The sequence below is a fragment of the Taudactylus pleione genome, unplaced genomic scaffold, assembly GCF_031769625.1.
Source record: "Taudactylus pleione unplaced genomic scaffold, aTauple2 ptg000558l, whole genome shotgun sequence".
NCBI classification, from domain to species: Eukaryota; Metazoa; Chordata; class Amphibia; order Anura; family Myobatrachidae; genus Taudactylus; species Taudactylus pleione.
Genome location: NW_028284960.1, coordinates 262,024 through 322,971, shown reverse-complemented (window position 1 = coordinate 322,971; position 60,948 = coordinate 262,024). Strand labels below are relative to the sequence as shown.

Genomic DNA, 60,948 nt, shown 5'->3' with positions numbered 1-60,948 from the left:
TCACATATCACATTACTCAGCGCAGTCTCCTATATACAGACTCAGGAGCACACAGATATACAGGTGTCACATATCACATTACTCAGCGCAGTCTCCTATATACAGACTCAGGAGCACACAGATATACAGGTGTCACATATCCCATTACTCAGCGCAGTCTCCTATATACAGACTCAGGAGCACACAGATATACAGGTATCACATATCACATTACTCAGCGCAGTCTCCTATATACAGACTCAGGAGCACACAGATATACAGGTGTCACATATCACATTACTCAGCGCAGTCTCCTATATACAGACTCAGGAGCACACAGATATACAGGTGTCACATATCACATTACTCAGCGCAGTCTCCTATATACAGACTCAGGAGCACACAGATATACAGGTGTCACATATCACATTACTCAGCGCAGTCTCCTATATACAGACTCAGGAGCACAGAGATATACAGGGGTCACATATCACATTACTCAGCGCATATGCAGAGATAGTGTAGTGCCCTGTTCCTGCCCATATGACCCAGCGTCAGCAGTGCAGTGCCCCAAAGATCGGATGTATGAGGAATTAAAGTGTTTTTTTTTTCCTATAAAAATCCTGTATTAATAAAGATATCTCCCATTATTGCCAAATGAACCTTAAATGTCCCAAAGCAACATTCTTCCCCATAGACCTGATGCGTTTCCGCAGCACAATAGTTTGAAGGGGTTGGACAGACCCATAAAGCAAGCAGTAGCCTGCGTGTGTGGGGGGGACTGTCTAGGTGAGGTGACACCATGGGAGCGGGCCTCAATGCCAGAGGGGGGACTCCATGGGGGCGGGTGGCAATGCGGGAGAGGGTTACATGATGGGGGTGGGCACCATGTGATGACTGAGGATACAGAATGTGAGCAGTAAGTAGATTAGAATACAGTTATTGTGGGAATTAAATGTACCGACACCGGAAGTCCGAAGGTTCATCATCCCGACAGAGGCTGGTAAGTAGGCTAACCCTCTCCTGTCCCAACCCCCTACCCCTCCCCTGGTGCCTAACCCTAAAACTCCCGGGGGGGGGGGGGCCTAATCCCACCCACCCCCCCCCCCCCAGTGGCTAACGCTAACCTGTCCCCACTTGTGCCAGCTGTCAGGATTATGACGCCTATCTTTAGTCCCGGGTCGGGATTCCGATGGCACCGCATCCCGCTCCTCTTACCTGCAGATTATTGCTCTTCTCATATATACAGTATTTACCTTCCTATTGTCCCAGGTGGGACTTTCGGATGGCGAGTCGTTTATCATAGGGTTACTCTGGTCACGTCATTTGTCCTTTATTGAAATGCAATAAAAATAAAAAATAAAGCTACAAGCCGTAACATTATAATGATGCCAGCCCAGGTTTTCTATGTATACAGCTGGAGACGTCCTGGTGCTGTCACTGTCTATAGCTGTAACCCAGAGTGACGCCGCCGTTCTGGCCAACCAACAACGCAGTAACAATTTTTTCTTCTTTTTTTTTTTTTTTTAAAGAAATAAGATCTTCATTTTACACAGCAGATAAAACGACAGATATTGGTCTTTGGTGCTGGCGCTGAGCTCACACTTCATCCACACCGAGCTGTAGCGTAACGTCGCCCTGAGGAAGCCGATGAGAATGTGTCCGCGCGGTGCTGCGCAGCTCCAGCGACTTCAGACCTCAGACACTGCAGACGAGTCCTCGCACTCACTCCGTCCTGTACGGGTCACCAGTCACTGGCCCATCTTCTCCCGATACTTGCTTTGTGTTTGCTGGAGGAAGTTCTGAAAAGCCGGTTCCTCGAGCCTGGTCTCCGCCACTGGATGGGAAGACAATAGAGGTAACACCCGATAATCAACACATCTAATGCTCAAATAGATAAACAGGACTTTATGCACAAACGTTATCTTATAGACCCCCCCTATAACGTGATCTTATTGTCCCCTCCGCCTTACCTGCACAAACATGAAAAGGACAGCGCAAAATAAGTTCTGAAATATTATCTACATATATAACCGCAGACTATATATTATACATAGAATCCAGCCACCACACACAGACAGTATTATCAGATCCAAAGTCCTATTACATGATCAAATACGTCCACAATGTATTAATAATGTATAAATCCGGCTCAGGCAGGAGCCTCCCAAATACTAGGGGATACAAAGCAGCCATGTGTTACCATACACAGTCCTATATAGATGTTGTATATAACATCCATATATAATGACTGCACAAGGGACGTTATAGATAATGTCTATATGTACATTGCCTGTAACTGGGCCAGTTGTAATAACACTCTAATACCATTTCATGTTAAGGCTCAAACACTATTCAATTATTACCAGTTACGTATATAGTGCACAAATATTCCGCTGCGCTATACAGAGAGCATTGGGCCATTCACATCGGTCCCTGCCCCAGCGGAGCTTACACTCTATGGCCCTGATTCAGAGCCAGACGCTCTGACCAGAGCGCTCGCTCTGAATCAGGGCCCTCCTCCATTAAAATGGAGCGTCCTCCTGGACGCTCGTATAGCTGTGGGTCACCACCCACAGCATATACGAGCGTGCAAAAAGATGGTCGCGATGGTCTTGACCATCGCGACCATCGGACTTGCGAGGGAAACCCTGCGGTCAAGTTTCCCAGCCACAAGCCCTGGAGTGATTTTGGCTCTATCAGAGCCAAAATCACTCCCACTGACATCACTAGTGATGTCAGTGGGGCCGGCTTCAGACGGTAGGCGTTCCCTTGGGAACGCCTACGTCTGGCAGGCACGCCCCCGGCACTCCCACCAAAGGGGGCGTGCTGTCAATCAACATCGACAGCACGCCCCCTTTGGTGCGCGAACCCGAGCGATGGAAAGCCCGTCGCTCGCCGGGTCTCGCACATGCGCAGTGGGGAACATCGACCCGCTTGCGAGCGTACTGCCACTCGCGAGTGGGTCTGAATGACCCCCTATATTCCCTAGCACATGCTCTCACACACACTAGACTACGGTATTTTATTTTATGCCAGGAGCCAAATAACCTAACCGTATATGTTTGGAGTGTGGGAGGAAACCTGAGTACCCGGAGGAAACCCACGCAAGCACAGGGAGAATATACAAACTCCACACAATTAGGGCCGTGGTGGGAATTGAACTCATGACCTCAGTGCTGTGCTACCATTACACCACCCAAAAGCCCTTCCCTAGTGCAGTCCTCCTAGCACTATCCCGTTCCCTGTTCCCACATAGAGTACAGGCTCACTGAGTACCGATGTACCTCCATGATCAATAATTACAGCTTCTACTAGTTATAGTGAGTCACCCTACCCCCATTCAGCCTGCCTTTAGCTGTATCATTGTGTTATTCTATATATTTGTGTATGGCGCTTCAAGTACCTTGTGGTGCACTATGAATAAAGTATGTAATCAGTGTGAGAGGAGTCTCACATCACTCCTCTCCTCCTGATATATAATAGGAGGAACAGGGTCCCCAGCAGCACAGAGTATAACTATCTGTGGCTTCCTGCTGCCTCCATTCCCCTCCTCACATCATGTCACTGCCCCTGTCACATGCAGCCCTGTCCTCACTGACACATCACTCATCTCCTGATATACTCTGTGCTGCTGGGGACCCTGCTCCTCCCACTATATAACTCTCAGTCTGTGGCTTCCTGCTGCCTCCATTCCTCTCCTCACATCATGTCACTGCCCCTGTCACATGCAGCCCTGTCCTCACTGACACATCACTCATCTCCTGATATACTCTGTGCTGCTGGGGACCCTGCTATAACTGGATCTGTGAGCAGTACCGTATGAACGTTTACATTACAGGGCACCTGTTACTAAATGACAATAATGTATAGTACATAATGCCTCTCTTGAACAGGACTCAGCGCCACATATATTTTGCAGAGGATGAGGCAGCCGCCATTATTACGGTAATTACTCACATCAGTCCCTCCCCAACAGGGCTTACAGTGTCACCCCCCACCTGGCACAGGTACCTTGTAACCCACTCGTGTGCTTGCAGAGTGGGAGGAGACCGAAGGAACCCACATAAACACAGGGAGAAAATACAAACTCCACACAGTCCTGATGGATATAGAACCTAAAACCCCAGCAATACTGCACACTGTGTCACCATGCTGCCCCACTAGGTAAACTAGACGACCCAAAGGACGACTCACCAGAATGATCGATATCATCCGTGTCGCTGTCCTCTGCCTCGTCCTCCTCATCCAGGTTTCCTCGGGTGAAGATCAGATGTGACGGCCCCACAGCTGCATCGTCCTCACCTGGCCGGGATAGAGACCAACTGAGGACTAAAGAGTCTGACGCTGCCCTATAGTATCATACAGCGTCTATGGGAGGAGGAGGGTGTAATACAGTATAACGAATTCCAAACCCCCAATCCCTAGTAATTACCGGCGGCCTGTCCGGGATCCAGAGACACAGACCCCATGTCCCTGTGCAGCCTGTCCATCTGCTGCTGCTGCTCCTTCCTCTTCTCCTCCTCCTGTCTCAGGGAATAACACATAGCAGGACGTGCGTTAGCCCGACGGTACTCCCCCATATATCCCTGTATTACATGCCTGCCCTGTTATCCACCCGCCATGGATCTCCCCATATCACTATCCCCCGTATGTCCCTACTCCATCCTTCCCCGCTCAGGTCCCCTCTCTATTCCAATCCCCCGTATGTCCCTACTTCATCCTTCCCCGCTCAGGTCTCCTCTCTATTCCAATCCCCCGTATGTCCCTACTCCATCCTTCCCCGCTCAGGTCCCCTCTCTATTCCAATCCCCCGTATGTCCCTACTCCATCCTTCCCCGCTCAGGTCCCCTCTCTATTCCAATCCCCCGTATGTCCCTACTCCATCCTACCCCGCTCAGGTCCCCTCTCTATTCCAATCCCCCGTATGTCCCTAACTCCATCCTTCCCCGCTCATGTTCCCTCTCTATTCCAATCCCCCGCATGTCCCTAACTCCATCCTTCCCCGCTCATGTTCCCTCTCCATTCCAATCCCCCGTATGTCCCTACTCCATCCTTCCCCGCTCATGTTCCCTCTCTATTCCAATCTCCCACATGTCCTTACTCCATCCTTCCCCGCTCATGTTCCCTCTCTATTCCAATCCCCCGTATGTCCCTATTCCATCCTTCCCCGCTCATGTTCCCTCTCTATTCCAATCTCCCGCATGTCCCTACTCCATGCTTCCCCGCTCATGTTCCCTCTCTATTCCAATCCCCCGTATGTCCCTACTGCATCCTTCCCCGCTGAGGTCCCCTCTCTATTCCAATCCCCCGTATGTCCCTACTCCATCCTTCCCCGCTCAGGTCCCTCTCTATTCCAATCCCCCGTATGTCCCTACACCATCCTTCCCCGCTCAGGTCCCCTCTCTATTCCAATCCCCCCCATGTCCCTACTCCATCCTTCCCCGCTCATGTTCCCTCTCTATTCCAATCCCCCCATGTCCCTACTCCATCCTTCCCCGCTCATATTCCCTCTCTATTCCAATCCCCCGTATGTCCCTACTCCATCCTTCCCTGCTCATGTTCCCTCTCTATTCCAATCCCCCGCATGTCCCTAACTCCATCCTTCCCCGCTCATGTTCCCTCTCTATTCCAATCCCCCGCATGTCCCTAACTCCATCCTTCCCCGCTCATGTTCCCTCTAAATTCCAATCTCCCGCATGTCCCTACTCCATCCTTCCCCGCTCGTGTTCCCTCTCTATTCCAATCCCCCCGTATGTCCCTACTCCATCCTTCCCCGCTGAGGTCCCCTCTCTATTCCAATCCCCCCCATGTCCCTACTCCATCCTTCCCCGCTCAGGTCCCCTCTATATTCCAATCCCCCGTAAGTCTCTACTCCATCCTTCCCCGCTCGTGTTCCCTCTCTATTCCAATCCCCCCGTATGTCCCTACTCCATCCTTCCCCGCTGAGGTCCCCTCTCTATTCCAATCCCCCCCATGTCCCTACTCCATCCTTCCCCGCTCAGGTCCCCTCTATATTCCAATCCACCGTGCATGTCCCTACTCCATCCTTCCCCGCTGAGGTCCCCTCTCTATTCCAATCCCCCATATGTCCCTACTCCATTCTTCCGCGCTCAGGTCCCCTCTCTATTCCAATCCCTCACATGTCCCTACTCCATCCTTCCCCGCTCATGTTCCCTCTCTATTCCTACCTCCTCTTATACAGCACAGGGGCTCTGTGTAATACACCGTCTACACACCGCAGCCATTACCCTTCTCTCTACCTCCTCTTATACAGCACAGGGGCTCTGTGTAATACACGGAATACGTACCGCAGCCTGGCGCAGACGCTCATATTCCGGTCGGTATTCTCTGCAGAGGGAAAAAATAGGACAGTTACTGTACAGCAAACAGAAGGGGGTAATAATGTAAGACAGTAATAACAGTAGTAATGGGGTCTGACTCCCGCCACCTAGTGGCCGGTACGCAGCAGCACATCACACCTGCACTGTATTCCTTATCCACAGCCTACAGATCCCTAAACTTACCTATAAATCCCAAGCATTAACGTCACCCTACGTAGGAAACGGGAAACGTGCCGCTCCTCCCTTACCTCTCATACTCTTCTGCTGCCTCCGACACCTTCACAAAGAACTCGTCCATCCCAGCCCCCGTCACTGCCGAGACCCCGACAACCTGGAGAACAACATACATGTGACTTAGGAATCCACACGGGTAAGCTACACACGCTCACACCATGTATGTTACACAGGTATTACCCGCAGGGCGTTGTAGAACTCATCCAGAACCAGGCTCATGGAGCGAGTCAGGTTACTGACATAAGACGTCTCCTGGTTCAGGGCATCCTGGAAGCTCTCAAAGTCCTGCATCCATTCCACAGCGAAGCTGTGATCGATTATATCGGTCTGAAAGAGATCGTTACAGCCTCATCCCTGCATCCATACTACAGCAGATCTGTGATCGGTTATACCTGACTGCAAGCGATGGATTGTTACTGTCTTATCCCTGCATCCATACTACAGCAGATCTGTGATCGGTTATACCTGACTGCGAGCAATGGATTGTTACCGTCTTATCCCTGCATCCATACTACAGCAGATCTGTGATCGGTTATACCTGACTGCGAGCAATGGATTGTTACCGTCTTATCCCTGCATCCATACAATAGAAGATCTGTGATCGATTATACCTGACTGCGAGCGATGGATTGTTACGGTCTTATCCCTGCATCCGTACTACAGCAGATCTGTGATCGGTTATACCTGACTGCGAGCGATGGATTGTTACTGTCTTATCCCTGCATCCATACTACAGCAGATCTGTGATTGGTTATACCTGTCTGCGAGCGATGGATTGTTAGTCTTATCCCTGCATCCGTACTACAGCAGATCTGTGATCGGTTATACCTGACTGCGAGCGATGGATTGTTACTGTCTTATCCCTGCATCCATACTACAGCAGATCTGTGATTGGTTATACCTGTCTGCGAGCGATGGATTGTTAGTCTTATCCCTGCATCCATACTACAGCAGATCTGTGATCGGTTATACCTGTCTGCGAGCGATGGATTGTTACGGTCTTATCCCTGCATCCGTACTACAGCAGATCTGTGATCGGTTATACCTGACTGCGAGCGATGGATTGTTACTGTCTTATCCCTGCATCCATACTACAGCAGATCTGTGATCGGTTATACCTGACTGCAAGCAATGGATTGTTACCGTCTTATCCCTGCATCCATACTACAGCAGATCTGTGATCGGTTATACCTGACTGCGAGCGATGGATTGTTACTGTCTTATCCCTGCATCCATACTACAGCAGATCTGTGATCGGTTATACCTGACTGCGAGCGATGGATTGTTACATTATATAGTATATAACGCACCTTGTTCATGACCACAATGAATGGCAGCTTGCTCTTATACATGATGCTGGAAGAGAAGGGAAACAATGTCAGCATGGGGGGCAGAGGGGACCAGCACAGGGCACAGCATTTCCCCTACCCACCTGCAGGCGTACAGCATGTTGGACATGAAAGTGACCGGATTGGTGCTGCGTGACGTGTCCATGACATAGACCACCACTGAGGGGAAGGAGGAAGCCTGGAAGGGAAACACATGGGTCAGGACCAGGTAGGACCCCTCCCCCACACACACCCTTCCCCCACCACAGAGACTCACCAAGGTTTCCGTAATGATGGACCCTGAGGCAGACCACGTAAAGACTTCAATCTGTCCTGGCGTGTCCATCAGTACATACCTAGGGAGAGAGGACACATGAGGTAAGTGTACAGAGCAGCAGGTAGGTGAGTGGTAAGGGGAGGAGAGGACACATGAGGTAAGTGTACAGAGCAGCAGGTAGGTGAGTGGTAAGGGGAGGAGAGGACACATGAGGTAAGTGTACAGAGCAGCAGGTAGGTGAGTGGTAAGGGGAGAGGGGGGCTGTAATACTCACTGACACTTCTCCTGACTCTTCTCTATGAACTTGACCACCTGTAGGAAGAGCCGGATACATAAACCGCACATAGAACACGCACTACACGCATTGTGCTGTGGTCACCAGCACTAGGGACTTACCTGATCAAAGCGTGTAGCAAACAGGTTGAGCGCAGTGACAATTCCCCCGTTGGGCCCCAGCCCATATCTGAGGAACCGGCTCAGGCGGCACAAACTGAACACAAGAGCCGACATGTGCGGATGACAGGCGGGGAGGTAACCGCTGCCTGTCGCTCTGAGGCGGACTGCAGACACCGGCTACTAATGTTCCCCGATATACAGTACCACAGACTACTGGTATAACAGAAAAGTAAGTGGGGGCCCCCCTCTTCCTCCCGGCACCACCGCCGAAGGCCCCCCCCCTCTTCCTCCCGGGACCACCTGTGTAGGAACACATTCCCCCCTCCCTCGCCTGTGTAGGAACACATTCCCCCCTCCCTCGCCTGTGTAGGAACACATTCCCCCCTCCCTCGCCTGTGTAGGAACACATTCCCCCCTCCCTCGCCTGTGTAGGAACACATTCCCCCCTCCCTCGCCTGTGTAGGAACACATTCCCCCCTCCCTCGCCTGTGTAGGAACACATTCCCCCCTCCCTCGCCTGTGTAGGAACACATTCCCCCCTCCCTCGCCTGTGTAGGAACACATTCCCCCCTCCCTCGCCTGTGTAGGAACACATTCCCCCCTCCCTCGCCTGTGTAGGAACACATTCCCCCCTCCCTCGCCTGTGTAGGAACACATTCCCCCCTCCCTCGCCTGTGTAGGAACACATTCCCCCCTCCCTCGCCTGTGTAGGAACACATTCCCCCCTCCCTCGCCTGTGTAGGAACACATTCCCCCCTCCCTCGCCTGTGTAGGAACACATTCCCCCCTCCCTCGCCTGTGTAGGAACACATTCCCCCCTCCCTCGCCTGTGTAGGAACACATTCCCCCCTCCCTCGCCTGTGTAGGAACACATTCCCCCCTCCCTCGCCTGTGTAGGAACACATTCCCCCCTCCCTCGCCTGTGTAGGAACACATTCCCCCCTCCCTCGCCTGTGTAGGAACACATTCCCCCCTCCCTCGCCTGTGTAGGAACACATTTCCCCCTCCCTCGCCTGTGTAGGAACACATTCCCCCTCCCTCGCCTGTGTAGGAACACATTCCCCCTCCCTCGCCTGTGTAGGAACACATTCCCCCTTCCTCGCCTGTGTAGGAACACATTCCCCCCTCCCTCGCCTGTGTAGGAACACATTTCCCCCTCCCTCGCCTGTGTAGGAACACATTTCCCCCTCCCTCGCCTGTGTAGGAACACATTCCCCCTCCCTCGCCTGTGTAGGAACACATTCCCCCTCCCTCGCCTGTGTAGGAACACATTCCCCCTTCCTCGCCTGTGTAGGAACACATTCCCTAACCAGACTATACAAATAGGAGGAGCCACACCAACTGCCAGTGATGTTTGGCAGCACTTGGGGTGACATTTGGTGACTATAATCTGTGCCGCAGCCAGGATGAGACAGTCAGACCACAGGCACAGGGGGAGGAGACATTTTAGCCCTTCTAATCCTCTTAGCGGTCAAATTTTTAAAAATCCCTTCTTAGTGGGCACCTACATCATGGAAGGAATATACTCCTGACTTAAAATGTTTGCGCCCCCTGGGGTAAGGGCCTATGAAGGCGCAGCATCAGATCGTGACCACAACATGTAGGTCACCGTCTTGGACGCAGGTTATCTGACTTCGACATTTTCTGGAACGCTGTCTGTCGCCACCAGTAAGCGACTCACCGCAAGCGACATCGCAGGACAACATTGGAGATGACATAAATACGGAAATGACGTACAGCTCTGATTTAGGCCCTATAAGAAGTCTCTATATACAGAACATTATATATTACCAGCTCCAGCCATCACCTCGGTTTTATGAATTGTATTTGTGTATCCTGGATGAGCACAGGAAATGGCACCAATGTATGCTGTGTGTACAACGTAGGCTGTGTGTACAACGTAGGCTGTGTGTACAACGTAGGCTGTGTGTACAACGTAGGCTGTGTGTACAACGTAGGCTGTGTGTATAACGTATGGTTAGTAGTATAAGGATACTGTGTGTATAACGTAGGCTGTGTGTATAACGTATGGTTAGTAGTATAAGGATACTGTGTGTATAACGTAGGCTGTGTATAACGTATGGTTAGTAGTATAAGGATACTGTGTGTATAACGTATGCACTGTATATAATGTATGGTTAGTAGTATAAGGATACTGTGTGTATAACGTATGCTGTATATAATGTATGGTTAGTCAGTATAAGGATACTGTGTGTATAACGTATGCACTGTATATAATGTATGGTTAGTAGTATAAGGATACTGTGTGTATAACGTATGCACTGTATATAATGTATGGTTAGTAGTATAAGGATACTGTGTGTATAACGTATGCACTGTATATAACGTATGCTATGTGTATAATGTATGCTGTGTGTATAACGTATGGTTAGTAGTATAAGGATACTGCTTCATCACTTCCTTGTAGTTTACGGTGTCGCGGATATCTGCAGGAGACACAACAGATGTACATATTACATACACAGACATGCATGCCTTAGTACCTATATGGGTAGGGCTGGGGTGTATATGGTATGGGGGTTCAGTAAAGATAACGGCTGGGAAGGGGTGTATATGGTATTGGGGGGGGGGTCAGTACCTACAGTGGCAGGGAAGAGGTGTGTATGGTATGGGGGGGGGGGGTCAGTACCTATATTGGCAGGTGTGTATATGGTATGGGGGGTATATGTGTATATGGTATGGGGGGGGTGTCAGTACCTATACTGGCAGGTGTGTATATGGTATGGGGGGTATATGTGTATGGTATGGGGGGGTCAGTACCTATGTTGGCAGGGGTGTGTATGGTATGGGGGGGGGGGATCAGTACCTATATTGGCAGGGGTGTGCATGGTATGGGGGGGTCAGTACCTATATTGGCAGGTGTGTATATGGTATAGGGGTATATGTGTATGGTATGGGGGGGGCAGTACCTATATTGGCAGGGGTGTGTATGGTATGGGGGGTATATGTGTATATGGTATAGGGGTATATGTGTATGGTATGTGGGGGGGTCAGTACCTATACTGGCAGGTGTGTATATGGTATGGGGGGTATATGTGTATGGTATGGGGGGGTCAGTACCTTTGTTGGCAGGGGTGTGTATGGTATGGGGGGGGGGATCAGTACCTATATTGGCAGGGGTGTGTATGGTATGGGGAGGTCAGTACCTATATTGGCAGGTGTGTATATGGTATAGGGGTATGTGTGTATGGTATGGGGGGGGTCAGTACCTATATTGGCAGGGGTGTGTATGGTATGGGGGGGGGGGTCAGTACCTATATTGGCAGGGGTGTGTATGGTATGGGGGGGTCAGTACCTATATTGGCAGGTGTGTATATGGTATAGGGGTATGTGTGTATGGTATGGGGGGGTCAGTACCTATATTGGCAGGGGTGTGTATGGTATGGGGGGGGGGTCAGTACCTATATTGGCAGGTGTGTATATGGTATGGGGGGTATATGTATGGTATGGGGGGGGGGGATCAGTACCTATATTGGCAGGGGTGTGTATGGTATGGGGAGGTCAGTACCTATATTGGCAGGTGTGTATATGGTATAGGGGTATGTGTGTATGGTATGGGGGGGGGTCAGTACCTATATTGGCAGGGGTGTGTATGGTATGGGGGGGGGGGTCAGTACCTATATTGGCAGGGGTGTGTATGGTATGGGGGGGTCAGTACCTATATTGGCAGGTGTGTATATGGTATAGGGGTATGTGTGTATGGTATGGGGGGGTCAGTACCTATATTGGCAGGGGTGTGTATGGTATGGGGGGGGGGTCAGTACCTATATTGGCAGGTGTGTATATGGTATGGGGGGTATATGTATGGTATGGGGGGGTCAGTACCTATATTGGCAGGGGTGTATATGGTATGGGGGTATATGTATGGTATGGGGGGGTCAGTACCTATATTGGCAGAGGTGTATATGGTATGGGGGGTATATGTGTATATGGTATGGAGGGTATGTGTGTATATGGTATGGGGGGGGTCAGTACCTATATTGGCAGGTGTGTATAAGGTATGGGGGGTATATGTGTATGGTATGGGGGTGGTCAGTACCTATATTGGCAGCGGTGTGTATGATATGGGAGGGGCGGGGGGTCAGTACCTATATTGGCAGGTGTGTATATGGTATGGGGGGTATATGTGTATGGTATGGGGGGGGGGATCAGTACCTATATTGGCAGGGGTGTGTATTAATATGGGGGGGGTCAGTACCTATATTGGCAGGTGTGTATGATATGGGGGGGTGGGGTCAGTACCTATATTGGCAGATGTGTATAGTATATGGGTGGGGTCAGTACCTATATTGGCAGGTGTGTATAGGATATGGGGGGGGGTCAGTACCTATATTGGCAGGTGTGTATAGGATATGGGGGGGGGGGTCAGTACCTATATTGGCAGGTGTGTATAGGATATGGGGGGGGGTGGGGTCGAGTACCTATATTGTGCAGATGTGTATAGGATATGGGTGGGGTCAGTACCTATATTGGCAGATGTGTATAGGATATGGGTGGGGTCAGTACCTATATTGGCAGGTGTGTATAGGATATGGGGGGGGGGTCAGTACCTATATTGGCAGGTGTGTATAGGATATGGGAGGGGGGGGTCAGTACCTATATTGGCAGGTGTGTATAGGATATGGGGGGGGGGTCAGGTACCTATATTGGCAGATGTGTATATGATATGGGTGGGGTCAGTACCTATATTGGCAGGTGTGTATAGGATATGGGGGGGGTCAGTACCTATATTGGCAGGTGTGTATAGGATATGGGGGGGGGGTCAGTACCTATATTGGCAGGTGTGTATATGATATGGGGGTATATGTGTATATGGTATGGGGGGGTATATGTGTATGGTATGGGGGGGGGTCAGTACCTATATTGGCAGGGGTGTGTATTAATATGGGGGGGGTCAGTACTTATATTTGCAGGTGTGTATGATATGGGGGGGTGGGGGTCAGTACCTATAATGGCAGATGTGTATAGGATATGGGTGGGGTCAGTGCCTATATTGGGCAGGTGTGTATAGGATTGGGGGGGGGGGGTCAGTACCTATATTGGGCAGGTGTGTATAGGATATGGGGGGGGGTGGTCAGTACCTATATTGGCAGGTGGTGTATAGGATATGGGGGGGGGTCAGTACCTATATTGGCAGGTGTGTATAGTATATGGGGGGGTCAGTACCTATATTGGCAGGTGTGTATAGGATATGGGGGGGGGGTCAGTACCTATATTGGCAGGTGTGTATATGGTATGGGGGGTATATGTGTATGGTATGGGGGGTCAGTACCTATATTGGCATGGTGGGGGGGTCAGTACCTATATTGGCAGAGGTGTATATGGTATGGAGGGTATATGTGTATATGGTATGGGGGGGTCAGTACCTATATTGGCAGGTGTGTATAAGGTATGGGGGGGTATATGTGTATGGTATGCGGGGGGTCAGTACCTATATTGGCAGGGGTGTGTATGGTATGGGGGGGTGGGGTCAGTACCTAAATTGGCAGGTGTGTATATGATATGGGAGGGGCGGGGGGTCAGTACCTATATTGGCAGGTGTGTATATGGTATTGGGGGTATATGTGTACATGGTATGGGGGGTATATGTGTATGGTATGGAGGGGGGATCAGTACCTATATTGGCAGGGGTGTATAGGATATGGGGGGGGGGGTCAGAACCTATATTGGCAGGTGTGTATAGGATATGGGGGGGGGGGTCAGTACCTATATTGGCAGGTGTGTATAGGATATGGGGGGGGGTCAGAACCTATACTGGCAGGTGTGTATAGGATATGGGGGGGGGTCAGTACCTATATTGGCAGGTGTGTATAGGATATGGGGGGGGGGTCAGTACCTATATTGGCAGGTGTGTATAGGATATAGGGGGGGGTCAGTACCTATATTGGCAGGTGTGTATAGGATATGTGGGGGGTCAGTACCTATACTGGCAGGTGTGTATAGGATATAGGGCGGGGTCAGTACCTGTATTGGCAGGTGTGTATAGGATATGGGGGGGGTCAGTACCTATATTGGCAGGTGTGTATAGGATATAGGGGGGGGTCAGTACCTATATTGGCAGGTGTGTATAGGATATGGGGGGGGGGTCAGTACCTATATTGGCAGGTGTGTATAGGATATGGGGGGGGTCAGTACCTATATTGGCAGGGAACGGTATCTCATGCACGGCTGGATCCAGGTTGATGATGTACGGGGGGCAGAGTTTCTCGTGTAGATGGGACGTCAGTCTCTGTAGGAGAAGAGATGGGGGGTGAGAATAACATAAATCTGTAACATGTCAGGTGAGTACAATAACTACAGAAGGTGGAGTGAGGCTGCGAGGTGTAGAATCTATGAGGTGCATGTAATCTATAACGCGGCTACAGGGGGCGCACAGAATCTATGAGGTGCATGTAATCTATAACGCGGCTACAGGGGGCGCACAGAATCTATGAGGTGCATGTAATCTATAACGCGGCTACAGGGGGCGCACAGAATCTATGAGGTGTATGTAATCTATAACGCGGCTACAGGGGGCGCACAGAATATATGAGGTGTATAACGAGGCTACAGGGGGCGCACAGAGTATATGAGGTGTATAACGTGGCTACAGGAGGCGCACAGAATATATGAGGTGTATAACGAGGCTACAGGAGGCGCACAGAATATATGAGGTGTATAACGCGGCTACAGGGGGCGCACAGAATATATGAGGTGTATAACGCGGCTACAGGAGGAGCACAGAATATATGAGGTGTATAACGAGGCTACAGGGGGCGCACAGAGTATATGAGGTGTATAACGAGGCTACAGGGGGCGCACAGAGTATATGAGGTGTATAACGAGGCTACAGGGGGCGCACAGAGTATATGAGGTGTATAACGAGGCTACAGGGGGCGCACAGAATATATGAGGTGTATAACGCGGCTACAGGAGGAGCACAGAATATGAGGTGTATAACGCGGCTACAGGAGGAGCACAGAATATGAGGTGTATAACGAGGCTACAGGGGGCGCACAGAATATATGAGGTGTATAACGAGGCAACAGGAGGAGCACAGAATATATGAGGTGTATAACGAGGCTACAGGAGGAGCACAGAATATATGAGGTGTATAACGCGGCTACAGGAGGAGCACAGAATATATGAGGTGTATAACGCGGCTACAGGAGGAGCACAGAATATGAGGTGTATAACGAGGCTACAGGGGGCGCACAGAATATATGAGGTATAACGAGGCTACAGGGGGCGCACAGAATATATGAGGTGTATAACGAGGCTACAGGGGGCGCACAGAATATATGAGGTGTATAACGAGGCTACAGGGGGCGCACAGAATATATGAGGTGTATAACGAGGCTACAGGGGGAGCACAGAATATATGAGGTGTATAACGAGGTTACAGGGGGAGCACAGAATATATGAGGTGTATAACGAGGCTACAGGGGGCGCACAGTATATATGAGGTGTATAACGCGGCTACAGGGGGCGCACAGAGTATATGAGGTGTATAACGAGGCTACAGGGGGCGCACAGAATATATGAGGTATATAACGAGGCTACAGGAGGCGCACAGAATATATGAGGTGTATAACGAGGCTACAGGGGGCGCACAGAATATATGAGGTGTATAACGAGGCTACAGAATATATGAGGTGTATAACGAGGCTACAGGGGGCGCACAGAATATATGAGGTGTATAACGAGGCTACAGAGGGCGCACAGAATATATGAGGTGTATAACGAGGCTACAGGGGGCGCACAGAGTATATGAGGTGTATAACGTGGCTACAGGGGGCGCACAGAATATATGAGGTGTATAACGAGGCTACAGAATATATGAGGTGTATAACGTGGCTACAGGAGGCGCACAGAATATATGAGGTGTATAACGTGGCTACAGGAGGAGCACAGCGTATATGTGTATAACGAGGCTACAGGGGGCGCACAGAATATATGAGGTGTATAACGAGGCTACAGGGGGCGCACAGAATATATGAGGTGTATAACGAGGCTACAGGGGGCGCACAGAATATATGAGGTGTATAACGAGGCTACAGGGGGCGCACAGAGTATATGAGGTGTATAACGAGGCTACAGGGGGCGCACAGAGTATATGAGGTGTATAACGAGGCTACAGAATATATGAGGTGTATAACGTGGCTACAGGAGGCGCACAGAATATATGAGGTGTATAACGTGGCTACAGGAGGAGCACAGCGTATATGTGTATAACGAGGCTACAGGGGGCGCACAGAATATATGAGGTGCATAACGCGGCTACAGGAGGCGCACAGAGTATATGAGGTGTATAACGAGGCTACAGGAGGCGCACAGAACATATGAGGTGTATAACGAGGCTACAGGAGGCGCACAGAACATATGAGGTGTATAACGTGGCTACAGGGGGCGCACAGAATATATGAGGTGTATAACGAGGCTACAGAATATATGAGGTGTATAACGTGGCTACAGGAGGCGCACAGAATATATGAGGTGTATAACGTGGCTACAGGAGGAGCACAGCGTATATGTGTATAACGAGGCTACAGGGGGCGCACAGAATATATGAGGTGTATAACGAGGCTACAGGGGGCGCACAGAATATATGAGGTGTATAACGAGGCTACAGGGGGCGCACAGAATATATGAGGTGTATAACGAGGCTACAGGGGGCGCACAGAGTATATGAGGTGTATAACGAGGCTACAGGGGGCGCACAGAGTATATGAGGTGTATAACGAGGCTACAGAATATATGAGGTGTATAACGTGGCTACAGGAGGCGCACAGAATATATGAGGTGTATAACGTGGCTACAGGAGGAGCACAGCGTATATGTGTATAACGAGGCTACAGGGGGCGCACAGAATATATGAGGTGCATAACGCGGCTACAGGAGGCGCACAGAGTATATGAGGTGTATAACGAGGCTACAGGAGGCGCACAGAACATATGAGGTGTATAACGAGGCTACAGGAGGCGCACAGAACATATGAGGTGTATAACGAGGCTACAGGAGGCGCACAGAATATATGAGGTGTATAACGAGGCTACAGGGGGCGCACAGAATATATGAGGTGTATAACGAGGCTACAGGGGGCGCACAGAATATATGAGGTGTATAACGTGGCTACAGGAGGCGCACAGAATATATGAGGTGTATAACGTGGCTACAGGAGGAGCACAGCGTATATGTGTAAAACGAGGCTACAGGGGGCGCACAGAATATATGAGGTGTATAACGCGGCTACAGGAGGCGCACAGAGTATATGAGGTGTATAACGTGGCTACAGGAGGAGCACAGCGTATATGTGTATAACGAGGCTACAGGGGGCGCACAGAATATATGAGGTGTATAACGCAGCTACAGGAGGCGCACAGAGTATATGAGGTGTATAACGAGGCTACAGGGGGCGCACAGAATATATGAGGTGTATAACGCGGCTACAGGGGGCGCACAGAATATATGAGGTGTATAACGCGGCTACAGGGGGTGCACATAATATATGAGGTGTATAACGAGGCTACAGGGGGCGCACAGAATATATGGAGGTGAATAACGTGGCTACAGGGGGCGCACAGAATATATGAGGTGTATAACGAGGCTACAGGGGGCGCACAGAATATATGAGGTGTATATGATATAGAACAGGACTGGCCCAACCTGTGGCTCTCCAGCTCTTGTCCCAGCATACCCTCCCACCAATCAGCTAGTAAAGCATGCTGGTACTTGTAGTTTCACAACAGCCAAAGATTAGGATGGCCAGGCCTGATATAGAATGAGGCTACATGAGGTGTATAGAATGTATGAGGAGGGGCACACAATACACATCACAGCGAATACCTGAGGGGGTAGGTGTACGTTATCTCTGGAGGAGAGAGATGAAGTGCCAATAGCCATGGAACAGCAGCATGTGAAGGTAATGGTAGGTGGCATCATTGTACTGTGACATCTAGGAAATGCCTAGACCTGCATCAGTTGTAATCTGACATCTTGTGAGTCACTGGGAACGGGGCATGACAGTGGGTGTCTGACGGATGGGACATTCCATTTCCGATTTTCTACAGACATCCAACATCCCTCGATCTATGGTGTGACATGGAGGCATTACCACCCACCGTGGACAGCGCAGTGCCCGACCACAGGTGCTTAATGGTCATGACCACCAGCATCTGGTCAGAATTGTCCGGGGTAACAGACCAGCGACACTCAGTGCAGGGGGCGCCAGAGGCGTATCCGGCAGGTCAGTGTGCAGGGGGCGCCAGAGGCGTATCCGGCAGGTCAGTGTGCAGGGGGCGCCAGAGGCGTATCCGGCAGGTCAGTGTGCAGGGGGCGCCAGAGGCGTATCCGGCAGGTCAGTGTGCAGGGGGCGCCAGAGGCGTATCCGGCAGGTCAGTGTGCAGGGGGCGCCAGAGGCGTATCCGGCAGGTCAGTGTGCAGGGGGCGCCAGAGGCGTATCCGGCAGGTCAGTGTGCAGGGGGCGCCAGAGGCGTATCCGGCAGGTCAGTGTGCAGGGGGCGCCAGAGGCGTATCCGGCAGGTCAGTGTGCAGGGGGCGCCAGAGGCGTATCCGGCAGGTCAGTGTGCAGGGGGCGCCAGAGGCGTATCCGGCAGGTCAGTGTGCAGGGGGCGCCAGAGGCGTATCCGGCAGGTCAGTGTGCAGGGGGCGCCAGACGCGTATCCGGCAGGTCAGTGCAGGGGGTACCAGACGCGTATGAATGGATGACGGGAGCCATTCACCGGCATTGACTGCTACACAGCAGTTTTCCCCACCCGCGGGTGGGGACGGCACTCGCAGACTTTCAGCGGGGAGCCACGCCGGAGGGTGCTTTTTGCTCTTTAGAAATAGAGCAGGGTGCGGCGCCCCGCTAAAACAACCTAGTGGGAACGCCAGTCTTCCATTCACTTGTGGAATAGATGACACATTGAGTTAATGCATGATAACAGGCATTTATCCGATGACTATGGCACTTCAGTGTAGGCGGCGGCTAGGAGACGAGGCGGCGGCTAGGAGACGAGGCGGCGGCTAGGAGACGAGGCGGCGGCTAGGAGACGAGGCGGCGGCTAGGAGACGAGGCGGCGGCTAGGAGACGAGGCGGCGGCTAGGAGACGAGGCGGCGGCTAGGAGACGAGGCGGCGGCTAGGAGACGAGGTAAGCCGACCCCCCTCATGTTTTATATTTTTATATTTATACATTAGATATCTATAAACACACATGATGGTCTATTAGTACACAATACTGTGCATAGGTATTAGGCAGGTGAGGAGATAATGCTGCAGAGTAAGAATGCTGTCACACATAGACGTGTTACACTTTATTTTTATCAATTAACAAAATGCAAAGTGAATTAACAGAAGAGAAATGTAAATCAAATCCATATTTGCTGTGACCACACTTTGCCTTCAGAACAGCATCAGTTCTCCTGGGTACACTTGCACACAGTCAGGGATTTTGTTGTAGGATTATAGTCAGGTGTATGAATAACCATCATACCAAACAGGTGACAGTGATCATCATTTTCATATGTAGGATGTAACACAGTCAATAACGGATACAGAAACAGCTGTGTAGGAGGCTTAAAACTGGGTGAGGAACAGCCAATCCCTGCTACAAAGGTGAGGTTGTGGCAGCCAGTCTCATGTCACAGGTCATACACTATGGCAAGTCTGACACGAGGGGGTATATCATCTATAATACACGGGATGGGATAGAGATATATACACACACATATATATACACACACACACACACACACACATATACACACAGGTTGAGTCTCCCATATCCAAATATTCCGAAATACGGAATTATTTTGGCATGACTCAGATAATGAAACCCATTCCCAAGATATCTCATTATGGTATGCAAATATTCCAAAATACGGAATATTCCGTTATCCAAAACACCCCTGCTCCCAAGCATTTTGGATATGGGAGACTCAACGTGCGTGTGTGTGTGTGTGTATAGTGTTCACTTTAGCTCCGGCGCGAGGCAGGGCGCCGGAGCTAAAGAGGGCACTTTTGCGCGCACGACCGAGAAGGGGGTATGGTCATTGAAAAGGGGGCGTGTCTATGACACGCGTCCCCTTTTCGTCACTCTTGGGGGCGTGCCCGGCACTTACGGACACACCGGGCAGCCCCCAAGCCCTGTAGACAGGGAGAATAGATGCCGGGCACATGCGCCCGGTGTCTATTCTCCGGCGGTGACCGGGTCACCGCACGTATCTTCACCTGCGGGACACTGCGACCCGCGGGTGAAGACGGCTCCCGCAGGCTGTTAGGGCAGGGCGATTTTTGCCTTCCAGAAGTAGGGCAGGGCGCCGCGCCCCGCTAAAACAGCCTAGCGGGGAATGCGATAGAGATATAGAGATAGATATATATATATATATATATATATATATATATATATATATATATATATATATATAAACATTTCCACAAATGGGTAGCACTCCCTCAATATAAAACATCAGCGGCGGATGACCTCCTTAGTAACCTAATGATTCGGGTACAATATGTAACCTGTAGATAGGCGGCACTCCGATCAATAAGAAACTCCACACACGGCTGGTACAATCGATTATACCAGCCGTGTGTGGTGTCTCTCATTGATCGGAGCGCCGCCTATCTACAGGAGAGAGATATCTATCTATCTATCTATATATATATATATATATAAACCATTGAATGAGAAGGTGTCTATTTAAATTATTTTCAACATAGATTAATACTGAAGACATCAAAACTATGAAGGATCACATATATGGAATTATGTTGTAAACAAAAAGGTGCTAAATCAAATATGTTTTATATATTAGATTCCTCAGAGTAGCCGCCTTTTGCTTGGATGACAGCTTGGCACACTCTTGGCATTCTCTCATCCAGCTACATAAGGTATCACCTGGAATGGTGTTGAAGTACCAGGTGTGCCCTGTCAGGAGTCACCCTGTGGAATTACTGCTTTCTTAGGCCAGTACTCAATTTGAGGCAAAAAGTCCAGACTCTTCGCCTGTTTTCCAAGCGGAAAAGTATCGCGCGCGCGTGCCCGCTATTCCCCGTATTTTATTCCAAAGTAGGCGGAAACGGGTACAGGCGAAACTTGGATCCACGAAAAAATACGAGAATTTTTGGGAAATAATTGTAGGACCCCCATAAAGATGTCCAGACATGGGGGATCACTATGGCTGCCCCTGTTTTTACCTGCAGAAGAAAGTCGGGTTTTTAAATAGCCGCGGCAGGTGCTTTTTCCCCCCCGACATTGAAGAAGTGATGCAGAAGAGCACTTAGCTTTTTTTTTTTTCTGTTTTAATAAGTGGTCCCATCAAATTTGGGGTACTTGAAAACGGGTACTAGCATATTGTTACGTCCCTAAACTAATTTTTTTTTAAATTCTGCAAAAATGCACCAGCGCTAATAGCCTATTCTATAAAACACCTGCCGCATACTTACAGAACACACCTGAACCTATTTCCCTATTTTTAAACACTGTTCCCCCTTTTTTTTTACCCAAAAAAAATTTAACACCTATTTTTGGGGGTCCTGAGGGTATTTAAATTTTTTTTTTTTTTTACATAGTTTATCTTAAGGAGACTTAATAAAGGCTGCAGGCTATTTTTTTTTTAACCCTACACCAGAAAAACCCCAATTCTGCATTTTTTTTTCACCTTCTAAAGGCAGGCGAAAAATTATCCACCGGCATAAAGTCAACGTAATTGAATACGGGGATATTTGAAATAAGCGAAAATGACATCATCCGACATTTCACCTCAAATTGAATACGGGCATTAACCACTTAACTGACGAATTCTTTTTCCAAAAACCGCTCCAAAATTGTCGGTTTCTTTTATGATTGAATTAGGTCACGAACATAATTTGAAACTTATCCATCACTATTTTATTTGAAAATTTTATTTTTTCTTTAAAACCCAGTATACCATAAAAATAGCACTTTTTATGTTATACTGTAGCCATTGACAGCTGTACCATTGAAGGCTCAACCATCGTTAGAAGCCATCAATTGTTTAGCGATTGGGCAAGATCTGTCTAGACCACAATTATCAATGTTTCCTAAACATCGATTGATGGCTACCATCGATGGTGCAACATTGATGGCCACCAACAATGGAAAACCACTTGTTTTCCGTCAGACCATCGATGTTTGCGAACCATCGATGGTTGGCATCCCTAAACAGAGGCTCTGCGATATCTATTGAACATATATATATACACACACACATATATATATATATATTATATATTTTATTATGGCAAGGCCCCTTATATATGTGGACATTATGGGGGAGGGCAGCTGAGGCTGGAGGGAGTGGCCCAGATACTTAGAACAGTGGCGGCTACCAGAGCCGCCGCTGCTCTCTATACACGGCCAGTGATCACTACCGGTGCCGCAGCGGGAGGGTCTCCCACTGGCGGCCCAGACCCATAGCACAGCGCCGGCTACCAGAGCCGCCGCTGCTCTCTATACACGGCCAGTGATCACTGTGTGATCACTGCCGGAACCGCAGCAGGAGGGTCTCCCGCTGGCGGCCCGGACCCATAGCACAGCGCCGGCTACCAGAGCCGCCACTGCTGCTGATCACTGCTGTGCCGAAGCCACAGCGGGAGAGTGTCCCGCTGGCGGCCGGGCTACTCAGCAGCAGCGTCGGCGGCTACAAGAGCCGCGCTGCTGCTGCTTCTACACAGTGATCCCGGAGCCGCAGCGGAAGGGTGTTCCGCTGGCGGCTCCGAAACATAGCAGCAGCGGCGCCCACCAGAGCCGCCGCTGCTGCTTCTCACTGAAGGGGGTGGGGCCCGCCGGGCTGCCCGATCACTGCTGGCCACAGTGATCGGGATATACTGGAGCCTGCAGCCGCGCCGGGAGTGCCGCCAGATGCCCGATCACTGTGGCCAGCAGTGATCGGGACACAAAGAGTGCAGAGTTATGGAGCGTACACACGGTCAGATTTGTCAGACTTGTCAGATTTGTCAGATGAACGATTGAACGATTAAACGATCTGAACGATTTGAACGATTTTACCAAAGTTTTGAACGATTTTTGACTGCATTAAAATGAATGGAATCGTCCAAGTCTGACTGCAAACCCATCAGATATCGTTATCTGACAAACGGGAACGTGCATCGTTGATCGTCCATCGTTCAGGCATGTCAGATATGAACGATTTTCCTTCAGATATGAACGACTGAACGATTTTTAAATCGTTATCGTTCATATCTGAAGGAAAAATCTGATCGTGTGTATGCACCATTAGGGTTAGTACACAGTGGACACCACTATTTGACTACTGTTGTAATCCATATTATGGCACCAACCACTCAACTCATTAAAGAGAACCAACAGTGCATCATCAGTGCAAAATATATATACATGAGAGGTGTGTGTATATATATATATATGGGATATGCAGGCTCTGGTTCTATTCGGTTCCGTTCGGATTTTTTTACCGAATCATATTGGGTATCAGCTGTCATGAGTTTTGGATAGCCAATAAGATTCGGTAAAAAAAAACGAACGGAACCGAATAGAACCAGAGCCTGCATATTCCTAATAAATAAATAAATATATATAATATACATGAGGGGGTATATATATAAATATATATAATATACATGAGGGGGTATATATATATATATTATATTATACATGAGGGGGTATATATATATATATTATATTATACATGAGGGGGTATATATATATATATTATATTATACATGAGGGGGTATATATATATATATTATATTATACATGAGGGGGTATATATATATATTATATTATACATGAGGGGGTATATATATATATTATATTATACATGAGGGGGTATATATATATATTATATTATACATGAGGGGGTATATATATATATTATATTATACATGAGGGGGTATATATATATTATATTATACATGAGGGGGTATATATATATATATTATATTATACATGAGGGGGTATATATATATATATTATATTATACATGAGGGGGTATATATATATATATTATATTATACATGAGGGGGTATATATATATATTATATTATACATGAGGGGGTATATATATATATTATATTATACATGAGGGGGTATATATATATATATTATATTATACATGAGGGGGTATATATATATATATTATATTATACATGAGGGGGTATATATATATATTATATTATACATGAGGGGGTATATATATTATATTATACATGAGGGGGTATATATATATTATATTATACATGAGGGGGTATATATATATATATTATATTATACATGAGGGGGTATATATATATATTATATTATACATGAGGGGGTATATATATATATTATATTATACATGAGGGGGTATATATATATATTATATTATACATGAGGGGGTATATATATATATTATATTATACATGAGGGGGTATATATATATATTATATTATACATGAGGGGGTATATATATATATATTATATTATACATGAGGGGGTATATATATATATATTATATTATACATGAGGGGGTATATATATATATATATATTATATTATACATGAGGGGGTATATATATATTATATTATACATGAGGGGGTATATATATATATATTATATTATACATGAGGGGGTATATATATATATTATATTATACATGAGGGGGTATATATATTATATTATACATGAGGGGGTATATATATTATATTATACATGAGGGGGTATATATATTATATTATACATGAGGGGGTATATATATATATTATAATATACATGAGGGGGTATATATATATATTATATTATACATGAGGGGGTATATATATATATTATATTATACATGAGGGGGTATATATATATATTATATTATACATGAGGGGGTATATATATATATTATATTATACATGAGGGGGTATATATATATATATTATATTATACATGAGGGGGTATATATATATTATATTATACATGAGGGGGTATATATATATATTATATTATACATGAGGGGGTATATATATATATTATATTATACATGAGGGGGTATATATATATATTATATTATACATGAGGGGGTATATATATATATTATATTATACATGAGGGGGTATATATATATATTATATTATACATGAGGGGGTATATATATATTATATTATACATGAGGGGGTATATATATATATTATATTATACATGAGGGGGTATATATATATATTATATTATACATGAGGGGGTATATATATATATTATATTATACATGAGGGGGTATATATATATATTATACATGAGGGGGTATATATATATATTATATTATACATGAGGGGGTATATATATATATTATATTATACATGAGGGGGTATATATATATATTATACATGAGGGGGTATATATATATTATATTATACATGAGGGGGTATATATATATTATATTATACATGAGGGGGTATATATATATATATTATATTATACATGAGGGGGTATATATATATATATTATATTATACATGAGGGGGTATATATATATATATTATATTATACATGAGGGGGTATATATATATATTATATTATACATGAGGGGGTATATATATATATTATATTATACATGAGGGGGTATATATATATATATTATATTATACATGAGGGGGTATATATATATATATTATATTATACATGAGGGGGTATATATATATATTATATTATACATGAGGGGGTATATATATTATATTATACATGAGGGGGTATATATATATTATATTATACATGAGGGGGTATATATATATATATTATATTATACATGAGGGGGTATATATATATATTATATTATACATGAGGGGGTATATATATATATTATATTATACATGAGGGGGTATATATATATATTATATTATACATGAGGGGGTATATATATATATTATATTATACATGAGGGGGTATATATATATATTATATTATACATGAGGGGGTATATATATATATTATATTATACATGAGGGGGTATATATATATATATTATATTATACATGAGGGGGTATATATATATATATATTATATTATACATGAGGGGGTATATATATATATATTATATTATACATGAGGGGGTATATATATATATATATTATATTATACATGAGGGGGTATATATATATATTATATTATACATGAGGGGGTATATATATTATATTATACATGAGGGGGTATATATATTATATTATACATGAGGGGGTATATATATTATATTATACATGAGGGGGTATATATATTATATTATACATGAGGGGGTATATATATATATTATAATATACATGAGGGGGTATATATATATATTATATTATACATGAGGGGGTATATATATATATTATATTATACATGAGGGGGTATATATATATATTATATTATACATGAGGGGGTATATATATATATTATATTATACATGAGGGGGTATATATATATATATTATATTATACATGAGGGGGTATATATATATTATATTATACATGAGGGGGTATATATATATATTATATTATACATGAGGGGGTATATATATATATTATATTATACATGAGGGGGTATATATATATATTATATTATACATGAGGGGGTATATATATATATTATATTATACATGAGGGGGTATATATATATATTATACATGAGGGGGTATATATATATATTATATTATACATGAGGGGGTATATATATATATTATATTATACATGAGGGGGTATATATATATATTATATTATACATGAGGGGGTATATATATATATTATATTATACATGAGGGGGTATATATATATATTATATTATACATGAGGGGGTATATATATATATATATTATACATGAGGGGGTATATATATATATTATATTATACATGAGGGGGTATATATATATATATTATACATGAGGGGGTATATATATTATATTATACATGAGGGGGTATATATATATATTATATTATACATGAGGGGGTATATATATTATATTATACATGAGGGGGTATATATATATATATTATACATGAGGGGGTATATATATATATTATATTATACATGAGGGGGTATATATATATATTATATTATACATGAGGGGGTATATATATATTATATTATACATGAGGGGGTATATATATATATATATTATACATGAGGGGGTATATATATATATTATATTATACATGAGGGGGTATATATATATATTATACATGAGGGGGTATATATATATATTATATTATACATGAGGGGGTATATATATATATTATATTATACATGAGGGGGTATATATATATATTATATTATACATGAGGGGGTATATATATATATATTATATTATACATGAGGGGGTATATATATATATTATATTATACATGAGGGGGTATATATATTATATTATACATGAGGGGGTATATATATATATTATATTATACATGAGGGGGTATATATATATATTATATTATACATGAGGGGGTATATATATATAATGTTACAGCCGGGGAGAGGACACGCACCTGCACCAGCGTCGTCTTCCCGGAGCCGGCCATCCCCAGCACTATCATACACAGCGGGGCCCGGTTCCCGCCGCCGCCGCCTCCGCTCTCCGCCATGTCCCGCTCACTTCCAGTCCTCCACCGCTACAGCCGCTACCATAGACAGAAGCCGGAGCGTCGCTACCATAGAGCCAGAGGCCGGAGCGCCGCTATCAGCACCATGACACTGACACCAGGAAGTTGGGAATTTCCGCCTCTCACGGCCCCGCCTCTTCTGTCAATAACTTTATTTACTAAACAAAAAGCAACATAAAACACTGGAAAGTTATGAATGATCCTGTGTGTCTCTCAGAGCCTCCATGATATACACAGAGCTCTGCTCCTGTATGACTGCAGCCACCTGTCTCATCTATTACCTAGTGCTACACAGGAGCACAGCATTGTGTACCTAATGCAGGGGTCATGTCCTGTACGCCACTGTCTCTGTATCCCCCCATGTCCTGTACGCCACTGTCTCTGTATCCCCCCATGTCCTGTACGCCGCTGTCTCTGTATCCCCCATGTCCTGTACGCCGCTGTCTCTGTATCCCCCCATGTCCTGTACGCCGCTGTCTCTGTACCCTCCCATGTCCTGTACGCCGCTGTCTCTGTATCCTCCATGTCCTGTACGCCGCTGTCTCTGTATCCCCCCCCATGTCCTGTACGCCGCTGTCTCTGTATCCTCCATGTCCTGTACGCCGCTGTCTCTGTATCCCCCATGTCCTGTACGCCGCTGTCTCTGTATCCCCCCAGGTCCTGTACGCCGCTGTCTCTGTATCCCCCCATGTCCTGTACGCCGCTGTCTTTGTATCCCCCCATGTCCTGTACGCCGCTGTCTCTGTATCCCCCCATGTCCTGTACGCTGCTGTCTCTGTATCCCGCTCCCCATGTCCTGTACGCCGCTGTCTCTGTACCCCCCCATGTCCTGTACGCTGCTGTCTCTGTATCCCCCCATGTCCTGTACGCCGCTGTCTCTGTATCCTCCATGTCCTGTACGCCGCTGTCTCTGTATCCCCCCCCATGTCCTGTACGCCGCTGTCTCTGTATCCTCCATGTCCTGTACGCCGCTGTCTCTGTATCCCCCATGTCCTGTACGCCGCTGTCTCTGTATCCCCCCATGTCCTGTACGCCGCTGTCTCTGTATCCCCCCATGTCCTGTACGCCGCTGTCTCTGTATCCCCCCATGTCCTGTACGCCGCTGTCTCTGTATCCCCCCATGTCCTGTACGCTGCTGTCTCTGTATCCCGCTCCCCATGTCCTGTACGCCGCTGTCTCTGTACCCCCCCATGTCCTGTACGCTGCTGTCTCTGTATCCCCCCATGTCCTGTACGCCACTGTCTCTGTATCCCCCCATGTCCTGTACGCCGCTGTCTCTGTATCCCCCCATGTCCTGTACGCCGCTGTCTCTGTATCCCCCCATGTCCTGTACGCTGCTGTCTCTGTATCCCGCTCCCCATGTCCTGTACGCCGCTGTCTCTGTACCCCCCCATGTCCTGTACGCTGCCTGTCTCTGTATCCCCCCATGTCCTGTACGCCACTGTCTCTGTATCCCCCCATGTCCTGTACGCCGCTGTCTCTGTATCCCCCCATGTCCTGTACGCCGCTGTCTCTGTATCCCCCCATGTCCTGTACGCTGCTGTCTCTGTATCCCCCTCCCCATGTCCTGTACGCCGCTGTCTCTGTACCCCCCCATGTCCTGTACGCTGCTGTCTCTGTATCCCCCCCATGTCCTGTACGCCACTGTCTCCCCCCATGTCCTGTACGCCGCTGTCTCTGTATCCCCCCATGTCCTGTACGCCGCTGTCTCTGTATCCCCCCATGTCCTGTACGCTGCTGTCTCTGTATCCCGCTCCCCCATGTCCTGTATGCCGCTGTCTCTGTACCCCCCCATGTCCTGTACGCTGCTGTCTCTGTATCCCCCCATGTCCTGTACGCCGCTGTCTCTGTATCCTCCATGTCCTGTACGCCGCTGTCTCTGTATCCCCCCCCATGTCCTGTACGCCGCTGTCTCTGTATCCTCCATGTCCTGTACGCCGCTGTCTCTGTATCCCCCATGTCCTGTACGCCGCTGTCTCTGTATCCCCCCATGTCCTGTACGCCGCTGTCTCTGTATCCCCCCATGTCCTGTACGCCGCTGTCTCTGTATCCCCCCATGTCCTGTACGCCGCTGTCTCTGTATCCCCCCATGTCCTGTACGCTGCTGTCTCTGTATCCCGCTCCCCATGTCCTGTACGCCGCTGTCTCTGTACCCCCCCATGTCCTGTACGCTGCTGTCTCTGTATCCCCCCATGTCCTGTACGCCACTGTCTCTGTATCCCCCCATGTCCTGTACGCCGCTGTCTCTGTATCCCCCCATGTCCTGTACGCCGCTGTCTCTGTATCCCCCCATGTCCTGTACGCTGCTGTCTCTGTATCCCGCTCCCCATGTCCTGTACGCCGCTGTCTCTGTACCCCCCCATGTCCTGTACGCTGCTGTCTCTGTATCCCCCCATGTCCTGTACGCCACTGTCTCTGTATCCCCCCATGTCCTGTACGCCGCTGTCTCTGTATCCCCCCATGTCCTGTACGCCGCTGTCTCTGTATCCCCCCATGTCCTGTACGCTGCTGTCTCTGTATCCCCCTCCCCATGTCCTGTACGCCGCTGTCTCTGTACCCCCCCATGTCCTGTACGCTGCTGTCTCTGTATCCCCCCATGTCCTGTACGCCACTGTCTCCCCCCATGTCCTGTACGCCGCTGTCTCTGTATCCCCCCATGTCCTGTACGCCGCTGTCTCTGTATCCCCCCATGTCCTGTACGCTGCTGTCTCTGTATCCCGCTCCCCATGTCCTGTACGCCGCTGTCTCTGTACCCCCCCATGTCCTGTACGCTGCTGTCTCTGTATCCCCCCATGTCCTGTACGCCGCTGTCTCTGTATCCTCCATGTCCTGTACGCCGCTGTCTCTGTATCCCCCCCCATGTCCTGTACGCCGCTGTCTCTGTATCCTCCATGTCCTGTACGCCGCTGTCTCTGTATCCCCCATGTCCTGTACGCCGCTGTCTCTGTATCCCCCCATGTCCTGTACGCCGCTGTCTCTGTATCCCCCCATGTCCTGTACGCCGCTGTCTCTGTATCCCCCCATGTCCTGTACGCTGCTGTCTCTGTATCCCCCCATGTCCTGTACGCCGCTGTCTCTGTACCCCCCCATGTCCTGTACGCTGCTGTCTCTGTATCCCCCCATGTCCTGTACGCCACTGTCTCTGTATCCCCCCATGTCCTGTACGCCGCTGTCTCTGTATCCCCCCATGTCCTGTACGCCGCTGTCTCTGTATCCCCCCATGTCCTGTACGCTGCTGTCTCTGTATCCCGCTCCCCATGTCCTGTACGCCGCTGTCTCTGTACCCCCCCATGTCCTGTACGCTGCTGTCTCTGTATCCCCCCATGTCCTGTACGCCACTGTCTCCCCCCATGTCCTGTACGCCGCTGTCTCTGTATCCCCCCATGTCCTGTACGCCGCTGTCTCTGTATCCCCCCATGTCCTGTACGCTGCTGTCTCTGTATCCCCCTCCCCATGTCCTGTACGCCGCTGTCTCTGTACCCCCCCATGTCCTGTACGCCGCTGTCTCTGTGTCCCCCATGTCCTGTACGCTGCTGTCTCTGTATCCCCCCCCATGTCCTGTACCCTGCTGTCTCTGTACCCTCCCATGTCCTGTACGCCGCTGTCTCTGTACCCTCTCATGTCCTGTACGCCGCTGTCTCTGTACCCTCCCATGTCCTGTACGCCGCTGTCTCTGTACCCTCCCATGTCCTGTACGCCGCTGTCTCTGTATCCCCATGTCCTGTACGCCGCTGTCTCTGTATCCCCCATGTCCTGTATGCCGCTGTCTGTGTCCCCCATGTCCTGTACGCCGCTGTCTGTGTCCCCCATGTCCTGTACGCCGCTGTGTCTGTATCACCCATGTCCTGTACGCCGCTGTCTCTGTACCCCCCCATGTCCTGTACCCTGCTGTCTCTGTACCCTCCCATGTCCTGTACGCCGCTGTCTCTGTACCCTCCCATGTCCTGTACGCCGCTGTCTCTGTACCCTCCCATGTCCTGTACGCCGCTGTCTCTGTATCCCCCATGTCCTGTACGCCGCTGTCTCTGTATCCCCCCATGTCCTGTACGCCGCTGTCTCTGTATCCCCCCATGTCCTGTACGCCGCTGTCTCTGTATCCTCCATGTCCTGTACGCCGCTGTCTATGTATCCCCCATGTCCTGTACGCCGCTGTCTCTGTATCCCCCCATGTCCTGTACGCCGCTGTCTCTGTATCCCCCCATGTCCTGTACGCTGCTGTCTCTGTATCCCGCTCCCCATGTCCTGTACGCCGCTGTCTCTGTACCCCCCCATGTCCTGTACGCTGCTGTCTCTGTATCCCCCCATGTCCTGTACGCCGCTGTCTCTGTATCCCCCCATGTCCTGTACGCCGCTGTCTCTGTATCCCCCCATGTCCTGTACGCCGCTGTCTCTGTATCCCCCCATGTCCTGTACGCTGCTGTCTCTGTATCCCCCTCCCCATGTCCTGTACGCCGCTGTCTCTGTACCCCCCCATGTCCTGTACGCTGCTGTCTCTGTATCCCCCCATGTCCTGTACGCCACTGTCTCTGTATCCCCCCATGTCCTGTACGCCGCTGTCTCTGTATCCCCCCATGTCCTGTACGCCGCTGTCTCTGTATCCCCCCATGTCCTGTACGCTGCTGTCTCTGTATCCCCCTCCCCATGTCCTGTACGCCGCTGTCTCTGTACCCCCCCATGTCCTGTACGCCGCTGTCTCTGTGTCCCCCATGTCCTGTACGCTGCTGTCTCTGTATCCCCCCCCATGTCCTGTACCCTGCTGTCTCTGTACCCTCCCATGTCCTGTACGCCGCTGTCTCTGTACCCTCCCATGTCCTGTACGCCGCTGTCTCTGTACCCTCCCATGTCCTGTACGCCGCTGTCTCTGTACCCTCCCATGTCCTGTACGCCGCTGTCTCTGTATCCCCATGTCCTGTACGCCGCTGTCTCTGTATCCCCCATGTCCTGTACGCCGCTGTCTCTGTGTCCCCCATGTCCTGTACGCCGCTGTCTCTGTGTCCTCCATGTCCTGTACGCCGCTGTGTCTGTATCCCCCATGTCCTGTACGCCGCTGTCTCTGTACCCCCCCATGTCCTGTACCCTGCTGTCTCTGTACCCTCCCATGTCCTGTACGCCGCTGTCTCTGTACCCTCCCATGTCCTGTACGCCGCTGTCTCTGTATCCCCCATGTCCTGTACGCCGCTGTCTCTGTACCCTCCCATGTCCTGTACGCCGCTGTCTCTGTATCCCCCATGTCCTGTACGCCGCTGTCTCTGTACCCTCCCATGTCCTGTACGCCGCTGTCTCTGTATCCCCCATGTCCTGTACGCCGCTGTCTCTGTATCCCCCATGTCCTGTACGCCGCTGTCTCTGTACCCTCCCATGTCCTGTACGCCGCTGTCTCTGTACCCTCCCATGTCCTGTACGCCGCTGTCTCTGTATCCCCCATGTCCTGTACGCCGCTGTCTCTGTATCCCCCATGTCCTGTACGCCGCTGTCTCTGTATCCCCCCATGTACTGTAGGCCGCTGTCTCTGTATCCCCCCCATGTCCTGTACGCCGCTGTCTCTGTATCCCCCCATGTCCTGTACGCCGCTGTCTCTGTATCCCCCCATGTCCTGTACGCCGCTGTCTCTGTATCCCCCCATGTCCTGTACGCCGCTGTCTCTGTATCCTCCCCATGTCCTGTACGCCGCTGTCTCTGTATCCCCCTCCCCATGTCCTGTACGCTGCTGTCTCTGTACCCTCCCATGTCCTGTACGCTGCTGTCGCTGTATCCCCCCCATGTCCTGTACGCCGCTGTCGCTGTATCCCCCCATGTCTTGTACGCTGCTGTCTCTGTAGCCCCCATGTCCTGTACGCCGCTGTCTCTGTATCCTCCCCATGTCCTGTACGCCGCTGTCTCTGTATCCCCCTCCCCATGTCCTGTACGCTGCTGTCTCTGTACCCTCCCATGTCCTGTACGCTGCTGTCGCTGTATCCCCCCCATGTCCTGTACGCCGCTGTCTCTGTATCCCCCCATGTCTTGTACGCTGCTGTCTCTGTAGCCCCCATGTCATGTATGCTGCTGTCTATGTATCCCCTCCACATGTCCTGTACGCCGCTGTCTCTGTATCCCCCATGTCCAGTACGCTGCTATCTCTGTATTCCCTCCCCATGTCCTGTACGCTGCTGTCTCTGTATTCCCCATGTCCTGTACGCTGCTGTCTCTGTATCCCCCTCCCCTTGTCCTGTACGCCGCTGTCTCTGTATCCCCCTCCCCTTGTCCTGTACGCCGCTGTCTCTGTATCCCCTTCCCCATGTCCCGTACGCCGCTGTCTCTGTATCCCCCATGTCCCGTACGCCGCTGTCTCTGTAGTCCCCCATGTCCCGTACGCCGCTGTCTCTGTATCCCCCCATGTCCTGTACGTTGCTGTCTCTGTATCCCCCATGTCCTGTACGCTGCTGTCTCTATCCACCCCATGTCCTGTACGCTGCTGTCTCTGTATCCCCCCATGTCCTGTACGTTGCTGTCTCTGTATCCCCCATGTCCTGTACGCTGCTGTCTCTATCTACCCCATGTCCTGTACGCTGCTGTCTCTGTATCCCCCCATGTCCTGTACGTTTCTGTCTCTGTATCCCCCATGTCCTGTACGCCGCTGTCTCTGTATCCCCCCATGTCCTGTACGTTGCTGTCTCTGTGTCCCCCTCCCCATGTCCTGTACGTTGCTGTCTCTGTGTCCCCCTCCCCATGTCCTGTACGTTGCTGTCTCTGTATCCCCCTCCCCATGTCCTGTACGCTGCTGTCTCTGTATCCCCCTCCCCATGTCCTGTACGCTGCTGTCTCTGTATCCCCCTCCCATGTCCTGTACGCCGCTGTCTCTGTATCCCCCCCATGTCCAGTACGCCGCTGTCTCTGTATCCCCCCATGTCCTGTACGCCACTGTCTCTGTATCCCCCCATGTCCTGTACGCCGCTGTCTCTGTATCCTCCCCATGTCCTGTACGCCGCTGTCTCTGTATCCTCCCCATGTCCTGTACGCCGCTGTCTCTGTATCCCCCTCCCCATGTCCTGTACGCTGCTGTCTCTGTACCCTCCCATGTCCTGTACGCCGCTGTCTCTGTATCCCCCTCCCCATGCCCTGTACGCCGCTGTCTCTGTATCCCCTTCTCCATGTCCTGTACGCCACTGTCGCTGTATCCCCCCCATGTCCTGTACACCGCTGTCTCTGTATCCCCCCATGTCTTGTACGCTGCTGTCTCTGTAGCCCCCATGTCCTGTACGCTGCTGTCTATGTATCCCCCATGTCCTGTACGCTGCTGTCTCTGTATCCCCCATGTCCAGTACGCTGCTATCTCTGTATTCCCTCCCCATGTCCTGTACGCTGCTGTCTCTGTATTCCCCATGTCCTGTACGCTGCTATCTCTGTATCCCCTCCCCATGTCCTGTACGCTGCTGTCTCTGTATCCCCCTCCCCTTGTCCTGTACGCCGCTGTCTCTGTATCCCCCTCCCCTTGTCCTGTACGCCGCTGTCTCTGTATCCCCTTCCCCATGTCCTGTACGCCGCTGTCTCTGTATCCCCCATGTCCCGTACGCCGCTGTCTCTGTATTCCCCCATGTCCCGTACGCCGCTGTCTCTGTATCCCCCCATGTCCTGTACGTTGCTGTCTCTGTATCCCCCATGTCCTGTACGCTGCTGTCTCTGTATCCACCCCATGTCCTGTACGCTGCTGTCTCTGTATCCCCCCATGTCCTGTACGTTTCTGTCTCTGTATCCCCCATGTCCTGTACGCTGCTGCCTCTGTATCCCCCCATGTCCTGTACGTTTCTGTCTCTGTATCCCCCATGTCCTGTACGCTGCTGTCTCTCTATCCCCCCATGTCTTGTACGCTGCTGTCTCTGTATCCCTTCCCATGTCCTGTACGCTGCTGTCTCTGTATCAGCCATGTCCTGTACACTGCTGTTTCTGTATCCCCCTCCCCATGTCCTGTACGCCGTTGTCTCTGTACCCCCCCCCATGTCCTGTACGCTGCCGTCTCTATATCCCCCCATGTCCTGTACGCTGCCGTCTCTGTATCCCCCACCCCATGTCCTGTACGCTGCTGTCTCTATCCCCCCCATGTCCTGTACGCTGCTGTCTCTGTATCCCCCTCCCCATGTCCTGTACGCCGCTGTCTCTGTATCCCCCCATGTCCTGTACGCCGCTGTCTCTGTATCCCCTTCCCCATGTCCTGTACGCCGCTGTCGCTGTATCCCCCCCATGTCCTGTACGCCGCAGTCTCTGTATCCCCCCATGTCTTGTACGCTGCTGTCTCTGTATCCCCCATGTCCTGTACGCTGCTGTCTATGTATCCCCCATGTCCTGTACGCTGCTGTCTATGTATCCCCCATGTCCTGTACGCTGCTGTCTCTGTATCCCCTCCCCATGTCCTCTACGCTGCTGTCTCTGTATCCCCCCATGTCCTGTACGCTGCTGTCTCTGTATCCCCCTCCCCTTGTCCTGTACGCCGCTGTCTCTGTATCCCCTTCCCCTGTCCTGTACGCCGCTGTCTCTGTATCCCCTTCCCCATGTCCTGTACGCCTCTGTCTCTGTATCCCCCCATGTCCTGTATGCCGCTGTCTCTGTATCCCCCATGTCTTGTACGCTGCTGTCTCTGTATCCCCTCCACATGTCCTGTACGCCGCTGTCTCTGTATCCCCCCCATGTCCTGTACGTCGCTATTTCTGTATCCCCCCCCATGTCCTGTACGCCGCTGTCTCTGTATCCCCCCCATGTCCTGTACGCCGCTGTCTATCTCCCCCATGTCCTGTACGCCGCTGTCTCTATATCCCCCCATGTACTGTAGGCCGCTGTCTCTGTATCCCCCCCATGTCCTGTACGCCACTGTCTCTGTATCCCCCCCATGTCCTGTACGCCGCTGTCTCTGTATCCCCCCATGTCCTGTACGCCTCTGTCTCTGTATCCCCCCCATGTCCTGTACGCCGCTGTCTCTGTATCCCCCCCATGTCCTGTACGCCGCTGTCTCTGTATCCCCCTCCCCATGTCCTGTACACCGCTGTCTCTGTATACCCCTTGTCCTGTACGCCGCTGTCTCTGTATTCCCCCATGTCCTGTACGCCGCTGTCTCTGTATCCCCCCCATGTCCTATACGCTGCTGTCTCTGTATCCCCCCCATGTCCTGTACGCTGCTGTCTCTGTACCCTCCCATGTCCTGTACGCCGCTGTCTCTGTATCCCCCTCCCCATGCCCTGTACGCCGCTGTCTCTGTATCCCCTTCTCCATGTCCTGTACGCCACTGTCGCTGTATCCCCCCATGTCCTGTACGCCGCTGTCTCTGTATCCCCCCATGTCTTGTACGCTGCTGTCTCTGTAGCCCCCATGTCCTGTACGCTGCTGTCTATGTATCCCCCATGTCCTGTACGCTGCTGTCTCTGTATCCCCCATGTCCAGTACGCTGCTATCTCTGTATTCCCTCCCCATGTCCTGTACGCTGCTGTCTCTGTATCCCCCATGTCCTGTACGCTGCTATCTCTGTATCCCCTCCCCATGTCCTGTACGCTGCTGTCTCTGTATCCCCCTCCCCTTGTCCTGTACGCTGCTGTCTCTGTATCCCCCTCCCCTTGTCCTGTACGCCGCTGTCTCTGTATCCCCTTCCCCATGTCCTGTACGCCGCTGTCTCTGTATCCCCCATGTCCCGTACGCCGCTGTCTCTGTATTCCCCCATGTCCTGTACGTTGCTGTCTCTGTATCCCCCATGTCCTGTACGCTGCTGTCTCTGTATCCACCCCATGTCCTGTACGCTGCTGTCTCTGTATCCCCCCATGTCCTGTACGTTTCTGTCTCTGTATCCCCAATGTCCTGTACGCTGCTGTCTCTGTATCCCCCCATGTCCTGTACGTTTCTGTCTCTGTATCCCCCATGTACTGTACGCTGCTGTCTCTGTATCCCCCCATGTCTTGTACGCTGCTGTCTCTGTATCCCTTTCCCCATGTCCTGTACGCTGCTGTCTCTGTATCAGCCATGTCCTGTACACTGCTGTTTCTGTATCCCCCTCCCCATGTCCTGTACGCCGTTGTCTCTGTACCCCCCCATGTCCTGTACGCTGCCGTCTCTATATCCCCCCATGTCCTGTACGCTGCCGTCTCTATATCCCCCCATGTCCTGTACGCTGCCGTCTCTGTATCCCCCTCCCCATGTCCTGTACGCTGCTGTCTCTATCCCCCCCATGTCCTGTACGCCGCAGTCTCTGTATCCCCCCATGTCTTGTACGCTGCTGTCTCTGTATCCCCTTCCCCATGTCCTGTACGCCGCTGTCGCTGTATCCCCCCCATGTCCTGTACGCCGCAGTCTCTGTATCCCCCCATGTCTTGTACGCTGCTGTCTCTGTATCCCCCATGTCCTGTACGCTGCTGTCTATGTATCCCCCATGTCCTGTACGCTGCTGTCTATGTATCCCCTCCCCATGTCCTCTATGCTGCTGTCTATGTATCCCCTCCCCATGTCCTCTATGCTGCTGTCTCTGTATCCCCCCATGTCCTGTACGCTGCTGTCTCTGTATCCCCTCCACATGTCCTGAACGCCGCTGTCTCTGTATCCCCCCCATGTCCTGTACGTCGCTATTTCTGTATCCCCCCCATGTCCTGTACGCCGCTGTCTCTGTATCCCCCCCGATGTCCTGTACGCCGCTGTCTATCTCCCCCATGTCCTGTACGCCGCTGTCTCTATATCCCCCCATGTACTGTAGGCCGCTGTCTCTGTATCCCCCCCATGTCCTGTACGCCGCTGTCTCTGTATCCCCCCCATGTCCTGTACGCCGCTGTCTCTGTATCCCCCCATGTCCTGTACGCCTCTGTCTCTGTATCCCCCCCATGTCCTGTACGCCGCTGTCTCTGTATCCCCCCCATGTCCTGTACGCCGCTGTCTCTGTATCCCCCTCCCCATGTCCTGTACGCCGCTGTCTCTGTATTCCCCTTGTCCTGTACGCCGCTGTCTCTGTATTCCCCCATGTCCTGTACGCCGCTGTCTCTGTATCCCCCCCATGTCCTATACGCTGCTGTCTCTGTATCCCCCCCATGTCCTGTACGCTGCTGTCTCTGTATCCCCCCCATGTTCTGTACGCTGCTGTCTCTGTATCCCCCCATGCCCTGTACGTTGCTGTATCTGTATCCCCCATGTCCTGTACGCTGCTGTCTCTCTATCCCCCCCATGTCCTGTACGCTGCTGTCTCTGTATCCCCCATGTCCTGTTCGCTGCTGTCTCTGTATCCCCCTCCCCATGTCCTGTACGCTGTTGTCTCTGTATCCCCCATGTCCTGTACGCTGCTGTTTCTGTATCCCCCTCCCCATGTCCTGTATGCTGCTGTCTCTGTATCCCCCCCATGTCCTGTACGCTGCTGTCTCTGTATCCCCCCCATGTTCTGTACGCTGCTGTCTCTGTATCCCCCCCATGTCCTGTAAGCTGCTGTCTCTGTATCCCCCTCCCCATGTCCTGTATGCTGCTGTCTCTGTATCCCCCCATGTCCTATACACTGCTGTCTCTGTATCCCTCCCCATGTCCTGTATGCTGCTGTCTCTGTATCCCCCCATGTCCTGTACGCTGCTGTCTCTGTGTCCCCCATGTCCTGTACGCTGCTGTCTCTTTGTCCCCCCAGGTCCTGTACACTACCGTCTCTGTAACCCCTTGTCCTGTACGCTGCTGTCTCTGTAACCCCCTCCATGTGCTGTACGCTGCTGTCTCTGTATCTGTGCATGTCCTCTATGTTGCTATCTGTGTCCCCCTTGTCCTGTATTCTGCTATCTCTGTTTCCACCCCATGTTCTGTACACTGCTTTATCCCTGTTTGATGCTGTCTCTGTATCTCCCCCATGCCATGTATGATGTTGTTGCTGTATTCTCCCCCCCCCCCGATGCCATGTATGATGCTGTCTATGTATCCCCCTGGCCATGCCTTGTATGATGCTGTCTCTGTATCCCCTGTGAGAGTCTATAATAAATAGTGTTTATTTAAAACATACTGTATGATTTATCAGAAAAAGCCATTTTCCTTTACACAAATATCATGAGATTGAACCACCATTATACTGAACGAGCAGTTAAAAGACAGCAACAACTGAATGATCCCAGAATAGGATACCAAGTCTGGACACTGTGAAATAAATGACAAACTGAAGACGCATTGACACATCCTATGTACTTGTTAAACCAATCATATGTATTCTTTTCTGTCAAACCATTTTTGGCAAATGTTTGTGACAGCAGTTTTCTGAACTTATAAAAGATGGCTCAAAGGGGATGTGCCTCTGAGAGCTGAGTGGATTCAACACAGTGTGTGTTGAGTTTTCCTCATCTCCCCAGCCGGCTGGAAGGAAAATTAATAAAGCACAGGAGTAGTGTTTCGCATACCGTGATCCAGGGGTAGGAAGCTTCATCACCCTAACATTTTGTGGGGGCTCGTCCGGGATCCCCAACTGCTTGTCTTGTACTGACGAATGTCCACGTGAAAATTTGGAACTGTAGAAGCAAATCCCAGGTGAGTATTGAAAAACAAATGCGCATTTGTGCTTTTCAATGCTCTCTTCTGCGCTTCCTAATTAGTATTGTGGGGTTCAGTATGGATGGGCTAATTGGGGATCTATGAATATATTGTATGCTAAACCTGCTCTTTTAAAGTATAAGTTGTCTTGTCTTGAAGTGAGTGAAAGGAGTGTGATTGTATGTGTGCTAGCTGTGAGATGTACATGAAGGAACCAGATCTTTAAATAATCAACCAAAGACTGCACTTCTCATCTGCAACTAAAGTCGTCCTGTCTTTTGAGAACTGTGACCCCTAGGTTGAGATATTCACTGATCTCCCTGCTCTCATAGTAGCTGTAAAAAGTGACACCTAGTGCCTAAACACGGCAAAAGTGTTTAGGAGTGCAGAGAAAGGTGCCCATTGATTCGGGATAGGGTCCTTCACGTTTCCTCGTTGGTACCCCTAGGGGCTCCTGGGGCTGAAGGGTTGCACATGTTATTCATCTGTGTAGTATGCCAGAAGGATTAGAACAGTGGGTCATAATCTGTGGGAGTGTTATAGTGACATTGGAAATACTGTATTATCTTTTTAAGGACAGGGATAACAGGTCTCCAGAGTCTGATATATGAACCACATATAACTAAAGTTTGAGGGGTGTACTTGTGTAGTGGTATTACAGAAAACCAGATCATTTATAAGTCCTGATCTAATAGCTGTAATAAATAAGTGGTATATATATTTGTCTCATAGGGTGTTAACATGTTTGGCTACCAGGATAGATAAGGACTGGGCTGGACTAATAAATTAGCTAGCCAGTAATTTGTGCAGGGATAGTTCAGTAGTAGCCTGTCCAGTTATTAGTAGGTGGCCAGCTGATAGGTATTTGAAGCTGATAAGACAGGTATTGTATGGTTACCCAGTAGGAACGCAGAATTAAGGAATTAGTAGCGACTGTTCTTTTGAATAAAATAAAGATTCCTCAGGGCATTCAGGAAAGACTAGCAGTGGTAACCCACAATGGGGGCTCAGGGCAGTACAGGCATGGTAAAAGAGTTACCATGTGCTTCTGTGGATCTAGTCGAATCCAGGGAGGGGAAAAGTGCACTTAAAGATATTCAAAAGATACTACAGAAAGCAGGGATGCCCAGTGTGGGTTCCCTAGATCCTGTAATGTGGGAAACCATTACAAAAGAAAGCAAGGCTTGGATAGAGTGTAAGAAGGTAGGCAAGCAAGTACAGGCTTGGTTAAAGGAAGCCAAAGAAATACATAAAAAACAGGAGGTAACACAAGACACTGAGTTTATGGAAGATTGTGGTCCAAATACTGTGAGGCCTGTCCCAGTGATCCCTTTTGTAAATCAACAGGCATCACCAACAGCCCCTGATTTAAGCCCAAAGTACCCAAGTTTGGCTCCATTTACCACACCAGTAAGGGATGGCAGAAAATGCCCAGGATGTGGTAAATGTGTCCCTAATGCTAACACTAATTGCCCATTTTGTGGGAATCAAGTGCCCTGGCCAGAGGAACCCTGTGATCAACAAGGCTTAACCAGATCACCTCATTATCCATCACCTCCACACTTATCACCCGTTACACCACCAGCTCCTCCACTGCCTTATGCAGGGGAAAATTTCAGCTCTATTCCCATACATGGGTGGTCAGGCACCTTAATGCCTTGGATGTTTAATAAAAACAGACACAGGACACAGGTGTGCAAGAAGCAAGCCACAGGCAATAATGATGAACCTTGTGGCTGTGAACACTGTGGGGGTGAACAGATGTATATTTAAAAAGAGACCGGTCCACCCCCATACCAAAACACATCTGTAGAGGCTTATTCTATAACTACACAAATCCCCAGAATGCAGCAGTTATGATAACAGTAAGAACCCAAATTCAGTATAGACCCTAGACAGACCAGAGATAATAGGAAAGTATCTCCAGAAGAAGCAATAAGGAAAGGGTTATGTTTCTTCTGTCATAAAGCAGGGCACATGAAAAGGGATTGTCAGAAATATAAGGAATGGGCAGAGAAAAGGGAGCAATTTGGAGTAAGGGTTCAAACAGCACATAGCCCATAGGAAATAGGCTGTCCAGTGTTAGGTCCCCCACAATCCATTATTAATACCTCAGGTCCCAAGGGAATAATACAATTGACCCTACCTGGGGGGGAACAAATTGACTGTTTAATAGACACTGGCGCAAGCCGTACCGTTTTAAGGGCAGAAGATGTTCCCAAGAAATATGTAACAAATCAGACAATTCCTGAAACAGGACTAACAGGACATACCGTATCCTTACATGTTAGTAAGCCCATAAAAGATGCAGTGGGGTAAGAAGAAATTAAAGTGCCTGTAGAATCCTGACCTCCACATCCTGTCCAGTTAATTTGTTAGGAGCAGACATCCTTAATGAATTACAAGCTACCATTGAGTACAGGGATGGTAATGTAATACTGAAAGGAAGTACAGGGCAGGATCTTCAATGTCAGCTAGCAGCAGCAGTATATTTGCTGCAACACCAGACACAGATAGAAGTGATGGTCCCTGACTGGCTTTCAGAAGTCCCTTAAAAATTATGGTCTAAGGGTAAAAGAGATGTGGGATTACTGGATGTACAACCGGTTACAATCACCTTAAAACCAGGTGTAGTGCCAGTAAAGATTAAATAATACCCACTGGCCAGAGATCAGGAAAAGGCCATACAGCAGCAGATTGCTACATATCAGAAAACAGGGGTTATAAGAGAATGCAGGTCCCCATGGAGCACCCCTTTATTTCCAGTGAAAAAGAATTTGGGGGCAGATGGTAAACAGGAATACCGGATGGTGCATGATCTAAGAGAGGTAAACAAGCGGTTGGTTGTGGACATACCTATAGTGCCTAATCCACACACCTTGCTAAACTAAATAACAGCAACAGCAACTCATTTCACAGTAATAGACTTAGCTAATGCATTTTTTTCGGTACCTCTTACATCAGAGTGTCAAGTCTATTTAGCTTTTATAAGTATGGGCAAACAGTATTGCTGGACTAGATTACACCAAGGAGGGGCAACCTCTCCATCTGCATTTATAGGCTATGTCCATCATACTGCAAGGGTGGAGACCACAGTTTGAGACCACCTAGTTGTTGCAGTATGTGGATGATTTGCTCCTGTGTGTAGATACAGAGGGACAGTGTCAAAGTGAAACCAAATCATTACTTATTTTTCTGTATGAACAAAATTACAGAGTGTCAAAAGAAAAATTGCAAACCGCTCAAGCACAAGTCACCTTTTTAGGACATTGTATTTCTCAAGGTACAAGACATTTGACAGAAGATAGGATATCAGCTATAAAGTGCCAGTGCCCACTACCACCAGGCAACTCAGAGCATTTCTAGGACTAACAAGGTATTGCAGGGAATGGATTGCCAGCGCATCCCTCATAATGCAGCCCCTCTATGATGCGTTGACAGATACAAAAGACAAAACAGTAATATTAACATCAAAACAGAAAAAAGCTTTTATGCAGATAAAAACTGCAGTTACCCAAGCACCAGCACTAGGATTACCCAGATATGACAGGCCTTTTATGTTATTCTGTCATGAAACACAAGGACATGCTCAAGGTGTATTAGTGCAGGAACATGGTGGTAATCAAAGGCCCCTGGCATATTATTCATTGCAGCTTGATAGTATAATCAAAGGAGCACCCTCTTGTATAAGAGCAGTAGCAGTTGCAGCTATGCTTAAAGACAAGGCAGCAGATTTAGTGCTGGGCCACTCATTGATCATACAGGTTCCCCACTCAGTAACAGAAATACTTAACCAGGCCAGAACTAAGCATCTTTCTGCAGCCAGGTTAAAGAAGTATGAGGTAGCCCTACTAAGCCCTACCAATGTGACCATTAAGAGGTGCACAGTATTGAATCCTACTACATTGCTTCCAATGCAGGATTCAAAAGAGGGGAATAGTGATCGAGGCATACATACACATGTTGACAACATACCAGGTAATGGCAATAAGGAACACAACAGTGAGGATGATGAGGGGGATAATGTACTGCAAATACAGTCACATAAAAATACAAATCAAAATTTTTCTGACCATGATTGTCTTGAACTTATGAAAATGGAAATGAAGGATCTAGAAAATGTGACAGATGTTCCCTTATTTAATCCAGACTGGGAATTGTTTGTAGATGGCTCTAGATATTATCATGAAGGGTCCCCAAGAACAGGGTATGCAGTCACCACCTTAGATGAGGTATCGATTCAGCAACCACTCCCACCTTCCTGCTCAGCACAGGAAACAGAGTTGAGGGCACTCACTGAGGCATGTATAATGGCTGAAAATCAGACAGCAAACATTTACACTGACTCCAGGTACGCCTGGGGTGTGGCTCATGATTTTGGGCCTATTTGGAAGAGTAGGGATTTTATGGGCTCGTCTGGTAAACCCATTAAGCATGCTGAGCTCATTAGATCATTGTTTGCAGCCTTACAGCTTCCAAGTAGAGTAGCCATTTTAAAGGTGCAAGCACACACCGAGGAGAAAACAGCTAAGGCCAAGGGGAATGCCAAAGCAGTTGCTGCAGCTAAGCAAGCTGCCCTGTTATCTGTTCTGGCCCTCTATAGTATATAAACAGACACAAAGAAAGACCCCTTGGACATACAGACATCACACCAGTTTCAAGAACAAGCCACAGAAGGTGAAAAGAGAGGCTGGGAAAAAGGGAGCCACCTGTGTTAATATGCATTGGGCTAAAGCCACCAGGTGGTGCCTCCCCAGGGCCTTATATCCCCTGATGACCCAGCTGGCCCACGGTCCAGTGCATAATTCAAAGGAGGTCATGGTAAACACGGTGCTCCAGCACTGGATAGCACCAGGCTTTAATGCAGCAGCTGCAGCATACGTAGCATCATGCCAGGTGTGTGGGAAACACAAGCAAGGACAGACAGTAAAAGTACCACAAAGACATACACCAAAGCCATTATACCCGTTTCAGAGACTGCAGATAGACTATATTCAGTTGCTTAAGGTGAGTATGCCCTCGTTTGTACAGACCTCTTCTCTAAATTGGCCAGAGGCCTGGCCAGTTACTAAAGCCACTGCAAAAGCAACAGCCAAGAAATTAATAAGTGAAGTAATTTGCAGATATGGTATACCAGAAACTATAGAGTCTGATAGGGGGTCACACTTTACAGGAGAAATGATTCAGCATATCATGAAGGATATGGGCATTGAACAAGCCTTTCACACCCCTTATAGGCCTCAGACCAGTGGGTGTGTAGAGAGACTAAATGGTACCCTCAAACTAAAGATACAAAAGATGATGGCACAGAGAGGCAAGACATGGGTGGACTGTCTGCCCACAGCTTTATATTCAGTAAGAACCACCCCAGTAAGAAACATAAGTTGTCACCTTATGAGATACTATTCTTAAGACCTCCTAAGACAGGGTGTTAGTTCCCCCCAACAGTTGCAGCACAATTATGCAGATTTAACAGACTATGTAGCTACTCTTTGTAATCAAGTGAATAACATCCATTCTTTAGTTTTCTCCTCCCTTCCAGACCCAGAAGCAGTACCTGGTGTACATTCATTGGAACCGGGCGATTGGGTATACACTAAGAGACACGTCAGAAAGTCTCTGGAGCCAAGATTTGATGGTCCATATCAGGGTCTGTTGACTACACCAACTTCAGTGAAAATTGGAGGAAAGAGCACGTGGATACACGCCTCACATTGCAAGAAGTTGATGGTCAAGATTGAACCACCATCGTGAATCCTTTTTGTGTAATAATGTTGGCTATACTTAGTCTAAGGGTATTGCACACACACCAGGAGACAACAGGAGGACAAATCGAGTACTCTAGGGTAGTCTATGGTAACCAGACTTACCAGTTACACAGATTTAATGTAACCTGGTCAGGAGGTTCGATATATGTAAAAAGTTTGGGACAATATAATATAAGGCATCTCTATTGAGCACCAAGGGAGCATGATAATATTACTATCATAAGTGGAATAAAAATTAAGTGTTGTACTGATAAGTTTACAGGCTATAAAGGATTTAAGAAAACGTGGGCACATGGTATTCAATGTGTCATTAGTACGGACCCTGGTATACCCATAGGAAGCCCAACAACTATAGAAAGAGGTGTAGTGCTAGTTTGCACTAATACCACGCAATTACCAAATAATTCAGTAATAATGACAAGGATGTACGTCCTAAATAGCAAGCTCACTATAAGGAATGACTCACTGGTTAAAGTTCCCTCCACTTGTGTAAATGTGGGTACCCAAAGACAAACCACTATATTAAGATTTAATATTTCTTTCCCCCCAGATCCAAAATGCTATAGCAGACAAAAGAGAATGGTATGATACATTGCTAGGAGCATCAGGTACAGGTATAGATAGGGTTACTTAATAGTATAGATATAGAAACTTTAGCCAGCAAAATGAGTAATGCAGGAGAAGATATGAGAAGATTAGTTACAATGCAAGCTATATGGATGAATACAGTATTTACCCCATTTCAGGCCAGTATATCTTGGGATAATGAGTATTTACAGGTGTTCAATAGCACATTGTTTAACACACTTTACCTGTCAACAAATGTTTCTAAACTGTTTAATTGGACTGAATGTTCTCTCAGAACCATGCATCAAAATATGCAAAAGGGTAAAGCACAAACACAGTTAATGACAGGTAACGAACAAGTATACAGAAGGATGTTTAATATATCTTCTTTGTTATGGATACAAATTCCAGGAAAGAAGATGTTGTGTACTGAGAACTTTTGCACGGGTGAAGTTCATGTGTATAATGTCACACAGAAACAGATTATGTGTAAGTACTTCATCTTACCAGTCCCCTTGTGGACAACTACTGGAGGCACTCAGTTGTGGACTCCCCAGATGAGAGGTACACACATAGACACCAGTAATAGGACACATGACGTATCCCTATGTACTGATACCGATGATGGATTAGTATGTCCTCAGCAAACACAGCTATATGAGCCTTGTAAGTTAGAACACCCAACCAGTGTATGCAACTAGGAATTGCATGATAAAGAGGTGGATATGTTTTTAGAGGTAGAGCCTCAGGTTGTATGCCTAGTCACATATGATATGAATACAACTTCCCTCTATAATTTACCAAATCCTTTTTCTGGATGCTTATTTAATGTTACACACCTCAGGTGGAAGAACACTACTTATGTGATCTATGCGAAGAGACAAGAAGATGTATAACAAGAGATATGGTAAGAACTTACCTTTGTTATCTCTGTTTCTACGAAGTCCATAGGGTCCACAGGGTTGACCTTGGGGTTATAGCTGGAACAGGATCCATGGGCACCACACAGTTAAGCTTTTAGCTCCCAGGATGCACTTGGGTCCTCCTCTATTCCCCGCCCCCGAGCCACAGGCACCTCAGTTGGTAAGCAGCCTAGGCCGGAGGAGAATATGGAACAGAGAGAAGGAAGACTGGAACACACAAGAAACCATACTCACAGCAATAGGAGACGGAAAACCGGTGACCAGCCACACAGCCCATTTGAAGCCAGGTGCGTCAGGGCGGGCGCCCTGTGGACCCTATGGACTTCGTAGAAACAGAGATAACAAAGGTAAGTTCTTACCATATCTCCTGTTTTCTACTTCAGGGTCCATAGGGGGTCCACAGGGTTGACCTTGGGGATGTCCCAAAGCAGTTCAACTAAGGGTGGGGACACTCCTGTGCTGAAAGGAGCACCCGGCGCCCAAAGGAAGCATCCTGAGAGGCGAAGGTGTCAAACGCATAGAACCTCAAAAACGTTTGAATAGAAGACCAAGTGGCCGCCTTACACAGCTGAACAGCAGAAGCGCCACTTCTAGCAGCCCAAGAGGGACCCACAGAACGAGTGGAATGAGCCTTAACAGAGGTTGGCACAGGTAAACCCTCTTGTGCATAAGCCTCACAAATAATGGAACGAAGCCAACGGGCTAACGTTTGTTTGTTGGCAGGCCAACCCCTCTTGTGAAAACCAAAGAGGATAAACAAGGAATCAGACTTCCTAACCGAAGCCGTCCGGTCTACATAAATTCTAAGCGCCCGGACCACATCTAAGGAAGTCTCACCAGCTGAAAGATCAGCTGGCACAACAAGTTCCTGATAAATGTGGAACTTCGAGACCACTTTGGGCAAAAACTCAGGACGAGTGCGGAGCACCGCTCTGTCCTGGTGAAAAATCAGGAAAGGAGGGCGACAGGAAAGCGCCCCCAATTCAGACACCCTCCTGGCCGAAGCAATTGCCAGGAGAAAAACCGTCTTAAATGTCAGCCACATGAGCTCCACCGCCTCAAGAGGCTCAAACGGAGGACCCTGCAGGACCCGTAGCACCACCGCCAAGTCCCAAGGAGCCACAGGAGGCACAAAGGGAGGCTGGATCCTGAGAACACCCTGGAAAAAGGTGTGAACGTCTGGTAGTATTGCAATCCGCCGTTGAAACCACACGGACAAGGCGGACACATGAACCTTCAGAGATGCAAGGCGTAAGCCGAGATCCAATCCTGACTGAAGAAATTCCAAGATCCTGGAAACTCGGAACACCTGAGGATCATAAAGTCTGGACTCACACCACTGAAAGTAAGTGTGCCACACTCTGTGATAAATCCGTGCTGAAGCAGGCTTGCGTGCCCTGAGCATCGTACCAATAACCGAACTGGAGAAGCCCCGAGACCTCAAGACGGCTGTCTCAAGAGCCACGCCGTCAAAGACAGCCGACCCAGATCCAGGTAAAGGCAGGGCCCCTGAGACAACAGGTCCCGACGTTGAGGAAGAAGGTACGGAGCGTCGATGGAGAGGCTCCTCAGATCGGAGTACCAAGGACGTCTGGGCCACGTCGGAGCTACCAGCATGAGCATGCCGCCGTCCTGCTTGAATTTCCGCAGAACCCGAGGAAGCAGGGATATCGGAGGAAACAGATACGCCAGGTGAAACGTCCATGTCACCGACAGCGCGTCCACCAGACTTGCACCTGCGTCTCTTGTCCTTGACCCGTAAACGGGCAACTTGTGATTGTGACGGGAGGCCATCAAGTCCTGCTCCGGCAGTCCCCACCTGTCCACGAGTAGCTGAAACACCTCTGGGTGAAGCGACCATTCCCCGGGATGCACGTCGTGACGGCTGAGGAAGTCCGCCTCCCAATTGAGGACTCCGGGGATGAAGACCGCCGAGATCGCTGGAATGTGACCCTCCGCCCAAGACAGGATACGAGACACCTCCGACATCGCTGCCTGACTGCGAGTTCCGCCTTGGTGATTGATATACGCCACCGTGGTGGCGTTGTCGGACTGCACCTGTACCGCCCTTCCGTGAAGAGCGGGGCCGGACGACTGCAGGGCCCTGTATACAGCCCGCAGTTCCAGGATGTTGATGGGGAGAAGTGCTTCTTCCTCTGACCAACGACCCTGAAGCGACAAAGAGCCGGTCACTGCCCCCCAACCCCGGAGACTGGCATCCGTCGTGAGCAGGACCCAGTCCGGGATCCAAAATGGGCGCCCCTCGACCAGATGAGCTGTCTGAAGCCACCAAGCCAAAGATAGCCGAACGTCCGGAGACAACACCAGCACCTGAGAGCGGATCCGGTGAGGTAACCCGTTCCATTCTGATAGAATCAGCCCCTGCAGGGGCCGGGAATGGAACTGGGCAAATTCCACCATGTCGAATGTCGACACCATGGACCCCAGAACTCTCATAGCCGAATGGACCGACAGGCGGCAACGGCTCAGGCAACTGCGTATCCGCAGCTGTAGTGAGGCGACCTTCTCCGGAGTCAGGAAGATCCTTTGCTGACGCGAATCCAGCAGGGCTCCCAAATGAACCATCCGCTGTGATGGAATCAGAGAGGACTTTTTCCAATTTATCAACCACCCGTGTGCTTGCAGGCAAGCGATCGTCAGGTGGAGATGTTGAAGCAGTACCTCCGGGGAGCTCGCCAGCAACAGGAGGTCATCCAGGTACGGCAGCAGCCGTACATTCTGGTTCCGAAGATGTGCGGCCATGACCGCCATAATCTTCGTGAACACCCTCGGTGCCGTGGAGAGACCAAAGGGTAGCGCCCGGAACTGATAGTGGTGTTGAAGGATAGCGAACCTCAGATACCGCTGGTGTGAAGATGCTATCGGAACATGGAGGTAGGCGTCCTGGATTCCAGGGACACCATGTAATCCCCCGGTTCCATCGCCAGAATGATGGAACGTAACGTTTCCATCCTGAACTTGGGAACTCTGAGGAATTTGTTCAGAGACTTCAAGTTGAGGATAGGGCGATGAGAACCATTGGGTTTCTGCACCAGAAACAGAGACGAATAATACCCCGTCCCTCGTTGTGATAGAGGAACGGGAACAATGACCCCTGCTTTCAGCAAGGACTCTATAGCCTCCTGAACCTGTAACGCCTTGGTCTTGTTCTGAGAAGGACTTGTGCAGAAAAACTGGTGGGGTGGTCTGTGCCGAAAAGACAGGGCGTACCCCTGGGAGACCACTTCTCGAACCCAGGCATCCGTGGTGGTATTGTGCCAGCACTGGGCAAATAGAAGAAGTCGGCCTCCCACTCTGAGGTCCCCCAGAGGGAGGCCCATCCCATCAGGCCGCAGGTTTATCTTCCTGCTTGGAAGAAGGGCGCCGAGCACTCCAGGCTTGCTTCTTGGGTTTAGAGGCCGTCTTACTCGCAGACTGTCTCGGGAAGGACTGACCTTTCGCCTTACCCTGAACCCGAAAGGAACGAAAAGCCGAACTCCGAACCTTAGCAGGCAGTGCCGCCGAAGGGAGGAAGGCCGACTTGGATTTAGCCAGGGTGTCCACTATTTTGTCCAAGTCCGGACCAAATAGTAATTCCCCATTGAAAGGTAAGGCCTCCAGACCTTTCTTTGAATCAGAGTCCGCTCTCCAGGACCGCAACCATAAGGATCGGCGGGCAGACACCGCTGCAGCCGATACCCGCGAGGTCAGCAGACTAGCATCTAAAGAAGCTTCTCCAATGTAAGAAGCGGCGTCCCTCATTTGTCCCAACAGCGCCCGCTGGACATCCGGAGCGTCGTCCGGGAAGGTATCTTCCAATGCATTGGCCCACCCCTCAATGGCCTTGGCCACCCAGGAAATGGCCATGGACGGTCGGGCCACCGCCCCGGAGAGGGAGTAAATAGACTTTAAGCAAGTCTCAACTTTCCTGTCCGTGGGATCCTTCAGCGAGGATATCGACGGTAATGGTAAGGTGGCGCCCCGAGTTAAACGGGTGACATGGGAATCCACCACCGGTGGAGTTTCCCATTTTTTACAGTGTGCCTCAGGGAAGGGGTAATTAGAAGCCAACCGCTTCTGAGGAAGGAATCTCTTACTGGGCGCCTGCCAAGCTACCGCCATATGATCCGTCAACTGATCCGACAGGGGAAACACCGCAGAAGCCACCTTAGTTTTTTTGAAACTAGGAAACTTCGACCTAGGAACCGGTGCCTCATCCTCTATAAGAAGAATAGCTCGCACCGCCCTAACTAGTGCTCGCACATTAATGGACGACTTGGTATCCATTTCCTGGACCGAGGCGTCCGAGTCAGTGTCATCAGGGACCTCCCCATCATCTGAGGAACCCTCTGAGTCCGATACCTGAGCAGCCCGTGTCATGAGTGGGCGTTTAGAAATCCTAGAAGGCATGTCAGTCTGCAACATTGACTGAAAAGCCGAGGAAGCGGCCGCCAAATTTTGCACGGAGTTGGAGAGCACATCCACCCATGGTGGAGGCGTCGCCATAGGGGCCTGAAAAGGTACCACAGGCTGCTGCGGCACAGGGGAAGCCTGTATATACATAGGCAACCCCGCATAGGGACCAACTGATTGAGACCCAGGAGGACTCCGCAATAACTGCGGGACACCCGGAGAATGGGGGATGGTCGGCTGGGGCACCGCCCTAGTAGGGAGAGCAGTCGGGACCGACAGACGGTCCGCAATAGACACCAGCACTTGAGAAAACATCGCCCACGGTGGTTCCTGCGCCAGAGAAGGTCTGGATGGGCCAGGAGCCACCTGGCATCGACTACACAGGCCATCCTGTGACAAATCCTCCCTATCTACTCCTGCAGAACAGCGTCCGCAGGAGGCCAACACCGGAGCCACTGAGAGCTCAACCTCCTCGTCTGACATGACAGAATATATTATATATCTGGCACCAGGGTAGAAGTAAAACGCACTCACCGGTGTGCTGAACAACAGCCCACAATATGGCACTGAGTAGCACACAACTGTATGTGACGGACCTCACAAATACGTGATCTATATAAGTGAGGTCAGTAGAAACGCCCCTCCCCCACACACCTGCAGGGCTTGTAGGAGAAGTAAAGGGATAGGTATAAGCTGACAGTAAGCGGAAAATAAGCACAGACAGGCAGCACTAGCAAAAAGTCACATACCATGCAGGAAGATATACTCACTGCACCTTTACACTACAATCAACCTGCCCAGATTCAGTGTCTGGGAGGGCTATAGTGCTGTGTACGCTGTCCTTAATCAGGGGAGAGGTACACAGGGGGACCGGTCCGCGTGCTCCCTGAGATCTGCGCTGCCACTGGGAAAATGGCCGCTGGAGACCTCAGAGGAGGAGTGGCCGAGGAATCTGCAGCTCAGCGACGCCAGACTGCGTGCTGAAAGGCGCGCTGAGCTGAGGGGAGGAGCCGCTGACAGGGAAGGCTTCCTCCCCTGGCTGGCCATAACCCCAGGGATGCTGGCTTCCCGCTTGCCGGTTATCCCTGGTGGTCTAGTGGTCCCACGGGTTATGGGGGGGCCCGCCACCACTGCCAGCAGCCTCCGGTCTGTCCCCAGGACCGGAGGCTAAAGGACTGCATTTAAGGCATTCCGCGCGCCGCCGCTAGCCAGCGACGCGCGGCTTACCTGAATCCCCGGCGACTCCGGCAGCAGTCCTGGGAGGTAGACAGAGTCCGGCTAGTACGGACTCTGCCCTCCCGCCGCGATCCCCAGATCAGTACTGGCGTCGCGGCGCCAGTCGGGGATCAGAGCGGCAGCGTGGGCGTCTGTACAGACAGCCCTTCGCTGCCGTCTGTAGTAAAAAGATTAAAAATAAATAAAATTTAACTTAAAATAAAAAAGCTTCTGGGGGCTGCTCCTGCAGCCCCCCTGCGCGGTGACCGACTCCGGCCGGGCACCAGCTTACACTGAGGTGCCTGTGGCTCGGGGGCGGGGTATAGAGGAGGACCCAAGTGCATCCTGGGAGCTAAAAGCTTAACTGTGTGGTGCCCATGGATCCTGTTCCAGCTATAACCCCAAGGTCAACCCTGTGGACCCCCTATGGACCCTGAAGTAGAAAGTTTGAATTTTAGGTGACTGAGATACCTCCCCATAACCTTACAGTTACTCTCCAAAGTATTATTAATGCCATTAATAATACAGAAAAACTTGCTCATCATTTGCAGAAAGTAAACTATTCTGCCCATCACGCACAAATGCAGACAATTGTAGAAGCAGAGAAATTGGTGGAAGTAGCCACACAATTAAAAGATAATTTACAGCACCATTGGTGGGATGTGTTCACAGGTAACTCACCTTCAGTCACAAGGATGTTTAGTGGTCTCATTCACCCAGTAATCGTTATAATCATTGTATTAATTTTGCTCATTCTGTGGAATTACTATCTATCTTATAATTTTTGGAAAATGGTAAATAAGGAATCTGGGGGACTCCCTATGTCACACATAAGCTGAGAGCCTCCGAGTGGGAAGAGTGTTCAGCGTGTGAAAGAATTACATTGATCACACCTGAGAAGAAATGTGTTTTCTGTAGTACTGATGTTGGAAGAAATCCCTCTATCTAGGGAAAGATGCGCCGGGATTCTTGGTATTGAATGATGCTAGTATCTACTTGCATAGAGTGACAATGGAAGTAATATAGTTACTATGAAAGCCATGACTCCAGTAAGGGAAAGATAGTATGTTTTAATAAAAAGAGGATTGTGAGAGTCTATAATAATTTATAGTGTTTATGTAAAACATACTGTAAGATTTATCAGAAAAAGCCATTTTCCTTTACACAAATATCATGAGACTGAGCCAGCATTATACTGAACGAGCAGTTACAAGACAGCATTCTGGGATCATTCAGCTGCTGCTAAGTCTGGACACTGTGAAAAAAAGACAAACTGAAGACGCATTGACACATACTATGTACTTGTTAAACCAATCATATGTATTCTTTTCTGTCAAACCATTTTGGCAAATGTTTGTGACAGCAGTTTTCTGAACTTATAAAAGACAGCTCAAAGGGGATCTACCTCTGAGAGCTGGGTGCATTCATCACAAGTGTGTGTTGAGTTTTTCTCATCTCCCCAGCCGGCTGGATGGAAAATCAATAAAGCAAAGGAGTAGTGTTTCGCATACCGTGATCCAGGGGTAGGAAGCCTCATCACCCTAACACCCCACCCCGACCAAATGATGCTGTATCTGTATCCCCCCGGCCAATGCTTTGTATGATGCCGTTTCTGTATCCCCCCGGCCACGCCTTGTATGATGCTGTATCTGTATCCCCCTGGCCACGCCTTGTATGATGCTGTTTCTGTATCCCCCCTGCCAAGTGATGCTGTCTCTGTATCCCCCCGGCCACACCTTGTATGATGCTGTCTCTGTACCCCCCCCAGCAGTGCCATGTATGATGTTCTCTCTCTGCATTCTCCCCCCATGCCATGTATAATGCCATCTCTGTATCCCCCCTGACAGTGCCCTGTATGATGTTGTCTCTGTATTCTCCCCCCATGCCATATATGATGCTGTATCCCCCTGTGACAGTCGCCATAGGTAAAGGCAATTCCTAAAAAGTCACGTGTCATGACTTTGTGCCCTGGATAAAGTGTGCTCATGGTCTTTTAGTAACAACCCGGCTGTGGCCATGATGTGTACTATTATAGTTTTCCCAAAATGTATATTTCATGAATGTCTGTTTGGTATAAATTGCTAGTTTCAACTGTGTCTGCATTACATAAGCTACTCGCTGAGCCAAGTGGCCAGGTGTCATTTTTGGAGGTAAAAGCTTCATTTGAAATAGTGTGTGCTTTTCACAGTAGGGGCCCTTGTACAAGTCCTGCGCACAGACAGGTAGGCTGGTAGAGTGTCAGCTTAGTTACTTCAGCTTTCCTGCCATAATTTACCTTCTAAGCCAGGCAGGTATATGATGCTTAGATTCCTGGAGACGTCCTAATTTGCATTTACACAGATCTTGTGAGCACAAAAGAACAGTCCTTTTTAGCTTGAAATAGGTGGGGGCTGCTGGGGAAGAGGGTAGTTGTGGAACTATAAGGAGCAGCCACCCACACTACTCAGGGTTCACTCTACAAGGGAGTAGCTTCGTGCTAGGAGTGCTCCAATCGTCTGCCTCACGTGTTCTCCCTCCACGCAGATCACCTAAACCTCAGAGTAAGACAATTTAGGGATCTGACTTTTTATCCTATTCTGTTTGAACTCAGTTTGTGCACTTTATATCTGTAGGTCTTGTTTATTTACCTGTTTCTTCTTCAGAGTCCATAGGGAGACAATGGGGTGTAGGTGGAACTTGGAGGACTGGACACCAACAGTAAAGCTTTTTCAATCCCAGGATGCTCTGGTCCTCCCCCCTATACCCCGCCCACAGCCTGAAGGCAACTCAGTTTCGTTGGTGTCCGGCAGGAGCTGGATCACCGTTATACAGTGGGGCTGCTATTAGGCAGCCCCAGCTTCATTTTATGATTTATTTGTACTATAACAAAGCAAGCAGTGCTAGATAGTCCTTTGGACGTCTTCACTGCTGCTCCTTAACCCCTCCGCGACTCCAGCCATTAGCTAGGTTTTTCCAGCGGTGCTCCGAGGGGACCTAGCTAGCAGGGCTCCTCGGACCCCAGACTGCAGCCAGGAATAAAGGGGAAAGGTAAGGTGGGAACCCGCATCTATGCGCAGTTTTGCTCCCAGTCTCAGGAGACAGACCGGAGGCGCTGATGTAGACACGGGTTAGTCCGGGACTCCACTAGACCACCAGGGCATAACTTATACTGGTGCAGGGGATAGCTGAGCCCAGGGATCCGGTGGTTGATTTTAGCATAGGGGAGGTCCTCTCGCTGCGGCCCCTCCCCCAGCTCAGGGCGCCATTCCACAGCGGTCTTGCCGCCCCTGAGCTGCTCCACCCTCACCCTCCGCCCCCTCAGAGACTCACAGCAGCCATTTTAACTGCAGCCACAAGTGTTCGGGAACGCTGAGTACAGTCTCCCTGTATACCTCTCCTAGGAGCCAGGTTATACAGCGCTGTTTCCTACCAGCCACTGTGGTGTGTGTAGATGAATTTAGTGCCCACTGCAGTTATATTGTATGTGACCTGTGCTAGCGCTGCTGTCTGTGTAGTTATACTGTATACCCTGCAGTGTGTGTGACCTGTGCTAGCGCTGCTGTCTGTGTAGTTATACTGTATACTCTGCAGTGTATGTGACCTGTGCTAGCGCTGCTGTCTGTGTAGTTATACTGTATACTCTGCAGTGTATGTGACCTGTGCTAGCGCTGCTGTCTGTGTAGTTATACTGTATACTCTGCAGTGTGTGTGACCTGTGCTAGCGCTGCTGTCTGTGTAGTTATACTGTATACTCTGCAGTGTGTGTGACCTGTGCTAGCGCTGCTGTCTGTGTAGTTATACTGTATACCCTGCAGTGTGTGTGACCTGTGCTAGCGCTGCTGTCTGTGTAGTTATACTGTATACTCTGCAGTGTGTGTGACATGTGCTAGCGCTGCTGTCTGTGTAGTTATACTGTATACTCTGCAGTGTGTGTGACCTGTGCTGCTGTCTGTGTAGTTATACTGTATACTCTGCAGTGTGTGTGACCTGTGCTAGCGCTGCTGTCTGTGTAGTTATACTGTATACCCTGCAGTGTGTGTGACCTGTGCTAGCGCTGCTGTCTGTGTAGTTATACTGTATACTCTGCAGTGTATGTGACCTGTGCTAGCGCTGCTGTCTGTGTAGTTATAATGTATACCCTGCAGTGTATGTGACCTGTGCTAGTGCTGCTGTCTGTGTAGTTATACTGTATACCCTGCAGTGTGTGTGACCTGTGCTAGCGCTGCTGTCTGTGTAGTTATACTGTATACCCTGCAGTGTGTGTGACCTGTGCTAGCGCTGCTGTCTGTGTAGTTATACTGTATACTCTGCAGTGTATGTGACCTGTGCTAGCGCTGCTGTCTGTGTAGTTATACTGTATACCCTGCAGTGTGTGTGACCTGTGCTAGCGCTGCTGTCTGTGTAGTTATACTGTATACTCTGCAGTGTATGTGACCTGTGCTAGCGCTGCTGTCTGTGTAGTTATACTGTATACCCTGCAGTGTGTGTGACCTGTGCTAGCGCTGCTGTCTGTGTAGTTATACTGTATACCCTGCAGTGTGTGTGACATGTGCTAGCGCTGCTGTCTGTGTAGTTATACTGTATACCCTGCAGTGTGTGTGACCTGTGCTGCTGTCTGTGTAGTTATACTGTATACTCTGCAGTGTGTGTGACATGTGCTAGCGCTGCTGTCTGTGTAGTTATACTGTATACCCTGCAGTGTGTGTGACCTGTGCTAGCGCTGCTGTATGTGTAGTTATACTGTATACCCTGCGGTGTGTGTGACCTGTGCTAGCGCTGCTGTGTGTGTAGTTATACTGTATACCCTGCAGTGTATGTGACCTGTGCTAGCGCTGCTGTCTGTGTAGTTATACTGTATACTCTGCAGTGTGTGTGACCTGTGCTAGCGCTGCTGTCTGTGTAGTTATACTGTATACTCTGCAGTGTGTGTGACCTGTGCTAGCGCTGCTGTCTGTGTAGTTATACTGTATACTCTGCAGTGTGTGTGACCTGTGCTAGCGCTGCTGTCTGTGTAGTTATACTGTATACTCTGCAGTGTGTGTGACCTGTGCTAGCGCTGCTGTCTGTGTAGTTATACTGTATACTCTGCAGTGTGTGTGACCTGTGCTAGCGCTGCTGTCTGTGTAGTTATACTGTATACTCTGCAGTGTGTGTGACCTGTGCTGCTGTCTGTGTAGTTATACTGTATACTCTGCAGTGTGTGTGACCTGTGCTAGCGCTGCTGTCTGTGTAGTTATACTGTATACTCTGCAGTGTATGTGACCTGTGCTGCTGTCTGTGTAGTTATACTGTAAACTCTGCAGTGTGTGTGACCTGTGCTAGCGCTGCTGTCTGTGTAGTTATACTGTATACCCTGCAGTGTGTGTGACCTGTGCTAGCGCTGCTGTCTGTGTAGTTATACTGTATACCCTGCAGTGTGTGTGACCTGTGCTAGCGCTGCTGTCTGTGTAGTTATACTGTATACCCTGCAGTGTGTGTGACCTGTGCTGTCTGTGTAGTTATACTGTATACCCTGCAGTGTATGTGACCTGTGCTAGCGCTGCTGTCTGTGTAGTTATACTGTATACTCTGCAGTGTGTGTGACCTGTGCTAGCGCTGCTGTCTGTGTAGTTATACTGTATACCCTGCAGTGTGTGTGACCTGTGCTAGCGCTGCTGTCTGTGTAGTTATACTGTATACTCTGCAGTGTGTGTGACCTGTGCTAGCGCTGCTGTCTGTGTAGTTATACTGTATACCCTGCAGTGTGTGTGACCTGTGCTAGTGCTGCTGTCTGTGTAGTTATACTGTATACCCTGCAGTGTGTGTGACATGTGCTAGCGCTGCTGTCTGTGTAGTTATACTGTATACCCTGCAGTGTGTGTGACCTGTGCTAGCGCTGCTGTCTGTGTAGTTATACTGTATACCCTGCAGTGTATGTGACCTGTGCTGCTGTCTGTGTAGTTATACTGTATACCCTGCAGTGTGTGTGACCTGTGCTAGCGCTGCTGTCTGTGTAGTTATACTGTATACCCTGCAGTGTGTGTGACATGTGCTAGCGCTGCTGTCTGTGTAGTTATACTGTATACCCTGCAGTGTGTGTGACCTGTGCTAGCGCTGCTGTCTGTGTAGTTATACTGTATACCCTGCAGTGTATGTGACCTGTGCTGCTGTCTGTGTAGTTATACTGTATACCCTGCAGTGTATGTGACCTGTGCTGCTGTCTGTGTAGTTATACTGTATACTCTGCAGTGTATGTGACATGTGCTAGCGCTGCTGTCTGTGTAGTTATACTGTATACTCTGCAGTGTGTGTGACCTGTGCTAGCGCTGCTGTCTGTGTAGTTATACTGTATACTCTGCAGTGTATGTGACCTGTGCTGCTGTCTGTGTAGTTATACTGTATACTCTGCAGTGTATGTGACATGTGCTAGCGCTGCTGTCTGTGTAGTTATACTGTATACCCTGCAATGTGTGTGACCTGTGCTAGCGCTGCTGTCTGTGTAGTTATACTGTATACCCTGCAGTGTGTGTGACATGTGCTAGCGCTGCTGTCTGTGTAGTTATACTGTATACCCTGCAATGTGTGTGACCTGTGCTAGCGCTGCTGTCTGTGTAGTTATACTGTATACCCTGCAGTGTGTGTGACATGTGCTAGCGCTGCTGTCTGTGTAGTTATACTGTATACTCTGCAGTGTATGTGACATGTGCTAGCGCTGCTGTCTGTGTAGTTATACTGTATACCCTGCAGTGTGTGTGACCTGTGCTAGCGCTGCTGTCTGTGTAGTTATACTGTATACCCTGCAGTGTATGTGACCTGTGCTAGCGCTGCTGTCTGTGTAGTTATACTGTATACCCTGCAGTGTGTGTGACCTGTGCTAGCGCTGCTGTCTGTGTAGTTATACTGTATACCCTGCAGTGTGTGTGACCTGTGCTAGCGCTGCTGTCTGTGTAGTTATACTGTATACCCTGCAGTGTATGTGACCTGTGCTAGCGCTGCTGTCTGTGTAGTTATACTGTATACCCTGCAGTGTATGTGACCTGTGCTAGCGCTGCTGTCTGTGTAGTTATACTGTATACCCTGCAGTGTGTGTGACCTGTGCTAGCGCTGCTGTCTGTGTAGTTATACTGTATACCCTGCAGTGTATGTGACCTGTGCTAGTGCTGCTGTCTGTGTAGTTATACTGTATACCCTGCAGTGTATGTGACCTGTGCTAGTGCTGCTGTCTGTGTAGTTATACTGTATACTCTGCAGTGTGTGTGACCTGTGCTGTCTGTGTAGTTATACTGTATACCCTGCAGTGTGTGTGACCTGTGCTAGCGCTGCTGTCTGTGTAGTTATACTGTATACTCTGCAGTGTGTGTGACATGTGCTAGCGCTGCTGTCTGTGTAGTTATACTGTATACTCTGCAGTGTGTGTGACCTGTGCTAGCGCTGCTGTCTGTGTAGTTATACTGTATACTCTGCA

The 60,948-nt window shown here is 49.0% G+C and overlaps 1 protein-coding gene across 1 annotated transcript; it reads right to left on the bottom strand.

The window, feature by feature from the left end:
• Positions 1-1,296: 1,296 nt before the first annotated feature.
• On the bottom strand, positions 1,297-28,281 carry GPN1 (GPN-loop GTPase 1). The gene is made up of 14 exons (XM_088452905.1): positions 28,040-28,281; positions 14,715-14,808; positions 10,966-11,005; positions 8,559-8,625; positions 8,437-8,474; positions 8,163-8,241; positions 7,990-8,084; positions 7,868-7,913; positions 6,738-6,884; positions 6,572-6,654; positions 6,291-6,330; positions 4,415-4,505; positions 4,177-4,284; positions 1,297-1,816 (listed from the first exon to the last, which is right to left on the bottom strand). The coding sequence occupies exons 1-14, from the start codon at positions 28,133-28,135 to the stop codon at positions 1,731-1,733; spliced, it is 1,110 nt and encodes a 369-aa protein (XP_088309031.1). The 5' UTR covers positions 28,136-28,281; the 3' UTR covers positions 1,297-1,730.
• Positions 28,282-60,948: the final 32,667 nt, after the last annotated feature.

Coding starts and splice junctions, on each gene's coding strand:
- GPN1 (XM_088452905.1), bottom strand. CDS start 28,135: ATGGCGGAGAGCGGAGGCGGCGGCGGCGGGAACCGGGCCCCGCTGTGT. Junction 8,242..8,436: donor AAGAGTCAGGAGAAGTGTCA/GTGAGTATTACA, acceptor CTCTCTCCCTAG/GTATGTACTGATGGACACGC. Junction 4,506..6,290: donor AGCGTCTGCGCCAGGCTGCG/GTACGTATTCCG, acceptor TCCCTGAGACAG/GAGGAGGAGAAGAGGAAGGA.